We start from the raw sequence: 61,105 nt of genomic DNA on the forward strand, positions 1-61,105 counted from the left end.
TCTGGTAAAGGTAAATGGTAACTGTAACGTTAATACCGTTGCACACGAAGCGCAAATGAAATGAAATGGGAGGCAGGCAGACAGACAGACAGAGATATCCATAGAGCTTGGCACTCCCTCCATCTCTCCCTCCGCCCCCCTCTCAGGCATCAGCCATCAACGTCGGAGCGGTGTGTCTTCTATGCAATTAGTGCTTTTGTTGATTATGTGGAAAATATGTGTATTACTGGGGATTTTCGCTCCAGAGTTTTTCAAGGCAAAAAAGCATCCACCCAACGAGAAGATACATCTGCATCTCTCCTTTTGTATGGGAAGATTCAATCGGATCCAACTGTATCCCAAAAATTTGGTATCTTCTAGTCGAAACTCTTTTTTTTTGCTGCTTTTTCTGGGGTTTTCGTTGTTAAGGCAAAAACTTTGGTCGTTAACATTGGGATTTTCGCTTAATTAAACTGAAATACAGAAAAGCACAGCTCAAAATGTTTAAATATTAATGCGGATGAAGCCAGAGATGAAAAGAGATACTTTGTGAGGGGAAGAGGTATCCGAGTATCGTTGGACAGATGCAGGGTAGAGAAATAATCTCAAATAATATATTTCCCCTATGAAAATTTCAAAATATTCCACATATCCCCCTCCCTTCTTTTTGCCACAAATTCCGCACATTTCCCTCCAATTACCCCCCACTTATCATAGCCCAGAACCCTCATCAAAATGATCTATAAGGCCAATCATTCGCATGGCCCAAACACAACAAATATTTTAGGAAATTGTTCAAAGAAAAAACATATTTAGAAATATTGAAAAAATACAAAAGAAAAGCGGAAAAACAGTGAAAATCGGAAAAAGAAAATGGGTTGAAGGGGAAAACCAGTTAAGGGCGCAGAAAAGAAAATGTTGTGTGGGGAGGGAAAACCAGTTAAGGGCGCAGAAAAAAATGGGAAAACATTAAACAGATTTAAGCAAATTTGTTTTGGTGCGTGTGCCATCAATAACATTGGCAGCATATTTGACTTTCCACCGCTTCCGGGCCCCAACCCCCAACCCCCACCGCCTCCACTCTTTAGAGGGTGGCTTGCCAAAAGGGTTGGCAGCACCCCCGGCCCGACCGAAACCTCACTTTCGCTGGCTATCTGACTTTGGCTAATGTTTGCCGTTCTCCGACTTCAGTTTCATGCAAATGTGCTCCATTTTCCTGTGTACGCCCCCCCTCTCTCCTCTCCCCCGCACCGCGGCGCCCTGTCAGAGGCGAGGCTCTCAAATTGCCCGAAAAAGTATGCAACACTTGACAGTCTCTGGCAGGGACGTGGCCTGGGCTAATTTTCTGTTTCCTTTGGCCTCGACTTGGGTTGCATGTAATTTGCAGATCGATAAGCCACGGAATACCCTGCCAGAGGGCATGCAACACTTGGGACTACTTTCTGTGGGAGCCCTTAGACCATTTTATCCCATTTAATCACACATTCTACACCTTCTAAGGCTGCCATTGCCCTTCAAAGAGTATCCTGCGTCTTCGACTCCTTAGCTGGGGCCTTTCTTTGCCTTCTTTGAGCTTTGTTTTTGCCACATTTTTGCATGAAAATCACGAAGTTGATGTCAAAAAAACATTTTCATACTTTATCGAATTTCTCTTTCGGCCCGAACCACTCAAAAGTATTACCACAATGGGCGGGGGCGTGTGGGTGGGGGCGTGGTGCCTGGTTGCGGTGCAAACAATTTTCAAAGTTGTCAATAAAGAAAAAAGAAAAAAGACGGATTCCAGGCAAAGGCAGAAAACATTCTGCGGCTCACGCAAATGTCACATGCAGGGCCATTGGAGCGACAAACGACAAAGGATTGACATACGAAAGGTATTCCCGAACTCAATTTCTGTGGGCAAATCAATCCAAAGGCTGCTTCGGAGAAGGAAAAGCCACCAATTTAATATTAAATATGAAAGAAAACCCCCCTCGAAAGTAGCCTCCGCTTCATAATTCATTGGCTGGTAAATAAATGAGGCTTGGAGCCTTGGAGCCTTGGAGCCCTGGAGCCTTGCTGCATTTTAAGTAGATTTGTTTTTAAGTCGCTGGCAATTTAAAATGTAAATAGCCGGCAATTAGCTGCGAAACATGGCCGGGCATATGCACACAAGTACATAAATATATACGCACACAGACCACACCCACGGGCCACCCACGGGCCACCCACAGGCCACCCACTCGCCCGGCAGTGCAGTTAGTTTTTACCTTCTGTCACCTGGCATCAATGCCCCAGATGCCCCAGGCTGTGGCGCCACACCGGCCCTGCCCAACGAAGCAGCGAACCAACAATGCAGGCAGCCAAGTGGGAGAGCTCAACAATCGTTGTGGGGGGGCCCACCGCCAGTCCCCGTCCCATTGTGCCTTTGGCCAGGACCTCCCATTGTTGGCCACTTTTTTTCGCTCTCACTGTGCTCTGCGGACGAGTGGTGTGTGTGTGCAGAGGCCCGATGCATGTGCCATTGTTGAAAGTGATGCCTGCGCCACGGACCGACTCCGACTTGTTGCCACATCATCATCACCATCACCATCGTCCTTATCCGCATCATCCTCGCCTGCCTCGTCCAGCACTTGCCTTGTAATGAGTTTGCCATTTTACTCTCATTTTATTTTATTTATTTGTCCGCGCTTTGTTTCAGCGAGCAGGCAACGAATTCTTGACTGCATTTTAAATTCAAATTAAATAATGATTTAAGTGCCCCAAGAGGCTCCAGGGGCAGGTGCCGCTTTGTCGAGGCTTTAAGCAGAGCCCCGTGGTAGGCACTGGCTCTGAAGGGGGGTCTATGGGAGGGAAATCAGCACATAAAATATTTAAAATAAAATAAAATACAGAGCCCCAGACCATGTAGGCGATACCAAAGGTATTTATCGGTGGAGAAAGAGTGCCTATCGGTTGGTAATCACTTCTCGAAGAGAGCTTCGAGGCAAGGAATCATTTTTACTAGTAGAGAGACGGACTCCCGCTTGTCTCTTACAATATTCTGTGCCCCAAGAGGATTTGCAAAGGGTCCAGGCGCTTGCACTGAGCCTCAGGTTCCTCTTTGTCGGCGGAAGGCATAGGCGAGGCTTTAAGCAATATTCAATACTCTCTTTCAGTAGGGAAGGCTTCATCGAAAACCCATACCAGGCACAATCGGACACCCTTCCAAAGGCTTCAAAGGCGGTCTGGCCAAGAATCCGCTGTACAGGAAATGGTTTTGGTGGAAGCTGCAGCCGCCGGCCACTGGCCCTGCCCCCTACAGGGCGCCTCGAAAGCCATGGGTGCCAGACTTTGGCCTTTCCTCGACTGCAGGAGCCTTCCGAACGAAGAGGATCCTTAAAACTTGTCAACACTTTAATAATTTATAATTTAAGGGCTTTACATTGCATAGACACACGAGATTTGCGATTCAAGCGATGAAAGCAGCCGCTTTGGACACGATTTTGCCCCGACACACGGGGCATGTGGCGGCAATGCGGGGCGAGCAGTCCTCGCAGAGACACACGTGGCCGCAGGGCAGTAGAATGATCTCCTTGGGGTTTGTGGCGCAGACAACGCACAGCTGATCGTCCGACAGTGGGGCGGCGGGACGACTGCGGGCACGGCGTTCGCGACGCTCTCTCTCCAGGCGGCTGTGTATGCGCGCCTCCTCCTTCTGCTGCCTCTTCTTGCGATACAACTTCTTGGCCAAGAGGCCGATCAGGAAGCCTGAGACGGCGCCGCAAAGAGCAATCTTGAGGATCATGGGCCACTTGGCAGCCTCGAACCGCTGGATGAGGCCGGATTTTGTGGCGGTGGTCAGAAAGAGGCCCGCCTCAGGGGATGGCTGCATGCGCAACGACCCTCCAACCAGCTGCAGCCTTCCGATGGCCGTCAGGGAGCTGCCGTCGCGCAGGACCTCCTCCGTGGTCTGGAGGCCCCTTTGCCGTATGCCAGTGAAGAATCCCAGGATCAGGTCATGGAAGGAGGGTGTAGAGAGCTTGTAGTGGTCGTAGACAACGTCCACGTCGAGCACAGCTGCGCCCAGGGCGTCCACAATCTCCACGCCGTGCTGCTGGCTGCGCAGCTCGAAGGGCATCTCGTTGGCGGATCTGAACAGGAGCTTGCGATGCTCCATCCAGAAGCCGGTAAAGCCCCGGGCCACCCGGTGCTCCTGGAGCTTCAAAATCTGCAGCACACCGCTGACACCCGGAGCCAGCGCACTGCGCAGGGGCACGCCCCTGGGCGTGACAGTGCCCCGGATCTCCGCATAGACCGGCAGACCCTCGGCCTGTCGGCGTTCCACAATGCCTTTGAGATCTCCATCGATGCTGTAGTGCGGCGCAGTCTTCAAGAGTCCTACCACCCTCCTGTTGTGCACATATTCGCGCACGCAGAGGCCGAAAATTAATAAATCCACGCCGAGGGCCACAGATTCGTTTAGGATATCCATTTTGGGATTTAATTTTTACTCTATTTCGGTTTAATACTACTGGCTACCTGGGATCTACAGCTCTCTCTCAGCACTGAACGAACAGATTGACATTATTTTGGAGGGTAAATGAATCAATTTTTGACAGGATTGCCTTTTTCTTTGTTGGAATATTTCTTAAAAATGGGGGAAAAAAATGATATATATGATAATAAAGACATTCTTAAGACTATCGGGCACTACCGGTGTTTAACATACGGTCCCTCGCACCTCCTGGAACCTCCTGGAACCTCCTCGTACCCCCAAAGCTCATCCAAAACCCTTTATTTCGATGGCCCACATTAATTGTGTATTTTATTTGCCAATTGATTGAAACACCATGGCCTTAGCTCTCATTCCATCGAAACCAGTTTCTCCCTTATGATTCCCAAGTGCCATTTCCACAGGCACAGAGACAGGCACTCCTTATTCCTACAATTCCCAAGTAGAGTTTCCCTCTGAACAGAGGTCTTTTTTCCCATTCAAATCCAAGTTTAGAACCAATAAAAATTCTCATAGGAGCTCCCAATTGGAGTATCCCGTTTCAGTGTTTTTTACGTGTCTACGACTGGAGTCTTCGAAACATCACGTTTTATTATTTTAGCACTAGCTTAAAGGACAGTCTTAGAATTTTTCAATCGATTTTGTATTTTACATGAAGTTTGCAGAACAGATCCCATAGCGGTCTCGGAAGTAGCAATTTTGGTTCGGTTTTTATGTTTTTGACATAATTGAACCCATTCTTTATGAAATCACTCGGAGCACACCTAGTTTTACCAATTTTCTCATTTATTTTCATCTTTGATGGACCTACTTTCTGCGATTTTTCGACCTTTGAAAAGGACTTAATATAACCCAAATTTCTTTCTAATAATAAAGATACTCGAAATGATTTTTGAGAATTATTTCAATGTCCAGAAGAAACAACCTCAAAAAAAAAAAAAATTTGTATGTGATTTTTATTTGTTTAGAACGGAAATTTGAGTTATTTTAATTAAATTTGTTTCCTTAATTTCCTTTAAGAAATATTGCTAATATATATTTTTTAATTTATGCTAAATTGAATAAAGATTTTTATGAAAATTAAAATCCACCGTTTTCTTTGGCTTGTGCCGAAAATATTAGTGTCTTAATTCGGGGACTATATTCTTCCCCATATTTCCCCCTAATCAAATCCAGCACCTTCACGGCCTTCCAATACATTCCATTTGGTAAGCCCTCCTTCATTTCCGGCTGGGAACAACCCACAATGACCCAATTTGGGTCTGTAAGCCGTAAATGCGTTTATTCATTCGCAAACTACGCAATTGTTGGGGTGCTCGAGGGCAAGAACCTTGCTGGCATGCAGCCCAAAGGCGATAGAAATGCGAGTACTCCACGGCCAGGGGGGAGACAGGGGCGGGGGAGACGATAGAGCGAGAGGGAGAGACAGTTGGGATGGACAGTTGGTGGCAAAAGGCAGAAATCAAATTACAATTTCAATATGCGATGCGTACTAAATGTCTGCTGGTGTCAGTTTTGGCTTTCAATGTGCAACTGCCACTGCCACTGCCACAGCCACATGCAACATGCAACTTTCAGCTTGATGTTTACAGTTTATAGATGTGTGTTTCCCCCCTCTGCGACTGTCCGTCCGGCCGTCCGTCTGTCTCTACGAGTATATCGAGTGTGCGGAGTCCATGGATAGTGCGCTGGAGAGTGTTCGTCTGTTTCTGGCTGCTACATTTTGATTTGGTGCCACACAAAATGGATTTCTTGCCTGTCCATTCAAAACATTTCTATGCGGAGCCACAGTTATCCAGAGATGGGCACGTGAGGCACCAAACTGGGGGACTTCTAAAAGATATGGGGGGTCTCTCCACAGGACTCGAAGGGCCTGGAAAGTGGTCACATTTCCAGAGTCCAAGGAATTCCAGGTGATCAGGGGAAACGGGTCTCTAAAGGCCTGGAAAGTGCCAGATTTTCACCATCCAAGGAATCCCAGGTGTCCTAGGGTTGTATCTCAACACTCTCTATAAGAATCAGCTAACAATTAGGTCTCAATGAAGCTCCTATTCCCCAAAACCATCCCCCAAGCCAGCATACCTCTCCCTCTCTGGTTGAAACTCTTCATTTTTGTTCCCAAATGCCTCTCCCAATCCACATACCATCTCTATCCTGCTCTTTCCCCTCCAGAATCTCCTCCACCTATCGCGTATCGTGTATCTATCGCCATCCCACTGCCATCCCTAATCTCCAATACAGTTTACGTTTGCATTTTGTGTGTCAGAGAGTGCTCGGCCCTCTCGCTCTCTCTGTCACGTAATAGAATTTATCACATTTTAACTGTGTGACAGGAGCCACAGTCCGGCAGCTCCTGCCACAGCCCCTGCCCCTGCCCCTGCTCCTGCTCCTGCTCCACTGGGAGCTGCCACTGCGTGTGGCAGTCGTAGTCATGCATCGCAAATGCCATTCAATTCGGTATGATGCAAGGCAAAGTGTCACAGATATTGATTTGCCGCATAAATAATGCAGGGCCAACAAGTGTGCGGGCTTGTTTATTCATTACATGATTTATTCAGGCATCCGATGCTCCAATTAAAAGCATTTTTACATACTCCCCCCCGACTCCCCCCGGGACCCTGCCCCTCCTCAGCGATTAAGGATAAGCCAGAAAACTTTGCCACCGCTAAACGACTCCAGACGCCGATTATTAAATTAAAACGTGCGCGAAAAACTTGTAAAACCCCCGCAAAAGATGACAAAACTTTTCAGTCTCTCCCTCTGAGGTTATACCCTTTCGAAGAGCAGAGCATTAAGCCCCAAAAGATCGACCTACATGGACCCCAAGCCCTAGACCTCTCAGGGTATCCCAAGCTTCGTTTTCTTCTCGTTTTCTTGTAATTTAATTCCCTTTTTTCTGCAACGCATAATTTATTATCTGCTGCACCAAAAATTTGTCACATGGGATAAATAATAAGAGCAAAAGTTTGTCCGCGCAGAAAAAACGCTGAACAGCGGATGGCAGCCATAGGATTTGTGGCATTGCTGGGGCAGATTACTCATACTGAAATGGCTCAAAAAAGCATACCAAAAAGACTCACAATTTCTTATAAAAGAGCGACCAGACGAGCGTGAAATTAGAGCCTGGCTCTGGCTCTGGATCTGGCTGATGAGGCGTGGGAGTGGGCGAGGCAATGAGGGGTATAATGATTTTGGGACTAAAGGAGGGGCTTTTGTACAGCGATATGTAGAATTCTTTTTCATTTGTCTTCTAAGGGGATTTATGGGCATTCGAAGGTAAATAAGAGACCAAATTTTGGAATACTTTGACAAAAGGGCAACAAAAAAGGTATGCCCCTCTCATTGGACACTTGGAAACTGCTAGGATCAGTCGAAAATCACTCATATGGGCCGTACCTCGTGCCTTTTTCCCTTGCCCGAACCCGCAAACGTCTCACCAGTCGGTGGTAGTGGAGTCTTTCTTCCTTAGAGAGGATCTAAATGGCTTTGAGTCTAAACATTCCCCTAGGGCTAAATCGTACTCGTTGCGGGGGTTCGCGTCCTCGCTATGGTTCAAAGCCCTCGCTACTTCTCAGGCGAGTAAAGCGAATGGCTTTCGTGGGCCTTGAACAAAGCTTCTTTTGCCGTCTTTCTCCCAAAAAGTAACGACGCAGTTACATTCCCACGGAATGGTATGGAAGCTGGTTGCTTTGTTTAGAGGTTCATTATGAGGTCCGTTCCTCATCTATCGATCTAGAAACCTATCGGCCCTGTCCTGCAAGACTTTCTCTGTCTTTTGGCGGCCTCCAAGAAGTTCTGGGGCTAATCTTAGGGGCATTGCCTCTCCTTATTACTCGTTTTGTGCCATCATTAAACATTTCCTGAATACCAAGCACTGGCGGGCCAAGTTAATGCGATTTTCTTTCCCCCCCACCCACCACCCGCCACAACTTTTAACCTTCCTTCGCTCCCTTGGGTGGTTCGCCTCTTTCTGTCATTGAATCGATGCCGATGCCAACTCAATCCGATATACCTTATCGAGCATCGATACCCCCCGCCGCCGGAATGATTGCTGAACTGTTCTTCCAATGCAATGCCCCAACCTCCCCCCCCACCCCACGCTTTGATTGACTTGCAACATTTTCCAAATCCCCCAAGAGCCCCCCACGACAACAACAACAACGAGAAGTGGAGTACCTCAAGGAGCTTTGCACTTGGCACAAAACTCACTTAAACTTTGCAATCATGATAGGACGTAATGTTAGATTTCCATTTATATAGAGAGCCCGCCCCGGCACCCCCCCCGCCACAGCCCCCAAAACGAGTGTGAAAGGTGCAACTTTCAGGGCGGGGGAGGGGCCTGGCGGGGTGTTGCCATGGGGCTGCCATGGGGCTCCGATTCCACTCAAATAGTAACTAAACGCAGTCGAGCACAAAGCGCTTTTTGCGGGCAATGGCAAATAACCTTAAGGTTAAGATTACAAGGTAATTTGATTCAATTCCAGCGATAGGCGTGCCAAGGCAGCGGCCCGAGATGCCAGCGGAGATGAAGATTGGAAATGGGAGTGCCAGCGGGAGGGGGAGTGCCAGCGGGTGGGGGAGTGGGATTTCCCGGTGCCGGTGTCGGGCCAATTTCCCCCCCGAATAGATGACAGTGTCAAGATAAGGACTGTTGCAGCTCTGGGCCTCGGGCCCAGGACTTTTCCCATCTCCAAGCAGGAGGAAAATGTCTCCTTTTTTTTGGGTTTTCTTGGCTGTTGTTTTGTTTATCAGTTTGTGTATAAATTTGCCTTTCGCTTGACATATTTAGTGGCCTCTGAGAGACCTGCAGGATCTTCAGTTGTACTCCATTAAAAGGCCGAAATCAAGGGATTAAGATGCCTAGAGGATTGCGGGGGAAAGTGGCCTCTAAGCACAGATAAAATAGCGATTAAAGAGGCAGATACTTAGGGATTACAGCCTTCCCATAGAGGAAACCAATCCCACGTTTTGGAATGCTCTCAAAATACTTTTATGAAACAATTAAACATCTCTACCGTCTCCCCCTCCCCTCAATCCCCCACACCATACAACATCTTCATCAATTCGGGGACATATTCGTCCCACTTCGACTGGAGGATATTCCCGGCCACTGGGGAGCCCATCTCGTATTTCTGCGTGAACTTTGACACATCGAAATTGCTGTGCCCCTCGGCGTTGCCCAGCTCCAGGGGCTTCTCGTCAAAGTCCAGTCGGTCCGACTGCTGGTAGACGAGGATCAGGTACCGCTGCAGACCGCTGTCCCGGGGCGGCAGGGGCCCAAAGTAGTCCGATATGGGCTGGCCCTTCGTCACGTCCAGCCCGGGCACATTCACCACCAGCCAGTGGAGCCACGAGCGGTACATGGGGTTCTGGCGGTTGGGGGCATCGGGGCAGATCATCATGACCGTGTAGAAGGCCTCGGGATCCGCATTCCAGTCGAGTTTCGGCTGGAACTTCAGCTCTTTGGGGGTATACGTCTTGCCCTCCTCAATGTCGATGGCGTTGTCGTATTTCACCTGCCATTTTCAAGAGCCCATCAAGGCACTGCCCAGGACAATCTGTGGCTTGGACTCACCCTCAGCAGATCCTTGGGTGCCTCGTCGAGGATCTCCGGCATCACCTCCATCTCCCGCATGATCCGCCGCACATTCAGCTCGTTCTCCTCCTGGCTCTGGCTGTGGCTCCACAGAGCCACGAACAACAGACCCCAGCAAAGCAATTTCATGGCTCGAAACTCCACAGAGTGGGTTGTGGGCCTCCCTTTCTTTATATACCCGATTCGGCAGTAGATCAAATATAATTATGGAAATTGCCTCAATTTTCTATAATTCATTGGAGGGCAAATATTTACTGAATGGACGAGGGTCTGCTCTCAACTCTAATTGGAAGCAAGTGCAATTGATATTCATTCGTTTTGATAAATAGCGGGGCGAAATTATGGATGAATACTCGGACAGAGTCACGCAGTGACGGGAGATACATTTTAGAGCCCATTTGAGGAGGGAGCTGGCAAAAGGTGGGTTGCTTTTTTTTCGTGGGGATTTATCAAGCAAAGTTCTCGAGTGCCGGTCGTAATGTTTTAAGAGCCTTTTCAGTGCGGTTTTTAAAAGAAAAATTATTTTATCGGATATATTAATTATTTTTCTTGAATATTGGCTCGTTTTTATAAGCGTGACTTTATTGCTTTATTTTTTGCAATTTTTTAAACGTAAAAAGGGCTAAAACTTGGCACATCTCAAAAAAAACTATTGAAACTTTTGCTCAGTGACATCTACGATTATTAGTTATCGATCCCTAAACAATACTCCGCCTGTTGCCCTGCTGCTTATCGATCTTCTATGGGCCTCCGTCTCTTTCGTGTGTTCCTCGAAAATTCATAGAATTTTGTATACAAAGAAATAACTTGAGCAAAACCCAGCATGTTTGCAGGTTTTAAGTTTTCGAAGCTAAAGAACAGAAGCTTTAAGGACGGTCTCTGAATTTTTTGGCCTAGAATTGATCAGGTTTTGGGTTGTGTCTTCTCCCATACCCAAAAGTTTTCCATTCTTCAATTAGAGCCAGTTTTGGGTCTGTTTTTGTTGAAAGATTCCTCTTTCTTCCCACAAACTGAAGATTGTGGGGGACACTTGAAACATTTTGAACAAGCCACAAGCCGTTGCACATCGGGAGCTCTCATTGTGGTGCACAAAGTAGAACAAATCCAGTGGACCCAACATTTCAGCACATTTTTAAAGGTTTTCCGTCGAAAATATTCATCTATTAGAACCCTTTTATTTATGTGTAAATCATATACAAATCAGATCTCTAGACACAACGAGCCGAAACGATGATCCTATGGCTAGAAGAACGAAGAGCAACGAGAAGGCCACGACGGTTTTTCCAAAGAAAAACTGAACGACGTCAGAGAAAAAAGATATAACATATTTATCCCAAATTTATTAAACAATAACTATTAAACCTTAAATAAATAAAGAAGTCCTTATTAAAATTTGATTTATTTCCACATTCAATGAATAAAATCCACAAACTAAATTTTATAAAATCCTTGGACCCATTTTTCACCGATTTCCAAACAATATTCAATCCCAAATTTAAAGCCTTTTATTTCTGTTCCCCAATTAAAAACTGAAAACCTTCGCAGACCAACGAGTGAATGAATTAATATAAGAGCAAACAATTAATTTAGACGTAACCCTTGATGGATTCTGGCCGTGCAGCAAGGCAACGAAAATGTTTCATTACTACAGCCGAGGATTATGTAAGAGAGAAGCTGTCCAGAAAATGCATTTACATGCCAATTATGAAAATATTCCGACTGCTTTGCATAATTTCTAGGGAAAAAAACGAGGGAAAGGAGAGCTCGATTCAGTGAAGAAAAGCTGGCAACATGTGCGTCTAATGTGCGCACATTAGCAACACAAATGCAGCGCCAGGACCCAGGCAGGAGGCGGTGGAGGCGGTGGAGGCGGTGGAGGAGGCGGCTTGGCTTCCAAGTCAAAACTGAAGCCAGGACTAACTCCGGAGCCCGGAGGCCAGAGCCAGAGCCAGAGCCAGAGCCACTCAAGCAAACGAACGCACTTAATTTATGCAATTTGGTTAACAACGTTAAAATAGTAGACGAGCAGACGAGAGGACTGTGGAGCACAGGACGAGGCCAAGAGGAGCCCCAAGGATGATGCCAGACATAAATCAAAATGGAAACAATAACCCCGCCAGCGGAGTAGAGTGGAGTGGAGCCAGCAAGCCGGATAGATGATACACACACACACATGAAGGGGGGGTTAGTCCTGTACCGAAAGGAGTAATAAGGATAATGAAGCGACAGCGTTTTGTGGCATGCAACCATGGAGGCACTTGCCAGGCAAACGATGATGAGCACGATAATGATGCCAGAGCACACACACACACACACACGTGTGTTTTCCCTGACATTTTCCCGGCTTTTCCCTGGCATTGACATCGCTGATGTTTCCATCAACGCCGCCGCAATATTTGCTCAAATATTGGCTCATTATTTGACTTTATTATAGATTAATTAGCTTATTAATTATCACGGCGTAATCCTTGAGCAGATTGGACGGCATGTCGATGACAGCTGGCCCCAAGGTCTCCCCCTGGAAAGGCTATTAATATTTCACCAAGAAGTCGCTGATTATTCGGGCTTTTGATTGGTTTTTCGGCGGGAGAAATGATTTCTGTTCAGAAAACCTTTAGAAAAAGAGGCTTTCCATATTTTTAAAAGGGTTTTTCAGGGCTCTAAAGACTCCAAAAGTGCGACTTTCAGGTGTTTCAAGGGGAAAAAAGACACCTTATGGCTGAGAGATTCATGAAAGAAAAGATTTATGTTCAGAAAATCTAAGAAAAAGAGAGTTTTCGTCCTTTTAAACGTGTTCTTCCTGACCTAAAGTCTCCAAAAATGCGATTTTCAGGTGTTTCGAGGGAAGCAATGACACATTATGGCTGAGAGATTCATGAAAAAGCAGATTTCTGCTTAGAAAACTTAAGAAAAAGAGTGTTTTCTTCTTTTTAAAAGGTGTTTTAAAGCCAAAAGTGCGATTTTCAGGTGTTTCAAGGGGAAAAAAGACACCTTATGGCTGAAAGATTCATTAAAGAAAAGAGTTCTGCTTAGAAAACCTAAGAAAATGAGTGTTTCCATATTTTTAAAAGGGTTTTTCCTGGCGTAAAGTCTCCAAAAGAGCGTCTGTCAGGTCTTTCAAGGGAAGAAAAGACATCTTATACCTGGAATACTATATAGAGGTGTATATTTGTTCGATTAGCCATCAATTTACCGCCTTCAAGCACACCTTAGACACTCTCCAAGCCAAAAAAAAAGGCGCCCACAACCCATAGAAATCCAAAAACTAAAGTTCTTCCCCTAGAAAACCCCCCACAAAATCTATAAATATGCCACCCATTCGCAGGCAGCCAATCAAGCAAAAGGCATTCGAATCTGGGGCCCCCTCCGAGGGTCAGTAAACTCTGAATCAGTTGCCTCATTTTAGGAGTATCCTTGGGGCTCTGCCACCCGCACCCCACCCCCACCCCTTTGACAACTACTTAGTTTGTTGGCTGCTGCGTTATCTAGTTACTTTTACAAGTTTTTCCGCCCCTGGATTACGGGCGGACTCCTCGTGGGCGGCCTCGCCTGCCAGTTATCCTATTCATGGAAACTTTCTCGTCGTTGCCGCTCTCTGAAGGGGCTGCCAGTTGTTGCAAGTTGTGGCTGTTTCAGTTTCAGTTGCTTCTGCACTAATTTGCGTGACCTTTCGGGGGGTTGGGGGTGTGGCAGGGAGGAGGGATGTTCAGGTAACCAGACAACGGCAGAGAGTAAGCTTTTTGAATGGCATTTCATTTGCGACGCCTTTCAACGTTAATGCCATGGAAAATGCATAAATTGTGGGGCAACCAAAAGAGAGAAAACAATGCTCCACCAGAGAGGACTCGACTCGTTTAATTCTACCAGCTTATCGGGGGGGAGGGGGAGGGAGGCACTACAACTGGTTTCCCTTTAAAGCCCCCCCTCCAAATGGGGTCCCAATCAGGTCTAAAAAGCAGGGCCTCTGCCCCAGCCCTCGATTATGTCTTTATTAACGAACGGCAGCCCTTAAATCTAATAAAAATATTAATGACGACTTATAAAAGAGCGAGTAAAATATTTGTGGAGCCGTCAGGCAACAAAGCGATTAACCCAGAAGTGAGTAAAACGCCAGAGGGGCCTCCAGACAGGGGCCAAGAAGAAGAGGAGGCCAGAATACGGGCCAGAATACTGACTGTTAACGATAACAAATCGCCAAACAGTTAACCAGCGGCATTAATACTCATTCGCAGCGGCATTTATTGGCTAATTAAAGAGGGAGGAGGCTTGGAGCAGGGGCAGGGGCTTGGGGCAGGAGCAGGGGCCTGGAACAGGGGCCTGGAGCACTACGATTGACCCAAATCCCGCCTCGGCCCGAGGGCAATTAATAATTTTTGACAATTTACACAACATCGTGGACCAGTTTTGGGGCAAAGATAACAGCAGAGTGGGGAGTGGAGAGGGGGTGCCAAAGGTTTCCCCTTTAATAATTGGCTTTCTTCCTTTCACTTTCCCTTTTATTATTGGTGCCTTTAAATGTCTATTTTCCTTTGAATGGAAAATGCAAAGCGAGCGACCGCCTTCTGGCGCTGACAACCTCAAGTGCGGTTGCCCTTTTTCAGCGGGGTTTTCCCCCACTTTCCCCCCTCCATTCCCCCTTTGTTTATTCGCTCAACTTGCGTTAAAATAAATCAATTATTTTAATTCACGTTGACAACGCGCGTCATTTGCAGGCCAACAATTTTTCCACTGCCACTTGACAAGGGACCTGCCACCCCCACACCCTGCCCCTGCCCCTGCCCCTGCCACAGCGAAAGAATGTCAGGCATAAAACGTCAATAACAGATATGAAAACGAATACGAATGATTGATCCTTTTTTTGCCCACTTTAAAGGGAGTTTTCTTTGTTTTTCCGCCGTGGAAAATGATTCTTATAATCAAAAGCCATTTTGTGGCTAGTTTTGGCCCTGCGCCATCCGCTGATTCAGTTGTTATTTCCTTTGTAAACTATAAACCATTAAAACTCTTTTTTTGGGGGGGGGGAGGGGGGCGGAGGGGGGCACTCAATGGCACTCCAATTCGAAAATCCACACGCCAGACATTCCGATAGAAGCCGGGCAGAGAGGCAGGGTGAGGGGAGAGGGGGGAGAGGATCCATTTCGCTTTTGGAGGATTCTTGGCGTGGCATGTTAAGAGCTGTTGCAACAATGCCAAAAAGTTCCATTATTGCTGTGTGTATTACATGCGTGTGAACCAGGCCCCTCCCCCCCCCCCCCCCCCACACACACACATACCCCCACAGATAACCATTCATATTCAGAGTATTCACAATCTGAATCACAAATGGAATTGTTCATTTTCCAAAAGTTTCCTCTGCCGTTGGGTGGCAGCACTTTTTGTGTGTTTTTTTTTTGTTTTTTTTGTTTATTTATTTAAGTGTTTCTTTTTCTTGTGTGCGAAAATTGAGTTATAAACAAGTTTTTTGAAAATTGTTTAAATGGAAAGAACAGATTGAATTTCCAGTGAAGGGGGGGCTGTGGGGCTGTGGGGGGGAGGGGCCACTTGAGCTTATGTCAAGTGGAAAATCGTTTTGTTGTAAATCCCTCGCTCTCTCTCTCTCTTTGTGTGTGTGTGTGTGTGCGCGCACTATGAATATGTTTTTGATCACAAAATGATTTATTTATATATGCAAATGGCCCCCAAATCGGTGGCCTGCTCCCCTTTAAAGCCCCTTAATTTAGTTGGGAAAACTCCAAATTCCGAGTGTGGCTTTAACTTATCCAAGTTTCCAGTTGGTTTGCCTTGGTTTTCGATTTCTTTTATTGGCTTCATCATTTCGATTGAGCAAATGCGAATTTAGATAGCTTTCAAGGAGTCAAAAGGAAGTCAGTGACAGGGCGGCAAAAGGTCTTTAAAGAAGTGATTAAGAAGGATGTTCGACAGGGCTAAACAAACACAAAAGCTAGAGGCTTTCAATGGCATCAAACACTAAAATTTCAACACAAAATAGCTATATTTATTCGAATTTTAAGACACTTCTCGGATCTAAATTACAGCCCCTCTTTATAGGTCTTGCTCTAGTCCCCTATGGCTCTATATTTTAGGCAACATTTATCTAGGCATATTGGGGGGCGGGGGGCCCTTTGCCACAGTTTTTATCTGGGGCTTTTGGCCACAAATTGCATTCAAATGCAAACCGCAGGAGTCACATTAGGATGCAAAAGGAGTCGTAACCCGATGCGGCCATACTTTGTCTTCTTGGAAGCAGAACCATCCCCCACCACCCTCCCCCCAAGAGCCAAAAATGGGGCACCAGCAGCCCAGAAAGGGGCGATGGGGAGGGGGAGATGGAGAGATGGAGAAAGCCGAGCAAAATTTCTGTTTTATTGCGGTTTATGAAACGGTTCATAAATAAGCATATGTGTGTGTGTGTGTGTGTGTGCTCTACTTAAACATGTGTGTGAGTACAGTGCGTTTTGTGCAAAAATAAGTTTTTTCCCCCAAAATGCCTTTTTAAAATTCGTAAAATATATTTGTGCTGTCCTACACTCATGACCCGCACTGTTCTTGGTTATGTAAACCCAATTTACGTCAGCATAAATGCATTTTTGCGGATAGAGCCAAAGAAGAGCAGGAAAACGCTCGAGCTCGAGCATTGCCTTTGGTTTTTCCTCCTTAACCCCCCCAACCCCCCCCCCCCCCCCCACAGCATATGGGTTTCGCTTTTGGTCTAGATTGTGTTCTAATTCCCATTAAATTATTTGAATATTTAAAGGAAGGAAAACCAAGCCCCCGCCAGGCTTCGAACAAAACTTTTCGCTAATAAATAATCAGGGAAAAAAATTTAATAAAACTCCGCACTTTCGACTGAGAAGCAAACTTGGCCATTATCAGGCATTAGCGAAAGTTTTCGATTCGAATTTTACAACAAATTTAACATTAATTTGACAATTTACAGAGCGGCAGAGCCAAAAGGCCCGAGGCCCGCGGCCCCCCCACCCAGCGTTGGGGGCGGCCATGGAGTCCGCGACCAAATGAATATTCAATTTTTAAATCGCTGGGAGCTGGGGCGTACATTTTTGTTAAATTCAACAGGGTAAATGTTTGCCGAATTCAAGGATTTTCAGAGGAGAAGAAGAGCTTTTAAGTGAGGAATTTTATTTTCTACATTTATTATTAGATTTTGATGTTTCCTAAAGGAAAGGCAGTACAGAAAGACTGTAGATCGAAGAATAGAAATCCCTTTGGGTTCGAAAAGACTTCTAGACCTAAAATATTACGCCCTCAAATATTTAGGAACGAGAGAGTGCAGAGTTTCGGGTTGTCTTCCTTCATATGGATCCTTTTTTCATATAGTCGTCTTTTTTTGAATCTATTATTTATTATTATCGATTATTATTGAACAGAGAAATAATATCCTTGGCTTAAGCTTTGAATATCATTGAATTTTAATTACTAAAAACCAAACAATCAGCCCGCCGAGGATAGTTCTTGATCTTGACTAATAATTGGGATCCTATCAACTATTCTCTTGGATAGACCTCCTAAAAATCCCCACAGCCATGGGATTTGTGGCATTGCCGGGGCAGATTACTCATACGCTGGTTGGCAGCTGAAATGGCTCAAAAAAGCATACCAAAAAGACGCACAGTTTCTTATAAAAGAGCCACCAGACGAGCGTGAAATCAGAGCATGGCTCGGGATTTGGCTGATGAGGCGTGGCAGTGGAGGGAGTCCATCTACGGAACTGTTGAGAGGGGTTTTGTAAAACCATTTTACAATAATTTTCATTGTTTAAATTTTGTAGAATTACGTTGAAAATATTCATGAATGAACGCACTTTTTGTTTCCAATTCCCTTCCCTTTGGGCTTTTATAGGCATTCGCAGGCATAAAAAAAAAAAGTTCGAGTCGGTTTAGTCCTGTCCTCCTGGTGATTCCGGCCGCCCGAAGCGGGACTCGAACCCGCAACCGTCCCAGCCCTCGATAGAAGTCAAGTAATCCTCCCAACCATCGACACCAAGCCAGTTGCCAATTAACGGCAGATCCAAATGGCTAGAAGAATGGGAATTACTCGTAATTCCAACGTGGCCGGGGGTTTGAATCTAAGGGGCTTGAAGCGTCCTCGCTGTGGTCCAATCAAAGACAAAGAAGAGTAACGGCCATACTTTTCAATTCTGATATTCAGGGAGGTTTTTGAAAGCAACGAACTACGCGCCGTCTCGCTCGCACTTATGCGGGAGAGCTTAGAAATCTAAAAATAGAACGGGCTTGCGTGTGTGTGTACGCACAGAGCCAGCAAGTGCGTTTGTGTGTGTGTTCTAGAGGCCAGGCCAAGCCGGGCCGATTTCAGGGCCGAAAACATATTTTTGAAACTTCTGCTTCTTCGAAAATCCTTTAGCTTTTGACTAATTGGATCAATTTATTCTCTGTATTTAATTTCATAGAAATATGTTTTTTATTGGGTTTAGTTTCTATATAATATAGTGGCATGAATTAGACCCCAATTTCATAATAAATTTGAGACAGATCTCAAGAAAGTCTGAAGCAAAGAAACCCATAAAAACCCTGCACTCTCGTGTTTCCAAACATTTGAGAGCGATATATTTTAGGACTGGAAATATATTCCATCCTGAAGGGATTCGCCTTCTTATAGTGGCTTCGATCTAGGGAATCGATCTTCGATCTTGGCTTAATCGTCGTCTGCCTCATGTAGAGAACGAGCGGAGGAGAGAGCGGCTGGCCTTTGAGCTCTCTCTAGAGGCCTTTCAAAGATTTACTTTCGAGATTTACGTTGACAAAATGTCGTACCAAACATATGTACGGGCGTTAGTCATCTCACTATTACATTGTCTTTGCTAGAAGGATACTGGATGTGACTTTGAAGAGTGAAAAATCTTGGAAAAACCACATTTAAGGCTTAGCTCTTCGGGGATCTATGATATTGCCTAACTCTGTTCTTCTGGTGCTATTCCACAGCCTAGCACAAGAGAATCAAGTCTAGCCGCCTTTATTGGGATGATCTCTAGTCACAAAACCCTCTGGGTAACATCCCCTCCCCATCTCCCATATAGTGCCCGCTGTGCAACCAAGAAATACCAGAAATTCGACTTGTTCAGCCCCGCCATAAAGACCCCCCTGGCCTGGCAATCAAATCGAACCCCTGGCCATCAATAACCCTCTTTTGAAATACTCTTGAAAACAAAATAACCCACACACCTCCACTGTATGGGCACTTTCATTGATTGAACACCGCGTTGGCCCTCTATTAGGGGTCGCCATTCGGCATTCGGCATCCACGTTCCCTTAGTTCTATATCAAATTTCACATCTATATTTTACCAAAGCCCTCGCATCCGCGATTTCCAAAGTGAAAACTCTATGGTGGAGGGGGGAGGGCTGCCGGAGAGGCCATAAATTTTGGACTGCTGGACCTACGCTCATTTGCACAGCGGATTAAGGGGTCTCGTCGGGGTGTTGGCACCCTCTCACCCACGGACTCTCGCACTGCATTGGGTCTCTCTGCGGCTCCCGGACTCCCTCTCTGGCCTCTCTGTCGCTCCAATACTCCATCTCTGGCCTCTCTATCCCCTTCCTACACTCCTTCTCTGGCCTCTCTGTCGCTCTCCCACCATTTATTATGCCTTTGCGTAGGGATTTTCCTCGGTTTCGATTCGGTATTTCTTTCTTTTCATCAAAAATACTCCTAGGAAATGGGGGTATACTGTCTAGAGGGAAGAATCTACTCCTATCTGTCCCTATCCTATCTGTCTCTCAAAGATAGCCAGTCCTCAAAGCATTTTCTGCCGCGAATCAAGCCTTTTTTACTATCAAATCAACGGAAAAAAGGCTCTCCTGTGGTCCCATTCCTCTTCCACTGCAAGATCCTCCTCTCAAATACCAGTAGAGGGCATCCCATAGTCGTATATCCCCCACAATTCCTATTTATTTGGTTCTGTTGTTGCTGGAAAGCTTGCAAAAGTGATTAATGCAAAAGTCGGGGCCCAAAACAGAAAAGAACCAGAACGCGAATTGGTATCCAAAACGGGGCTCCCGCTCGTCGTCGACGCATAGAAAACGCCGCACAGCAGAGGAGAGCAGAGGGGAGCAGAGGAAAGCAGAGCCCAGCTCTGGCTGGCATTTTTATTGAATTGCGAGCTACGGAATGCGACTGTCTGTCCCCTGTCCCCTGGCCCCTGTCCCTATCCCTTTTTTTGCCCCCGTCTCGGCCAGTCCATTTACCTGACAAAAAACAACTGTGTGGGGGAGCAGGACGTGGGGGAGGTGGAGGAGGTGGAGCTTTGACTACAGTTGCGCGGATTAAAGCATGAAATACTCCTGAAATCCGCTTTTGGCAGCAAAGAGTGCTCGACGGGACAGGTGGCATGCCCCATTCCACATTTCCCTCTTCCAATGTTAAAGCTGAGGCACAAACAGAGAGAGAGAAATCAATGGTGAGGATTTGAATACCCTTTCGAGAGGGCTATACTTAATAGATCTGAATATTTTGGCTCTCCTTTGGAGAAACCCCTCATTTCTCACTTCTCCTGTGGCTAAACCACCTCTGAGGCGGTTCTCCTTCCACTTTACTTTAAAACATTCAAAGTTTTCCCTCAATTTCTTTCTTTTTCCTCCACAAAGAGTGTCCACTGTCTCGTTCCGCCCTCCCCCCCAAGACCCCCGCAGAACAAACAGATTTTCAATAAATACGAAACGAGCTGCAGACAATAAAATGCCCGCCCAAATCAGGAATCAAAGATTCCACTCTGGCCAAAGTCTGATGCCTATCAAGCCATCAAACGGGCAAACGAGGTGGGGTGAGGGGGGTCAGGGGGAGGGCCAAGTGTCAGTGACATCCAGCCGAGGAGGGCCTGCCCGGGGGGGTGGCTGGCTGTGGAGAACCCACCCCCGGGGCGGCCTGTTCTGCTGCGTTCTATTCAGGTTGTTGTTTGCCCTGCATTATTGATGGTAATTCTAAAACGTGCCCTACAATATTTTACACATTTGCCGGATTTAAAAAAGAAGAAAAGAATCCAAAATTGAGGGTGCCACATCCGCATCCAATGCCACATCCAATGCCACATCCAATGCCCCCTTTGTTTCTCGTTCGATTGACGCTTATCTTAATGGACCAAACATATGGACCCCCCCGCACCCCTCGCACCCCCCCGCCGCGTAGAACCGTGCCGTGCCTTGCTCTGAACGTGTTGATAATTTAAATAAGCTACTTTTCCCGACTTCCCCTCCCAATCCACACCTAACATTGCGCATACGCAGCGGTGTCCCCTCTCTATCTGGCTGGCTGTCAGCCTGCCTGTCGACACTGCGATAAGCGACGGTAAATGATTTTTCGATTTCATATTAATTTTCACTCGTCAAATCCCATAGAGATTTGCGCATGAAACGTGCGTCGGAGGCTTCATTAAAAAAATCTTTCGGAATATTTGCATGTGTAGATATTTTTTTCGAGGGGGGGGGGGGGGGGGGGGGGAATACAACATTTTCTGCTGGAATTAACAGGAATTCCTGAGATATACAAAGAGGGAGATTCCTGAGGGCTGGTGGGATCTGCCATTGGGTTAAATGGTGCTGCTTTTGGGGAGGTGGAGAGGTGAAAGATATGCTTAATTTTAGGAATATTTAATACGAAATTTAGGAAAATACCAGCCCAACATCTTAGAGGGAAAGTTGGCTATATTCTTAAGGGTCTTCGTCGAGAAAAAATAACCCATTGAAAGCTCCTCTAGCTTCGAGAATCCTCTCTATTAGAGCCCTGCCTGAACAGACAACTGTATCGATTCGTTTGTTCCTCTAAAAGCAGTTTCTTTGCTTAGTTATTCCATCGAAAACATTAAACCAAAAACGACGGACAGAACGAAGCAGAGCCGAAAATTTCGGTTTTTCTTACTCGCTCACTCTCCATTTGATTTTCTGTTAAAGCCATACACAAATGGGCTAGTTTTTTGCCTGCAAATCTTTATAGATATGTTTGTCCATACGTATTCCTGCCTTACACTGGAAAAAATAAGGTATAGATATATGCAGGAAGAGAATTGGTATCGCCAAAGCAAAGACACGACACCCAAGTCTAAGACCCTCTAGAAAAGGTCTTCATTCCTATTGGATTTCTCTTAGTTATATATATTTGGATCGCTCCCTAATCGGGTCTTTGGGTAATTTGGGTCTCCCGCCATCTTCAGTCGCAGGACCGTCGCGGGTTCGATAGAAATAGTAATAGTAGTAGAAATAGTAGTGGAAATACTAGTAGAAATAGTAGTGGCAATTGTAGTAGAAATAGTAGTGGAAATATTAGTAGAAATACTAGTAGAAATAGTAGTGGAAATAGTAGTTGGTAGAAGTAGAATCGTAGACGTTTTAATGTGTGTATAAAAATATTTAACAAAATTTTTGCAGAAAATTTAAATTTATTTTTCGATTATTTTTGTTGTGTGTGAAGTGGATTATCCGATGGGCATTTGAAGGAAGGAATATAAGAAGGTATAGGTAATACCTATTAGGTATATAGAAGATATATCTTCTCAGGGTTTATCCCTCAAAATATTGGACCTCTCTTCCAAGGCCTTTTTGCCATCCCAGAGCATTCTTTTGTCCCCCTCTACGGCCTTTCATTATCGAATCAAAATGCCAAGCTCTCATTCGTGGAATGGCCAAGATGCCAAGGGGAAACCAAGGGGAAAAGGCCACCGCCCCACCGGCCATATGTGCCGCCCCTCAGAGCACACAAAAATCAAATCAATTTTAATTTTGGGGGAAAACAAGAAAGGAAGAAAAGCGGGGCTGGAAAATGCCAAGACAAGCAAAAGGCAAGGAAAAGTGGCAAACAAAACAGGAGCCACAGCCAGCCCTTGGTCGAGACCCCCAGAGCCCACCCCCTCCCCCCCTTTTGGCATATGCGCATAAATCCCGTACAAGACCCCGGCATTGGTCTTTAGAGCAATCTAATAAAATGTCTAAACGCTTCAATGACAATTCGAGCATGTAAAGTATATACAAAAGGGGAAGCCCAGGGGGTGGGGGGTGGGGGGTGGGCATGCGGCGCTTAAGCCGTGTCGTACACGGTCCACCCTTCTCAAAAGTAGGCAATAATCGTAAGTGAATCCTGGAGCAAAAGTGACCCTCTCTCTCCCCCGCAGGACCTCCACTGCCTGCTTCAAGTCGTGGCGCTTCGTAATTGAATTAAATGAGATTTCAATATGCGGGCACATGGTTGAATGGAAGCCAATGGCTTGGGGGCAGAGCCGCAGTGATTTTCGCTGGACTTGTGGGAAATATTCCTCCAGAAGAAGGCACTTTGGAGCTCTGTTGGTTATTTTTTAAGGCCCCCTTAAAGAACTCCCTCAGCAAATGCAAACTTCAATCAACACCAGCAAATATCAACGAGAAAGCCACAGAAATAGAGTCCACAAAGACAGGAGAGGAGTCCCCCGCCCCCGCCCTGGACAGTGGAGCCAGTCAAGCGACCAACCGAAAGAAAGCCCCAAAACTTGACCAAAACTGACCCAACAGTGTCCCGCATTGTGTAATTCCTCGACATGAGAGAGAAAACGAAACTTTTTCCGACTTCTTATCGTTTCTTCTAGTTGTGGCCAAAGGGTGAGGCGGTGAGGGTGGGGGGGCTGCCTGACTTTGGCCATTGTTTTATTTACCTGGCCGCCAACTTTTCGCTCTCACTGTAAGTCTATGTCTCTGTCTGTGTGTGTGTTTGCTTATTTATATCGCATGATTGAATCTTGGCCAACAGCAACTTTTTTCTATTAACTTTAAGCGCAGGAAATGCAGGCCTCGAAGCGGAGGATACCCTGGCAGGCGGCCCCCAAATCTTTGGGGTTTTCTACACCCCAAAGCCTTGACCTTGGACCCTAGACCTTGGGATCACTTCTTGACAGCTGATTGGCAGGGCCCTCCCTATTGTATCTTTATACTCCATAAAATACTGTGAAATATTCTAAATAAAATTCCTAAAAATTCCTCAAAGTTTTTCCCATATTCCAAGGCTTCCCTCAACCCCGTGATACCCCTCTTTTAGGGCTCTCTGCGTCTCTCTGTCTATCTGCGAGTATCTGTATCTGCGACCGTCTGGGGGCTACCTGTCTCTCTCTGTCTGTCTGTCTCTGTCTCCACCTGTTTCTCCCTCTCCCCCTCCCTGCTTTCCCCCCCTTCAAGTGCCTGGTGTCTCCTCTTTTGGTTTGCTAAATGAACTTGATTTTTATCGTTTTCTTCTTGCGCTCTTTGAATGTCCTTTGAGTGTCCTGTGTGTGTGTGTCTCTCTGTGTGTGTGTGTGTGTATTGATTTGCCGGTGTCTTCCACTTGAATGGTCTTGACTTGTTCAAGTGGTTTCCCATTGGCGTTACCATTATTTATACCCTTAAAGGCGGGTAATTACCGTAAATTAGTTTCGTAGGACTTTTGGGAGCTCCCAAACTTCCCCTGGAATGATTCCCATTTCAGATAAAAGACGACCCCAGATTTGAGTCACGAAAATACACAAATATCGTGTATCTTTAGAGGTTTAAGATACTTAAAATAGAGCAAAGATACAGCCAACTGTTAGGCACAGAAGAAAGCCTAAGTCTTCTTCATGGTCTTCGATATCCTTCCACTATCCCTGCGGCAGAGCATTCCCATCTTCCTCCAAGTCTCCAATGTTTTCCCTCTTCAATGGGATTTCCCCTCACCCCCCCGTTGGACAGCTAATGAAAAGTAATCAAAAGTCAAGGCTTTTTGCGGGATTTTACTCAAGTTTTTGCAATGAATTTTCCAGGCAGCTCAATTATTTATTGAAGACTTGAAGAGTTTCAGTGGAGAGGGCAAGAGACCCCAAAACATCTCCATGGAAGGTCCAGGATATATCCCAAGAAATCCCTCCTTCTTTCTGCCCGAAAAACGAGTCCCATTTGTGCCTCCTTCTGTCAGAATTTCGTTTCTGGGAATCAAAGCAATTATCTCGAGTTAATTGCATGGCTTGGAGCGGAGTTTCAAGTGCATTATGTAATTTACTCATTAAATGCATTGCACACACACACACGTCCTGTGTCCTGTGCGTCCTGCATGTCCTGCGTGTTTAATGTAAAATATTGGCATTGTATGACAAGCTCATTAATTATGCAGCATATCGCAGTTTATCAACACAATCGTCTACTTTGAAGAGCGCCTAACCGCCCTAAAGGACTACGACCACACCGCACACCCCCTCTCCACTCTCCCCTCTCTCTCTGGTCCCTGGGCATCCTCTCTTGTATTTAATTTATAACCCGAAAACCCAAAGTTATACATTTTAACAGGATATGAATAAAGTTGAAGACAATAAAAGCAAATAAAACAGACAGACAACTCAACAGATACACAGATACAAAGATAGACAACCTCAAGGATAGAGCGGGAGCAGGGACAGAGAGCGGGAGAGGGGGAGGGGGGGTAAAGAGATGGCAAGTCGGAAGATTCATTATCTAGCACAACATTTCCAAGTGTGTGCCTGGCCTCCATGTGGGCGGGCCCTCAGAGGCGTAGAGTCCTGCGGCAGGGGGGGCTGCCAAGGGGAGGAGTTTAAAGGCGGCAATTAGCAGGGGATTTGTGAGGAGTTCAATGCTCTAAAAGGATGATATATCTTTCAGCAGTAGGTTCTTTGATTGTAGATAAAAAGTAGGGACTAGAGCCCTGCTTGAGGCCACGGAATCCATCAAAACGCATCTATACTCAGGGTTCTTTAAGGCTTTCCATCATCAGGAATTCTGCCTTCAATCAGACCCCAAAACCTGCAATTATGGCATTGCTTGCTCATTCTCTCTGCTGGCATTTCAATCAGCGAGTGAGCGAGACAGGAAAACCGAAATTTTTGGCTCTGAAGCTGTAAAAATGGCGATAGCGGCTTCGTTGAGGCCTTTTTGGGCGAGGGATTCGATGGAATGAGGAATCTGAGAAGCCAAGGGACGGAACGAAGGGAATGCCGAATCCCTAAGAATCGACTCGCTCATCTATAATCTATGGAAGGATGTGGTCATAGTTATGATCTATCGAAAAGACTAGGGCGAGAGGAAGAAATTGGAATAAACAGAAAGCCAGCCGAGGCTCAGCGAAATTGAAGGCACTTTTACGAGTCCAAGACAAAATCTTTGGATGGAGATCATTCCACCCATAGACCCCCCTCCCTTGAAAGCCCCCTGCCATATGCTTCCCTCAAAAGACTAGGGATCCCTCTACCATCTCCAAACCTCGCCTACGCCCCTGTTGACCAACATCTATTCATTTCAGTTTTGTTTCTATGCGTATTTAATGAGCAGACGTGCGTGCAAATTTCAGCTTAGAGCAGCTGTGGCTGAAGCTTTGGCTGTGGCTGTGGCAGGAGTCTTCGCTTATGTCCTTACAGCAAGGCTTCCACCGAGGCAAGTGTTGGCGTTACGTAGATGTGTGAGATTCTGTGCGGGGGTGGGGGCGGGGGGCAGGGGGCAGTGCAAATACGTGAACAGCCAAAATGAAACCAAAAACTTTTCATGCTCGATCGCAAAGCAACAAAAATCCAACAAAAGCAACAGAAAACGTGCATTCTTGGCCACTTACGAGGGCCGGGCCAACGCCAGCGTCGGGTTCGGGCTTGGGATTCTGTCTACGTGCAAAAGTTTTCCATTTCCGCTTTGGCAAACATTAAAGCTGCCAGAACGAATTTACAACGAGAACGGCCAAGATACAGATACAAAGATACAGGCACGCACGCCTGAACCCTGAACCCTGAACCCTGAACCCCGAACCGAAGACTGAGGCTAGATGAAGCCCTAATCAATGGCTGGAGAGGAAATGAGCAGCGCAGATAAATCAAATAAGAAACAGAAATTCCAGGCGAAAGTTTAATTGCAAAAAAATTATTCCCGAATTTGCGGCAGAAACATTTGGTTGGAGGGGAGCAATGGAATGGTTTTAGCCACAACAATGTGTTTATTCGGTAAAGTAATTATAATGTTTAGGGCACAAATAGGACGTGTGGCTTGAGGGTCTCCCTGGGTTGCAGGCAGCCACCAGCTGCGACTTTTCGACACATTTTCTCTTGGAGATTGATCTAGAGATTCATGTGAGAGGTGACCCAGCGAGGAATAAAGAAAACAGGTCACCTTTGGCATTGTTATAGTTTCTTATTGGAGTGTAGGCACCTGCTCCAAACAGCTAGACAGAAGGCACTCCTTCAGGCGCCCAGATCAGCTCTTCCAAACGGGAGGTGGCCAGAATGCCCCTTCTCCAAGATAAGGAGGATATTTGTATCATTAAAGAGCTATACAAGCGACCAATAGACGATATGTGGCCATTAGTGCAATGATGTGGCATTCCGCCGCCAAGATGGCAGACCATAGATAGGAAGCGCTCTTTTGAGCTCTGAAAACTAGGCAGAAAAAGGTGCAGCGCAGTCGTACGTTCACTCCAAGGACAAGGACTCCCCCCCAATAGGCTGGATGCCCCATATGATGCAGTAGCTGCAGAGACGATGAAGGCTACAACACTTGGGCTCGGCCTGTCTCTAATTTTTTAAGAGCGTCTGGATGGGATTACTGGAGGGAAGGGAAGACCCCAAGCGTTATCTAGCGACCAGCCGTGGAGCTGCTTTCTAACTTATGTAGAGTATTATTCCAGAGCTCCTCGAAGGTCTCCTTCCATTAGCGCATACTCAGTGATTTTTGGGATAATCTACACCTCTATTTATCTCCATTTATTTACTAATAATCACCAATGGAATCAATCCCCCTAATCCCCCTTACTGGCTAGACTTACTTTTTTCTATCTTGAATAATGAAGGAAAGGGAAGAGATCTTTAAGCAACCGTCTAAGGGCTTCCTTCTTCTGGCAATGCCCTGGCAAAGGGCCCTACAGATGGACTCCTTAAAGCCATAGCAAAAGTCCCTTGGAGATCAACCACAAGGAGGACATGGATCCATAGCCTCCTGGCCATATATATCTATCTTTATGTACTATAAACCATCCACTTTACCATCTATAAGCCATCTTAAAGTACCCATACGTTGGTTTTGGCTTACAAAATACCAAATTCCATAGAATTCCAGAGAATGGTTAAACTAAATCCCTTTGAAAAAAGCCTTGAACCTGTTGCCCTCCCGCTAATTTGTTCTCCATTTGCTCCCTTTTGGCCTCGGGGCTAATCCGACCGCCCCCCTCCCCAATTAGCGCCTTTCATTTTTCGATGGCGGCCCCCCAATTAAAGTCTTGGAGCCGCCAATGCCGCAATTTCCGCCGCGGCGTGAGGCTTCGATGGCAAACAGTTCTCGCCGCTGGGCCCCAGCTCTGGGCCAATAGTCAACATGGGCAAAATAAAACAAAAACGACGGCCAGACGACACACTTGACGCGGGGCGGGATGGGGCCTCGTCTGGAGAGGAGAGGGGGGGCTATGAGGGGGGAGGGCGCTTGAAAATTTCAACAATAGCAGAATGAAGCAAAATGAAGCAAACGAAGCAGCGAAGCCACTTTAAGCCCCGCAAATCCATAAGGCAAACAAAATGGATTTCAAATAGAGGAGAAGCGCGGACCAGGATGTGGATGAGATGTCCTCGCCAGGGCCTCCTCCCGCCCCCTCCCCCCACCCCCAGGGGCAAATCGTCTGAGACGGAGCAGGATTCTGTTCTGTTGCCATTGTTACGACCACAGTGGGCGCAGAGTCCTGGAAAATGAGAGGAAAATGGGACTAGAAATGGGAGTTGAGGGAGGGGCATGCCTTGGGCAGAGATGGGGCAAAGATTAGACCTGATTCTGAAGGGAATTTGGGAGGAAAGTATTCCCCACTTTGGCCCCTTTTTCGCTGCTTTGCCCCACTGTGGCCTGTCGATAATGCCGCACAATATTTTCACAGCGGTTACACCAAGAAGGCAAATTATTTGGGGTGGCGCGGGCACTGGGGGGTGCAGGGGGAGTGCCCCCTTCGGGTGTCAACATCGGCGAAAGCGCAAACCAAAAGTTTGTTTTCCACTGATTTCCCGCCGCCGTCGACGCCGCTCTTTCTTCTGTCCCCCCCCCCCAAGGGAGGGAGGGGGGGGTACAAAATTGAAAATTTCCCCACTAATCGCAATCGATACGATACGCCTTGCCAAATGTCACTCAAAAGGGAGGGGTCTTCGTTTTGTGCAAACAAATAAATTGAAGAATACTCGAAAATTAAATAAATATTTGGCATTTTTCATGGCTGCAAATAAATTACAATAATGAATGAGTTTTTGCAGCAAAAGAGCTGCCTGTCTGTCTGTCGCAGAGGGAGGGAGAGGGAGAGAGGGAGAGCGAGAGAGAGACAGATAAATTACAGTCGAGAGTCGAGTTGACAAATGAAGTTGCCTGCGCTTTGGGGCGGAAATAAATGTTTGGCTAATAAGATTTCTCATTTTTTGCAAGTTTTTAACAAGTTCAGAGAGTTGAAAGGGCGGGGTTGCCTCCCTCCCTCCCCCCAGAAGCTTAGACAGAACTGGAATCCAGAGGAGGGGGATATGAGGAGGGCTTTAGGGCCATACGGAAGGATCGGGGCGGAAGAAAGCCCTCTAAGAGTGAAGCATTTACTAGTCTACTTTATACAGTCTTCACTTTCAGACAAAGCTCCTACAGAGCCCCTCTTCGTGGGGGCTAAAGAGGGTCATAGGCTAGATCTAATGGCGGCAGGGCTTGAGGGATGGAATTGGAATGAAAAGACACATGAATTCGACTGAATTTGTGCTCTCTCCGGTGTGCCAGTTGGAGCTCTAAGACATCTTCTATATTATTCATTGTCGCGATATTGAATTCATATGAACGTCCCCATTCATAGAGCTACATCCCCACTCCAAGAACAGGCCACCGAATCGATTCTTAGGGATTCGGCATTCCCTTCATTCCATCAATGAGAATCAGCGTCTCAGATTTCTCATTCCATCGAATCCCTCGCCCAAAAAGGCCTCAACGAAGCCGCTATCATCATTTTTACAGCTTCAAAGCCGAAAATTTCGTTTTTTCTTTCTCGCTCACTCGCTGATTGAAATGCCAGTAGAGAGAATGAGCAAGCAATGCCATAATTCGCAGGTTTTGGGGTCTGATTGAAAGCTGGATTCCCGATGATCGAAAGCCTTAAAGAGGCCTGAGTATGGCTGTGATTTTACGAGTGCCGTGTGCTCCACATTATTTATAGGCCTGTACCAGTTTTAAAGACTCAAATCTCTTAAATACCTCGACATCCCTGGCCGAGCCAGAAGTCGCACACTCGAATCGCGCCGCATCGAGGGCAAATTAAAATTGACGCCCAATAACGAGGCCAGGCCGCACCCACCATCAACGTCACGCGCGTCCCTCCGCATTCGGGGCTGCTGCCACTGCCGCTGTCTGGTATCACAAGGACCCTCTCTCGAGGGCAGAGGCGTAGGCCGCAAAAGGGTTAAAAGGGGTCCACAGATCTCAGATCTCTCCCAGTGAGACGCGTACTCTGTATTTGGGATATATTTAGATCCGAAAAGCCCTGGCAAACCCTTTTGGAACCCACGACACTGCCTCCTCTGGGGCCTCCTTTGGCGGGCTCTCCTTGGAACCGAACAGGAACAACACTCTCGCATCGTGAGCATAATTCACAGCTGAGTGAATTTTAAGTGGTTATTGCAAAAGTTGGCAAAAGGCGGCATCAAGAAGCGAAAGTGTTGGACGGACTCCTCCTCCTCTCTGGCTTCCTGGCATATTGAGCGCGATTTTTATTGAGTTACATAAAGGAGTGGATATCGATGAGGAGGAGTGGCCGGAGGGGCAGGAGGGAGGGCAGTGACGTTCGTCTAGCTGGAGAAATTAGGTTAGGCATTATAAATAATTCGATTAGCTTTAATTGGCATGAACTTGCTGCAAATGCCAGCCAGCCAAAGGTCGAAGCGGCAGAGATGGCAGCGTGACACGAGGAGGGGAGAGGAGAGGCCTTCCCTTTGGACATCTGTGCAGCTTCTGAAGAGCTGTTCGGCCAAGGAGACCTCATCGGTAGCTCTTTTCGGCGCCCACCTCTAGCTCCTTGCCTCCGAGTTGATGGAAAGGCGTTTTATGATTGACAGACACGCGCACCCCGCCCCATCCCCGCCCCCCGCAAGGCGCTGGGGAAAGTGTTTGAAACTCTGTTGCCAGACGGAAATGATTATTATATAATTGAAATTGATAGGCAAGTGGCGCCAGAGCGTGGCTCCAAGGATTGGGGCCCGCTACAGAGCGCTCCTTCAATTATTCATAAAAGCGAAAGAATCCAATTTAAGTCCAATTAAAGATGCAGAACCATCTGTGTGTTTGGTCTAATGATAAGCCGACAACCGGCCCCAATGAGTGCGCTCTCGTTTGGCCCCGACCCCCCCAAGAAGTTCAACAATGGAACGTGCTCAAGTCGATTCGTCCTGCCGTGTCCTTCGAGAGGGAAACCCAATTGGCGTTGAGGCAAGGAGTGAGAAAGGTGGAGAATGGATAGAACAATGCCTGCGGAGGTACACAATGGATGCAATTGACACTGAAAACTGGTGAAACGGGAAAAAGTAATGGATACCCACAATGCTAGATGTACTCGTAATGAAATAATACTAGACTCCTGGCACACACAAAATACCAGAAAAAAATACAAGATATAACAAGGGAATACCAGGGGAATAATGAAATATTTCTAGGAAAATTTTGTCTTGCGGATTAAAAGGATTTCGAACTCTGTTTGAAGGCACTTGATGAGTGCTCTGCGTGCGTGCGAGCCCGTCGCGATTGCGTGAATCTCATTAGCCAGAGACACGATATGAAAGAAATCAGCAAAGACACTTGGAAGTGAGGGAAGGGAGACACTCACAGGGAAATATGGCAGAAAAGGCCCTCAAATACATCTGGGATTCACCTCCGCTTTCGTTTCTTTGTCTTGCAGTCGATTAGCAGCAAAATATTGCATTTTCCGCTCATTCGAAAGCGCTGATTGTTGCTTTTGGCAAGGAATTGCTTGCTTATCGGCACGGATTCAGATTGTAGCCTCTTCCTGAAGTCTATTCACACATTTAGTTCATACTTCCATTGTTCGGAGCAGCAGCAGGAGTGCAAAATACTGCGGCAAATGGTTTCCCGGGTCAGCTAATATATAAATATAGATCTACACTCAGTTGTCAATGTCATCCACATGTAATCAATGAAAATATAAAGTAAATGATTCAAATTAAAGAGTCTTTTCCACCAAATAAAATATATAGAAATATATAGAATTATATAGAGGACACCAAGTCCCTGAATGCAGAAAAAAAACTAAGTAGAAACCAAATTGTACCCATTAAAAATCAAATACAGTTGAACTTCCATAAGACGAACCAAATTTAGCCAAAGAAAACGTTCGACTAAGAAGGACTTTGCCTTCTGAAGACTTTCACTCCCAGAGTTGGCCGTAAAATGTTTCCTAAAGGCAATTTTAGCTCGAAATACTCAGACTTATGGAAGTTCCACTGTCTATGGCATCTATGGTATCTGTGTTTATTACATACGTATCTGCAAATCAATTTGTAGCCCCAATTTGTCCAATGCAATTAGCATTAAATGGAAAATAAAACCCAAAAAACAGAGAGAAAAACAGTCGAAATACGAAATACAAAATACACACAATTAAAATAAATTTTGGGGCAACATTTTAGAGGCCCGACAACAAATTGGCAAATCAAGAATCAAATGAACTGATCAATGAATTGAATTCCATGAGCCAAAGTGAGGGATAGAAGGCGAGCAATTTCCCATTTTCCATTTTCCATTTTGCCAATTACAGAGTACAGAAAATGCAGCCCCTCCCTCCCCGCTTTTTTGGAAAATTTGAATATGAAATGTAGAGAAACATTTTCGGCACAGAAATTGCAGTGATGTAGTGATGAAATTAAATGCCCCATGGCGTTGCAGGGGCAACTGTTGGGGCCCCCCCCCAACCGCCCCAAAAACGCACTAACAATAAGCAAACATTTTCCGAATGACAACTAAATAAACTCCGCAAAAAAGGAAACAGAAACAGAACCGAAAAACCAATACAAATACACTCAATCCCCATGTCCATGATACCACCGCCCCGTGCCCCGTGCCCCACTCCCCTCCACCCCTCGTAGCCCCCTCTCCACACAAAAATCAAACTGACAACAAATCCCAATGACAAAATCAAGCAATAGCAATCGATATGCTTCAGCACAGTAAATGGTCATGTTTCGGTCTGGCAGGATGCAGCATCCTGGCCCGGAAGGTGGGGGGGGGCTTGCGGGGGGGTCTTTGAGTAGTCTCCGTCTAACCATCTCTCTGTCGAAATGTCAATGCAATTGTCATTGTCTTTCCATTGCCTGGCTCTCTCTCACTCTCTCTCTCTCTCTGTTTGCTGTTTGCATCATCAATTTGGTCTGTCCGTTGGCAGGGGCCTGGAACATCTGCCATTGCCTTGCCTTGCGCTAATTGATGGGTTAGACAACTGAAAGGCAATAACCGATTCGTACTACTTAACCGGCTGAGGAGAGAGGGCCAGAGAGGCTGCCCCAATGGGGCTTTAAAAAGCCAAGAAATGGCATCTTTTTAAAGCAAGAAAGTAGAGGCCTGGGCTATCTGTTGAAGCCTGTTCGAAGCCCTTGCCGACCCTGACATAAGCCGCTTACAAAATCCTGGCGAAAACCGAAACAAAAAATCAAGAAAGGCATCCCAAAAATCGCACTCGAAACTCATTACAACAAAAGGTGCTGGGGCTGGCCGCCCACTTGAGTCCACTCGAGGGGCTCTCCCCATAATCAACTCGTTGCAACCGAGAGTCTCTGCCATGCCCCCTTGCCCTTGCCCTTGCGCACACCTTCAGGGGGCACCTTTTTCATTTGCACCACCACCACCGTCGAACGCAGTATGAAAGCAGGCGAAAAAGTTGGGGAGGCACAAGAACAATGGTCGACACGACACTGCTCCCCCTCCCCCTGCCCCCCTTGATACCCAATAAACGCATTCTGCTCCTGTCAGACCCACAATGCCAGGGCACTTAAGCCATTGCTTTCTGATGCCACCAGCCCTGGCCGTCCCCCCTTTCGATGGTGGAGGGGGTGGAGGGGGGGGAGGCAGATGATTGTCCCAGTTTCCGGTGTCGTCCATGTGGGAGGGGATTTTTCTCATTTTCCTTTGAGAGTTCAGCGTGTCATGGGGGCGAAACCCATTTGCCTGTCTTCTAAAATGTGCCCCCTCTACCACCCCACCCCTCCTGCGAGTATCCATGTATCTGTCCCCCCCTCCCCTCGCTCTATCAGCCGCTCAATCCCTCTGTTTGAGTCCTGGTCAGGTGGACAGCTTCCAATAATTCTGCTAATGCACAGAGCGAGAAATTCTTTCCATTTTCCAACTCCTTCTTGGCTTCAAGTACTGGGTATTTCTTTCAGTGTACATCCCTGCACCTGTCTGCAGCCACAGAAGCCCCAGTCTCCGTCTCCGTCCCAGTCTCCGTCGCATTCTCCGCTCCGGGCTCCGTTGACGTTGTCAGCAGGTATCTCTCCCCCTCCCCCTCCCCCCTTGCCCACCCCCCCCCCCCCACATTGTCACAGGCTCTTTTCTGGTTCCCTAGGAGTGTGTGTGTGTCTTTGTCCTGACAATGATGGCGTTGGCATTGACGTCATTGGCATTGGCGTTGTTTGGACGCTGGCAACGGCCGTTTGGCACTCATTTCCTAGGCAGCCGACGGCCGCCCGGCCCCGGCCCCGGCCCGCCCGGCTGTTCCATTATTTATGCTTTTTAGGAGGACGATAACCCGTTCCCCCCCAACCCCCCTCCCCCTTCTGGGGGCGACGCCATATTGGCAAACATCTTCAATTTGCAGTTGTCGTACACTTTAATTGTTATCGTTATGCATCCCTGGGCCTCCCCTCCCCCACTCCCCACTGCCACCCCCTTTTGTGGCGCTGCATTCCGATAATTGTCGTTCGGGTTAGCTTTTAATTTGAATGGTCCTGCCATTTGAGGGTCCTTTTGTCCAGCAATTACTTACGATTATTGGCAGCAGCAACAGGATTCAATAAGCCAAATGTGCGTGAAGGGAATGTCCTTTGGTTTCCCTACTGTGGGTGCGAAAGGAAAGCTGGCTCGTGGAAGGATTGAGGCGGGAAAAAGAAGGACTTTAGGAAGTAGAACATGTGGTATTTCCATTCTTTAGGAGATCAAATGACCTTCGGCATCGAAAACAGTCAAAATAAGGGCTTTTTCAGGCCTAAAACAAAAGGATAAAGCAATCAATGGCGAATATAATGCCCACTTATGCGGTTTTCTTCGGTTTTGTTGAGGAATTGAAAAGGAAACGATCTGTGTTTAATGATCATCAACACGAACCCTGTGTTGGTTCCTTCCCGGCCTTCCCATAGACCCTTTCGAGCCGGTTTCATCATTGATCTGGAGAATAGAAGTCGCCTCAACGACCGCATTTGGCCAGGAAAAATTACTCTTTCAACAGCAATATGCAAGGCTGCCCACGAGTGCAGTCTTCAAGGCAGAATTCCATGAATTTGCCTACGAAATGGTAAAAATTTTAGAACATTTTTGGTTTAAAAAATTGTACAAAATAATGCAATAACTTAAGGCTTATAAAAACGAGCCAATCTTCAAGAGAATTGATTATTTTGTCGTATAAAATTATTTTTCTGCTAAAAATCGCGATGGAAAAGCTCTTGAAACAGCCGAAGGATGGAAACTTATGGCTGTGCCAACACTTAAGTACGGCACTGTATATCTAAAGCCTCGTACGAGATGGTAACACTTTTTTTTGTCCCTAAATTGGAAAATGAATTATCAGAATTAACTGAATCGGGAAACAATAGAATATACACAGCGAAACACAAAAAAAACTGTACGAAAACTCTATCTTATAGCTGCCATATGAGCCATCGGGTAGATCTTTAGAAGAATAGCATATTGGCCCATAGTTTTGGGGGTTTATGCATGCCTTATGCTTTAGATATTATAGGTCTCAACCAGTCTCTATTCAGCTTTCAAATGGGTTGTTTTATGGAGCGAATTGTGGGCTCGAAAGACGATGAATCTGACCAGAATGACCAGGACGAGGAGATAAGTCAATACCACCTGCAGCAGGGCTCGAGGCAAGGCAGGTTATTGGTGTATTGGGATGGATATATACGTCCTGTTTATAGATAGAATTCTAAGACCAAAGGTATCACAGAAGGTGATGTGGAAACCCTTTAAGTAACCCTTGAAAAGGAAGCCACAGAAGGCTGCCCCAGAAAGTAGAAACAACAAAAGGTCTCTCCTCAAGGCGACTTACGGATTTAGAGTCCTCCCAAAAATGTATATTCCAGTTCGAAATCCACATAGACATAAATCTGAAAGACAAGTGGCTCCAAGGGCCTGCCACAAAAAGTGTCGCCTGTCTAGGAAGAACCTTTTCAATAAAAGTCATGTGTTTTGAACTCTGTTTTGAGAATGCACACTATTCAATACGTTGTAGGCACTCGAACAGAACACACAACAAAACAATAACAAAAAAACATATAACTACAAAAAATAACTACAAAAAATAAATAAATAAAGTGAAACAAATAAAAACAAAAAACAAAAAAACCAAGAATGGCGTCGATAGTTCCGAATCTCACACCGGCGGCAGGGGTTGGAGCCGCCGTTCCGATATGGATGAAGATTGACTGGAGCCCCGATATAGAGCACGGGATCTACAGGGACTGGGGCTGGTACTACTCGCACCGGCGGAGGGACAACATGTCGGCCTACTACTACAACAGGGCCCTGGCGATGGTGCCCGAGGACTACGTGACGCTCTACCATCTGAGCCAGACCAAGCGGAAGAACGCCCAGACCGAGGGGGCTCTCAAGGATTGTGCCGAAGCCAAACGTATGATCTCTCTTTCTTTCTCTCTCGGAGAGATGGTATCTTATATTCCACATTGATTTACAGGCATTTTAAAGGGTCTCAAGATCAAATACGCGCCCATTAATATGGAGATCTGTGATGCTCTCTACGAACTGAATAAACTGGAGATTGCCAAGGCGGAACTGCACAACAATACGCGTATGTTTATAGGCAACAAGGCCAAGGCCTTTCACAGACGTCTCGCTGTGGTACGATCCAGGTGGAGTGCTCCAAAATCATCTCATTGCTACTTCCTTGTTGGTTTCAGGTCAACGAAAATATCAAAGACTGTTGCGGGGAAGAGCTCACGCAGTTCTTGTCCTCGAACGAAAAGCTGGTCATCCAAGTGAGGGAAATGGAAATCAAGGCCCTCAATGAACTGCAGAACAAGCCGCTGTGGAAAATCCTGAAGGAACAAGGCAAATGCGATGTCTTGAGCATCCTGGAAATCGAAGTAGGAGCCACATTTGTACCCCTCTTTTAGACCCATTAATTTCGTTTACATCCCAAAAGGAAGAACTCATACCCCCATTGGAAATCGCCCGGCGAAATCGGGCCTTTAATGTGTTCAATCAGATGTACATCGACAAGTCCTGGATGGATGTGGTGTTCCTCAAACAATTGCTAAAGTAATTATCAGTTAAACGTTTGCTGATTATCTGCTGATGGGTTGTATGTCTCCTCAGGAACCCCACTTTGCTGCTGGATCAGTGCCACAACTCCAAGTATTTTCTGGGTGCTCTCAACAAAAAGAAATACGAGGAGTTAAAGAACTTTTTGGTAGGTAGAGCAACGATTGAGGGCTAGGCAGCTCTATAATAGCCTTAATCCGTGGTTTATAGAGAGTGGTGCAGCAGTAGGGTGCCCACTGTACCACACTGTAACATATACACATTCATATACACACATATACATATGCTTCGCCACTGTGGGCAGAGCCGAGACTCTGCCGCCGCTGTTGCTGGCAGACCCGAAGCTCTTTCTTTCCTTCTTTCTCCTTCTCGCTTGTCGCCACAACCTTCACGCACTTCGCATAATCGATCTTCAATCCGAACTCGTCTTGAGCCGATCACCTCACTCGTCGTTCAACCTCGTTATCGCTCTCCCATCCGCACACCTTTCGTTGTTGCTTTTCCATGCAAAACAAAATTTTAAGGTTAACAGCTGTAACAGGGCAACCACGCGCTGTTAGCATGTTAACAGATTCACAGTCTGTTAGCGTAGCTGAGAGCCGCTCTCTGTTTACAGTCGGTTAGCAATCGGCCTCTGCCGCGCTCTCGCTCGCTCGTTTTTGTGCGCTTTTACGATCCGCACGAAGCTGAAAGGCAGAGGCAAAGCACCGCTACAATCTGAGGTGTTTCTTGTGCCTTTTTCACATCTATATATCCACGAAAAAGCACATGAAGCTGAATTCTGACCTTTATATCTAAATGTGGTTCCTCCCCCCTACCACAAAAGCCTAAACCATCATCGACCCATCATTAAATATACCCTAAATCCCATTCTGTATATTCCAGAAAATGCTCCATGCCCGTTCCCCCATGTACTACCTGCGGTACAACAAATTCACGAACAAGAAACTGATGGACAAATTCCGGGAGGACTACCTCTACCGCGTGCAGTACCAAACCCGTCGCACGATGGTCTCTGTGTTGAGGACCATTCGAAAGCTTCGTGCCGCAGGAAACGTAACCGTAAGTTTGCTTTATTAAGGAATCCCCTTATTGTTGCTGTGTTTTGTTTAGAAACTCTCAAAATACGTGGAGGAGGTGATGGGCGAGTTCGTTGTGTTGAAAACGTTTCGGGTGATGCCCTGGAAATTCGAGTTCATGAACGAAGTGTACAACACCCTGGCCCTGACCCTGGGCGATCAGTGCAGAGTCCCCTACAAGGGGTTCTCCCACGAGGAAAAGGATGCTCTGCTGAAGCTCCTGCGCCTGCCCACCGACAAGTCGTGGGATGTGGAAACTTTCGTGTTCGGCGACCGGTCCACCCATCAGGCTCCCGTTGACGCGGATCCGGCCATGTCCAAGTCCAGGTAAGACCCCCTCCCCCACCGCCACCCCCTCCCCTATTGAAGGGACTCCCAATTCACAGACAGCTGATAGCCCGACTGGAGAAACGAATGAAGTTTGCCAAATACTCGATCGAGAAGTGCTATCTGTTCCATCAGATTGGCGATACTCATCTGAAGTCGAATCGTTTCGATGAATGCTGGTTTGCAGCCACCAGGGGCATCAAAGGCAAGGCCAATTCGAGCACTTTCGAGGGTAGCATCGTTATATCCATTGTTTTTCAGAGTCCAAAAACTGCAACAGCTTGATCTGGCGCTTCCTCTGCACTCTCCTCATTGTCAAGGCCAATGCGTCCCTCTACAAGGTGGAACGCACCAAGGACGCTCTCATGACGGCCTCCCAACTGATGGACCAACTGGGCTCTCCCGAGCTCTCCCGCTTTGTGGCCCTCTGCATAGCCTGCAACGAGGAAGAGCTGACTTCGAAGAAGCAACGCGGCAGCCTGGGGAGCCGGAATCCAAGCAGTGCCTCCAGCCTGGTCACAATGGACACGGTGCGGAGTGAACACAGCGAAAACAACGTCTAAGGCGATGCCAACGCGAATCTGTGGAATGATATTCATGTCCTGGCGCCGCTCTATACGCTTTCAATCAATCGAATACATTTCCTAGATACATATATTCCTTCCACATTTCTTGGAACAGAAATATATTCCGCACTTGGGCTTTGCTTCGGGGCTCATTAAATCTATTATTTACAAAGGCTTTAGCTAGTCTAGAAAGCCAGAAACATGGCACATCTTTAGAACGATGTAAAGACGGCAAAGTTTATGGGGAATTGTGCCTAAAACTTATTGTACGAGATGATCTATCACGTGGTTTTGTGGTTCTAGGGGTATCACTAGGGGTATTGGTTACAAAGTGCTCTACAGAATTTCGTTGTGGCCCATGCCGAACGTCCTGGACGCAAAGTTTAGGGCATAGAGTGTAGGATATAGGAACCCGAGCGTAGAGAGATTTTGGTAGCCATGGGCCATCACCTGGCTCTTTGCTTTCCGTATGAAGAGTGCCGTACAATCGACCTCAAAGCAGGGCTGCAATGTCCAAGGAGGAGGCTACTGAATGGTTACCCCACCCGCTCAATTCTTCGGATTTAGACCCACTGAGTGACTATTTCTTCCATCCTGAAGCTGAAGTATTGATTCGACCGAAAGAGATTTGATTCCAATGATGATATTATCTCAAATCTCTTGCCGCGACAAATCCTATTTTTTGGAGAGGGATACCGAAATTGGAGTAAGTCTGGAAAAGATGGTATACAGCTACAAAAGAGAATATGCTGACAAAAACAATGATTGTTTATCCAAAAACCTGACCTTTTGGGCAGTACTTCGTTCCGCCGATATTGGAGTATTTTTCTTGTGTGTGGAGCCCGTAGTATTAAGACCAACAAAGTCCTCTTGGATTTGTTTTCAAATCTTTTCACTGCGTAATCTCAATTGAGATTTTGTTGGATTCTTACCACTCTACCGATCTGTGTTAATTTATGTATTAATTTAATAAATGAATCCCTATATAGCCCAAGAGTTCTAGTAGATCCCATTACTTTGTAGTCAAAGTTGTTTAATATAATTCCCAAGTAGTTGTTTCCCCGTAAACGCAGTTCCTTCCCCTTTCTTTACAGTGAAGTTCAGCACCTTTTCCTAGATCCAAGTTCAGAACCAATCATAATCCAAGACGGCGCCCTTCCCAATTGGAATTTCAGGTCCGCCGTCCACTACTTTTCCGTTTACCCCTATAATTCCCAAGTCATGTTTTTCAGTGTTTTAAGATTTCTTCCTTAAATTCCTAAGATCTTATTGCCTTTACTTGTAAATAGTTTCTTCCAATAAATCCATGAAGCGTGTGAGTCGCGGGGGTCGACGTACGAGGGCTGTGAGTCCCCCTTCTCTAGACCGAATACTCTTCCATTCAACCCACCATCAAATCTCCTTCTGCTCCCCTGCTATTTATTAAAAGATTCCCATAGAAAATGAGTGGCCCCACAATTGTTTCACAGATTGGTTCATGCTTCATTGTCAGTTGAATGCAAATTGAGAATGGAAAACCCGAATAAAGTTTCGCCAAGCCATAATTAAACAATTCCATTATGCAATGGGGATATCCTGGGGGGCCAGGCTAAGTTTTCCCTCCCTCCACCCTCCTCCCTCCTTCCGTTATCAAATGGTGCTTGAAAATGCTCGATGGAGAGACACTGGAGAAGAGACCACTCGCAGAAGACAGTGCCAAAGAGGGGGGGATAGTCGGATGGGAAACTTTTAAGGGAAATTCAATAGGGCATGCAATTCAAGAAATTATTGTGCAATTTCAATAACTTTTCAATTGGGTTTTCAATTTGTTGCACGCTTTTTCGTCTCCATTTTCTTTCTACTTTTTGTCGTGCCCAAAACTTTATTTCATCTTTTCCTTCTTTTGCATTTTCTAACCTCTTTTATTCTTTGCAGAAATTGACGATTTCCTCTGAATGGAAAGACGGTCCGAGAAGCTGTTTGTGTTTGGCTTTTCTTGGCCATCTTTTAGCCGCTGATAATCACAAAATATGATGCCATTAAGCCGCCACTGAGAGGCTGGCAGGCAGGGCCCAAAGGCAAAAAAGGTCCACAGTTTTTCCACTCCAGGAGGAAAACCTGAGAAAACATGATATACGTACCGTGTACACATACATATAGTATGTACTGTGTGTCTGTGATATTTGCATTCTGCCAAGTGCTGCAGATACGTGCGCGTATCCACCAGATACGAGATACTCTCAAGTTTGCGCTGTGGGTGGCCGCTGCCATCTTAAAAGGTAACTTTTCGCATTGAAACAATATTTGCACTTTACATCAGTAGTCCTTCCAGGAGAGGGTTGGGGGCGCGGGAGCGCGGGGGGGTGTACTCTAAGGGTGGCGGCTGTGGGTGGCGGCTAGCCACTCATATTGTCCCGAGACACGTGCCGTGGCTAAACCAAAACCATTAATCAAACAATTAGAGCTGGCTGGAAGTCGAAGCCCAGGCCCAGTCGCAGTCCAAGGACCCCACCCTTTCATTTGCATAAATTATGGCTTCATAATAACCGCTATTTATAATTTTCGACGCGGCTGCGTTCGGGCGGGCCCCAGGGGGTGTGTTTGTCAAATACGCCCACCGTCAACACCCTCGACAAGACACACACAATCCAAGTGTTCGAAAAGGATTTAAACCGAATGAGAAACGAGTGAGAAATATGACCGTTGATTAAAGAATCTGTAGCTCTGTAGTTGCCCCAATCTCATACCAATCAAAAGCAATCTTTATGCCAGCCTTCATCATCCTTTCTGGGCCCCAATCCGAGCCCCAATCCCCCTGTCATCTCCCATCAATCTCTTGCTAAGCCGCCACGAAAATGTGTTCATATTTTGTATGCAAATTATTAGGCGGCGGCACACTCGATTACCTTGCTGCACATTTACATGGCGAAATGGAATTAATTCATAAATAACAAGCCACCGAAGGACAGGCAGACAGACGGACGGACAGACAGACGGACGGACGGACAGCCGGACAAACAAATGTATGAGAATTATGCAAACGATATAAACGCCAAAATCAACTTGAGGCTTTTCCTCAAGCAAGGATTTCCCCACATTCACATGGGCGTAGGGTGGGCGGGGAGTGGGGCGGAGAGTGGCCCCAAAAAACAGTCTTTCAAGCGGGAAAGCGCACAAAAACCCGCAAATGAAATGAAACGAAATGTTTGCATAAACGATTTAATCGAATTCCAATGCAAATTCAGTTAAATTTCATTTCCCGTACGGCTCGACGAGACACGGCCCGGAGACGGCGGTGGTGGGAGGGTTTGGAAGATTCCGGCATTCCGGTTCCGGAAATTAGCATAACACTCGCGGTAATACAATAAAAAGAAAAGGATACAGCCACAGATACAGATACAGATACAGATGCCTTAGATATCCAGCGCCAAGGAGCGCAGCCCAAGTGTAAAGTTCATTTCGGAAAATTGCTGATATACGAAATTGAAATAGGAAGCCGTCTCCTTCCTCCCAAAGGAAACTCATTGCTGGCTGAACGGCAAAGGGAGGAAGGAGATACTTTTATGATTTTTCCACTGAAAGGGTATGAGCGGAGGGTTTGAGCCAAGATGTTGATGTTTTTCTCAGGGAAATTATATTTCTGACATTTTTTTATGATTAGATAAAGGGGGAAAAAAACCCCTATATGTGCATTTAGATTTGATTGGAGGAGTAGATCCTCTGCCAAGATGCCTCTGGTTGGGGGTCTTGGCTAGTATCATACGGACTTGGGAAAATATTTAAAATCCTAACATACAAAAGAATATTTCTAAAAGGAGTTAATCGTTTCGGGTCTTGGGTTCGGAACGACAGTTCCAAATATTATTCTTCATCTTCATCTGAATCTTCTTTTTCTTTAGACTATTTCCGTGCTGCCGCCATCTATGATGTCTATCTTTCATTCCCAGGAATTGGAATTCGTTGGTAATAAATGTGTGAAGTTCACTTACGGCGGCTACGGTCTCGTTTCGATTCTCGGGCGATTCAATCTTCCACGAAAAGAAAACTCAAAATTAGACAAAAACAATTTTCCATAATTAAAATAATATTCCTACTCTGATGAATCGATTCTTTGTCTTTAATTTCGACTGCCTATAGACTTGACTCCCATAAATTCTCTATATATCATGATCATAGTGAATAGTAGATGGAATAGTGGATATAGCCATGTGGATGATCTGTTTCCAAGCAAGAAACGCTCGATCTGGCAGGTCTCAATTTACATATATGTATGTATGTAGATTCACTCACTCCCACTTCGAAAGCGCTCGAAGATCTCTAATGCAAGAGCGTACGTGTGCACACATACAGTCTTATCTCAGTCCTCGGCTGCCTCATGACGAACACGAAAGAGCGGCTAGCTTTTGAGTGCTCTCGCTCCTTCTCTATCTCTCTTTCAACAAAAATCTAAGAGCCTGGCAGAAGAGCAAGAAGCAAGGAGGTGTATGGGCGCTGTTGGATGTACACCTATTTGGATACAAAATGAATATACGAGTTTATCCAATACCAATGGCTAAATCTTTGGTGCAGTAAAGCGCTCTCTCAATGGTACGATTATCCAACGAAGATCTGTAAAAAATATACTTCGAAATAAATATCCATCCCCACTCGAAGCTCCCTTAATTGGTGGCTCAAAAAAGGGTGCTACCCCTCTTACCATTTATATTTATAAATATTTATTTATTGCAATCCCTCATAGGGTATTCAGTGCTTCGCCTTTCCCAAATCCCTCACAAACCTTGAACCCACTTCCACCAGAAACTGAGAATCATTTATATTTATGCGAATTCTTTGGTTGTTTTTTTGTTTTTGTTCGTTGTAATTTCCACCCGAAGCCCCGCTGCCTGCCTAATAGAGCGACTCAATTAATGAGGCAAAGTTTTTCCGGTCTCCGTTTTGTGCTTTTCCCGCAGAGGTTTTCCATTCCACTCCATTCCGTACCATTCCAACATGCATTGGTCGAGCTTCTGCTGTAAGGACAAGAACTTTAATGAAATCTTGACACGGGACTCTAGGTAGGACCCCGCTGGAGGACTAGGCAGGACCCCGCCCTTCATGGCAATTGTCGCGCAATGAATTTTATTTTGCTCTTTACAAGTTGTAAAAAATTAAGCCAAAGCAAAGGAGAGAGCGAGAGAGAAATCGTATTTTTGGGTTCTGGTCTTCTTTGGGTTTTTCTTTTGGCCAAACAAGTTGTTGGCCAAAAGCCAAGAAATTTATATGGCATTCCCATAAAGGGAAAACTTCCCCTTGAGGAAAATCCGTTAGCCGAAAAAGGGGGGAGAAAAACTTTATTTTCCCGATTGCATATTCAAAAGCCCCCACTCCCCCTCCCCATTCCCCCTCTCACTGTCTCTGTCTCGTCTGTCCGCTTTCGTGTCCGTGCCTGTTGGTCCCTGGTCCCTGGTCCCCGGTCCCCGGTCTCTGGTCGCGTGGTCTCTCGTCGCGCATTTCCGTTACATGCCAAACACTTTTGGCCTTTGTCCCGGAGACCGCAAAAGTCACCGCCTGGCGCATACAAATTAATCATTTGGTAAAAAAAAAAATAAAACAACAACAAAGAAAGAAACCCAGGAACCAGGAAACGAATACGAATACGAAAGGTTTGAGTGTTGAACGATTTCGCGTTGCAGCCCCCTAATGGCTGGCTTGGGGGCTGTTTTTGGATCTCATCTGGGCTTATGATTCGCATCACGTACGCGACGTTTTTATGATATACCAATTTTGACATAATCCACGTGGATTACGAGCCAATACTCGAGCACATATTGGCAGGAAGGTCCAAGTCTCTCTCTCTCTCTCTCTCTCATTGGAAGAGAAAGACATGACAACTCCCGTGACTTGATTTGATTTCCGTTCGAAGGAGTGATGGAATGTTTTTTGGGCACTTTTAAAAACCTTCTAGAAACACTGCGGGGCCCCCTGCCTAACGCCTTTTCTTGTGCGCCGAACGCCCGCTTTATCGACTCGATCGCGCGCGCCGATATGAGTCGAAACAAGAGAGAGAGAGAGAGAGGTTTTGCAGATTTTTTCACTTCACTTTTGTTTCCACTCGATTCATTAGACTTCCTTTTGACCACCCTCTACTTGATGCAGGTAACTGTTAAGTAATTTCATTTCAAATCACAATTGCATTCCACTCATTCCACGGCAAATCTCAAATGTCAAAGGTTAATGTACCGCTTGACTGTCTGACCAACGAGAAGGTTTTCAAGTGCAAAATGTCCACAAACGGCAGAGGGAAAGGAGGAGAAACAGCGAAAGGAATGGGGAATGGCATGGAGAACAGCCAAAGGCATAGGGAATGGAGGGGAAAACAGCCAAAGGAATGGTAAATGGAAGGGAAAACAGCCAAAGGAATGGTAAATGGAAGGTGTAAACCAATGCCAACATCATCATCATCATCATAGACTTCCTCCTCATCCTCGTTATACATATGTCCCATACATGGCGATGGCGATGGCGGCGGCGACGGCGACAGCGGCATACGTGTATGACAAAGTTTAAGTGCTTGCTAAATCCATAGATTTCATGCTGGCAACACGAGGGCGAAACATGGCCCCACATTGTGCGAGACAAGCAACAGCAACAACAATAACAGCAACAACAATCGTTAACAACAAAACAGCAGCGAGGTGTTGGGTAATGTGCAACAGCAACAGCAGCAGCAACAGTAACAGTAACAGCAGTGGCAGCAGCAGCAACAATTGTTGCAACAATAGTATCGCATTTCAATGTTTTTTACTGTTGGCATAAAAACAAAAGGCAAAAGCCGCAGTCAAACAGCGAACTAACACCAAAACAACCAACAAACCAACAACAAAGACAAGCACAAGTGCAACGGTAAAACAAGCTTTCGTAGCCTTAGACGGCATTACGACTAGAAAATACTCCGTAAATGTGGGAGGCTACAGCACTGAGTGACTTCTTCTTACGTCTGATAAAACTATACAAAGTGAGTGAAAGTTTTCACTCTTATTTTTAGGAGGCTTTTGGCAGGCAGATCCACGTACTTTTAAGCCGCATTTCGTCACCTGAACAAAAGCACTCGAATGCAGCACAGATTTTTTCACAGCAAGGAAGCTAAGGAGGGGCAAAACAAGAGAACAAGCTCCTAATTATGTTGTGAGATTTCCATAGCATTCCCTTTTTTTTGCAAGATTTATAACCTTTTTCACCCTTTCCCACCATATTTTTCCAATAAGAGCAAAGCTGTAAATTTTTACAAGCAGAATAAAAGAGAGAGTTTCTTACCTTTTTGGCAGCGCTCTCTCTCTTTCTGTCCTTTTCGATCTTCTTCGTGTCTGCGCCTGGGCATCCTCCAGTGTCAGAAAGAGACAGCCATAGATTTGCTTTGGCACGTACGCCATGGCGAGGCCACCAGGGGATCGAACGAAAATTGTTGGAGGAACATCTCGGACATAACGGAACGCAACAAATAGCATATTTATGTATGTATGCATAACACTTGTTGCACTACACTTTTATATATTTTCACATATTACTGATCAGGAACGCACATTTTCTTGGATTAAAAAAAAAAACACTTTAATGCCAGGATTTTTGATATTTTTCACTGCACTGCACTAAATCAAATAGCGCGACTATATTTTCCGAATTTTCCATTTTCAATTTACCGCTTTTTTCTGCAAAAGTACGCGGAGCTAAGAAAAACGCGCGGAATCTGGGCGAAAAAAAGTTGAACTGAAAGCGAGATGCGTCGGCGGCTTAGTGCTCTCTCATTCCATGCTCTCCTTCTGCTGCTGTTTCTATTTGCTCGCTCACGACGAGGTGTGTGGGAGTAAGAGAGTCGCGTGAAACGTAAAATGAGATTTTTCTATTAAGAAGAGCTCAATGGACAACAAAAACGGAAAGGCTCAGCATTATTGTTGCCAATTATCTTATGAAAATGTCAAGACAAATAAACATATATTCTAAACAAAGCAAAAGTTCCATTTAAACTGTTAGAAATACATAAATGCATAACAATAAAAAAAAATGGAGAAAAAAATTATTCTGTTGCCTTTGGTTATCTTCATTTAGCCTCCTTCTTTTTTAAACACTTGAGTTTTTCTATGGAAAAAAAGAAAAAAGCGCCGCGCTCTTAGTTCCTTTGTGAGATTTCGGCAGCCATCTAATTTTTTCGCATGATTTGTCACCTTTTCCTCCATTTTCCACCACCTTTTTACAATAAGAGAGCACCCTCGCATGAGAGAGAGAGTCACATATCTTATTGGGACCGCTCTCTCATTCCTTTTTGATCTTCTTCCTGACTGCGCCTAGTTCTCCTTTAGTGTTAGAAAGGGAGAGCAATAGATGTGCATTTGGCACGTAGGCCATTTTGAACGAAGGGCAAGGCCTCGGGATCGAGAAAAAATTTTGCAGGGACATCTCGGACATAACGAAACGCAGCGCGCTCCTCTGTCAATTTCGATGCCTTTTTTCACATTTTAAAATATATGTATTTATTACACAATAAAGAAAATATACATATGTATGTACATATGTATGTATCAGACACTTGTTGCACTGCACTTGCACATATTAACCATCAGGCACGCACATTTTCTTAGATTGACAAAAAAAACACTTCAGAGCCAGGATTTTTAATATTTTTCACTGCACTGCACTAAAACAAATAGCGCGACTATATTTTCCGAATTTTCCATTTTCAATTTACCGCTTTTTTCGGCAAAAGAACGCGGAGCTAGTTAAAACGCGCGGAACCTGGGCGAAAAAAAATGGAACTGAAAGCGAGATGCGTAGGCGGCTTAGTGCTCTCTCATTCCGTGCTCTCCTTTTGCTGCTCTTTCTAATTGCTCGCTCGCGATGGAATTTTACAAGGTGGTCCGCAAAGCGCTCTCTTTTCGGTTGTTTTTGTGCTTAATACAACAGCGCTCTCAGCAGTGCAGTAAAAAGGGAGCCGAAAAAGAGTTAGTGGACCACCTTTTGTGGTGACATCATGCGCTTATTGGCATGTAATTCGTTTCTGCTTCTCCCTCGCTTACTGAAAAAGAAGAGATCACCTTTGGACACCTGTTTGTCAGAGTGTGCGTTATTAATAGAGTTACATATATGTACGTAAAGTGAGATTTATGTGCAGGCTTTGATTTTAAAGTGGAGAAAAGCAAATAAGAATGAATATATGACAGGCATTACACTCAGGAGTATTTCGACTCTCGCCTTCATAGAAAATGTGTTGATTGGAAGGGAAAGCAACAAACTGGACTCTGAAACGGCCCCGCAAAAGCTTTTCTGGAGTACCCATTAACCCCGAGAGTACCCTGTAGAACAAGCACAATCCCGTTTTGCAGTCTGCAAAAGTTTTTATACCTCTCCCACTCTGCGTCGCCGACTGATGGCTGCACGTAATTTTGCTTTTGTCGCGACGCAAATATGTTGCCCATAACAGGGAAGAACCACCCCCTGGTTGTACCTACTCTCCTTCTGTTACAGCATGGTTCTCTCTCTCTTTCTCTCCCTCTCTGTCTTACCTTAACATTATGCAGGGCGCCACATCATCGCACTTGTCACTTTAACCTTGCACCGCCTGTCAGTGGCACCACTCTCCCCTCTGCCTCCCCCACCCCACTGTCTTTCATGGGTTCTGTAAATTTGCGCAAAGCGGCATGGAAAATGAAAAGAAAAGCCATAAAACCAAAGACGACGCGGCAAGCAAGCAAACAACGCAGCGAAAAAAAGGCGACAGCGAACGGTAAAAGACAAAGCGCGGAACAAAAAAAGAGAAAGGGAATTTTTGACGCGAGCTCAGCGAAGGTTGAATACGCTATAAGTCAGGGGAAAATATACAGTGAATAAATTTTTTACTAAGTTTTATAATTTTGATTAAAGATTTAAAAAGTATTTTATCGAAATATTGAAAAATTATAAGATTAAAAAATCTGTATGTACCAAAAATAAATTGTTTCATTTTTTAGGCCTGAAAAAAAAAATTAAAACCACTGAAATATGTTTTTTATTTTGTTTTAACATGGTTTGAATAAAAAAGAATTGTTTTTTCTAGTTTCAAGTCTGCCGTTTCCGCTCTTTTCCATTCCAAAGTATGGTTTTAATGTGAAAAAACGAATAAATAACGAAGAAATCTATAAAGATCCAATGAGAGAGGATAATTATATTCTTTTTAATTAGCTAAGAGATCATGTTAACGAATCCTATTAGGTGAAACCTAAAAAAAACGGGATTTTGTTTTCATATCCGATGTCCGATCTATCCTTCGGATGTACTGTACCCTCCATCGGGTAGGGTATACCAAAACCGAACCCGAAACGAGCGTAAATATGCCTGTCATCATTTTGACATCAGCTTCCTGGCTAAGAGTATGGGTAGTTTTCTTCCAGCCAGGCCATTACCATAACTATAATGCATATTTCAGCATCGAAGTCAAACACAAGGCTCTCCCTCTCGCCCTCCTCATGCCATCATCCCGTGTCATCATCATCATCAGGCATCAGGAGGAGGAGGCAGCAGGCAGCAGTCAGCAGGAGTGACGGGAACGATTCTAGCTGTCTACTTTGGGGCCTCATGCCGATGACGATGCCGATGCCGATGCCGATGCCTCTTGCCACATCGTCGTGCTGCTGCCGTTGTGGAAAATCCCCGTATCACTTTCGCTTCTGCCTCCTGTTGACAATCTCGGTTTCAGTGTGTGTCCACACACACCCCATATTTAGTGTCTGGGAACATGCCCGAGCATATTTATGCCCGCTTTTCTCCGACCCCACCCCCACCCCCCCTCCGCCAGGACGGAATGGCAGGGTTTTAGCATAAAAGTTTATTGAACTAACGCTAAATAGATGGCATTGCATTGGCAACATAACAGCGAAGCCCCCCCATTGCCCCCCCTCGGAGAAAGCATGGGCCTTGTTTCTGCAGGTTATGGGATTTCAGGTCGCTTAATAGAGGACTTTGCGTGGCCAGGCATTGCAGGAGCAGTCCTAGGCCTACTTTGATTATTTCTTGGATTTAAATCATCCCCAAATTTGGTATTAAATTTCCCTCCCGCTATTTGATACATTTATTCCGCCATGATTGAATTAGTCTACTTAATCGCAATTTTTCTTGTACTCTCAATTTTTTATTAACACAAAAAACCACAAAAATAATACACTTTTTATTCTGATACTCTCAGTTTATTTATTTTTTTTTGGTTTAAATAAATTTAATTAAACGTCAGCTTAAGCGACATATCAGTGCGCATTAATAAATTAGCAAGGAAAAAAGCTTTAAATAAACAAAAAATAACAACAATCGGGGAAAAAAACAAACAACTTTAGTGGAGGCCATAAACAACAAACTAATTAAATATGCAGGCGAAAAAATGCGGCATCATATCACCATAAAAAATAGCGGACAATGGATGCTCTATGAAAAATAGTTGACACCTTTTTTAGGGCTCTGACGAAGAGCAAAAGAAAAAGAAATTGTATAAAGTTAAGGGCTTAAATTGAACGAAAAGGTGTGCCACAGATTTTTCTGCTGTTGTTTGAACACCTGGCTTTCGAATGCTATTAAAGCCAGTCCTTTAAAGCCCGTCTCTCTCTCTCTCTCTAATGTCGTTTCAAACCTCAGAGCCAACTCTTTCGGAACAGTTTCACCGCAATGCCACCGTTGGCCAGCCCAGAAACTAAATATTTGGCCTGTAAGCGTATTCCCTAGTCCGCAACCTAATTAGCATACAATTTTCGCTACCATCGCCCCAACACTTTGGCCAAATTAAATTGTCAATTATTGGCAAACAAACCCCGGCAGAAGCAGTAGCACAGTGCGGGCCATAAAGTAATGCCGGCCGGCATTTGTGGCGGTTGTTTGCTTGTTGGTGGCATGGAAAAATATGCATGGTGCAACCGCAGCTTTAACCATAGCCCGACGCATTTGTCATTCTTTGCTGGCGGGGCGCAAGGCAAACAAATGCCCCAGAGAGAGGCAGAGAGAGAGCGAGTGCAGTCCTGGCCAGAGTCCATGCTTTTGCACCATCGTTTGCCAATATTCAAATAGCAAAAAGTCAGACATATTCTCATTAACATAAAACATAAATATTTACTTATGCCACAGACACACACGGACCCAATGCAACGGACATTTCTATTTGAGTTTCGGTCGAAAGGGATTTCCCAGACATTTCCTTTCCTTTTGCATTTTTACCCCATTACCGAGGGGTGGGGGCGGGGTTTTGTGTGGCAAAGGGTAAAATGTGTGCTAAAATGCCATTTCCATAAATGCAAATCAGTTTGTTTATTCCCCCCCCCCCTTTTCATGGCATACGTACGTATATCTTCTCCAAATACTCGTAGTTATAACTTTTGAGGCGTTGCAATCCACAAAAAAAGGAAGAAGAAATTTATTCTGCTTGGGTTTTTTTATGGGGCTTGTGGGGCTTTACATTGCCCCGCGAGGGCGTGACCATAGTGCAACATGCAACGAAATTGATATTCCTTTGGCAAGCTACTGGGTTGCACGTTGCACTCTCTGGTCCTTGCGGCATAATTGAAGATGCAGCCGAGGGTCTCAGTTTTATGAGCGAGTTTTAAGTGAATATTTTTGCGGTGCACGAAATTATCCACTATCAGACAGGAGATGGAAATTTTGCTGAATTTATCCTTCTTGGTATATTTTAGTATTTTTGGGTATTTTTTCAAATTCACATTTGCATTGCAAAATTTTTTCTTTTTGGCATATTTTAGTATTTCTATGATGTAGGATTCTTTTTTTTTAATATTTCTTCAGTATTTTTCTAGTATTTCTCCATTGCTAAATTGAATTTGTTGAGCTTTTCCTTTTCAAATATATGTATTAGTTTTTTTAATATTTGTGGATATTTTTTTAATAATTTTTAAAAGATTTCCTTAGTATTTTTCTGGTATTTTTCCCTACTTCATGAGTTTTATTCATTCTACACATTCACATTGCACATTGAATTTTTCTCTTTGGTATATTTTAGTATACCTAGTATTTTTCGGTATTTTTGAAATATTTCTTTAATATTTTTCCATACTATTTTAGTAGTATTCATGATCAAAATTGCTGAATTGTTCCTTTCTGGTATGTATTAGTATTTCTAGTATTTTTCGGTATTTACAGTATTTGCAGTATTTTTCTAGTATTTTTTTCAATTTTCAAAGAGTAGAATTCATTCTACCTAAATGAGTTCAATGATTGCTTGGATCCATCAATTTTCAGTACAAATTTCGTTACATTAAAAATCGTTTCCCATTTTCTATTCAATCTGATCACAAAGTTCAGTCCCAAAGCTCTATAATTTCCGATTATAACCTCTAAAAATTACCAAGTGCGGACATAATCGTTTGCTTATCGGGAAAATTGTACGAGTATCTAGGGGAACGCCCCGTGCATTAACATTTCATTCGATAGCTCTTGACTGCACACAGAGGCATGCCCCAAGAGCATGGCATGGGGCATATGCCGTATGATTATAAGGCATGTCTTCATTTCCATTACCATAGAATTGAGAGTGAAGGACACCTACCACCATCATTAAATCAAAAACCAAACAAAATATTATAGAACGAAACTGAAAAGCGACCCGGGCACACACATACTCGTGCATTTGAAAAGGAAAGCCCAGACTAGACCCAGACTCAACCGCAACATGAAGAAGGAGATGTTGCAACAACGCCCAAGTCATTAGAATTCCGTTTTGTGCACAGAACTTGGCCAGAAAGGAGCAAAACCGAGAAGGAAACCCCTGGTATGGGATGGAGAGAAACCGGAGAATGAGACCAAAAAGCAAAACGAATTTCATTAAATTAGACGTAACGGAAACAAAGTCGTTAAAACTTGGCAATCCCCAACCTCAGGTGCCCCACCTCCCCCACCCCCGGTAACCCCTCTAGTGGTTTTGCTCACTAACTGAAACTGAAATGCAATGCTAACGATCCACCAAAACGGGGGTGGGAGTCGCATGCGTACGGCAGTGTCCACTTGGGGAACTTGTGCCTTGGACACAGACACGGGCCCAGAGACCCATACAATGGCATTTTAATAAAACTCGGGCGAAAATCCCTTTACTGGATGGCACACACACCCTCCCGCCCTCGAACGGAACCCGAACACACTTAAACAATTTTCGTGAGCGCATTTAAAACGATTGAGATTGGAATAAAGGGAAAGGTCTATGAACTGTTGGTACCCATTAATGGGCTATAAGGTGCACAACCTTTGAAAAAGATGAAGGCTTACTCTCTAAGAAGGTGCCATCACATGATTAGGCATATCTAAGACATAGATATAAGCCTATTTCATGGACACGGCTTGTACTCCTGATGACTGACTAACGAGTGCCTCTTACAGGCTTCAGCTAACGCTCCCTGACGTTTGTTTTCGCACTCTCGGTCTGATCTCTCGGTTCACTCTCTGTGCAAGGGCCTTCCTGATTCCTGTCGTCCGTCTGGGATGACAATAGCTTCTAGTTCTTCTCGAATCAGCTTCAGATTGTCATTACAGCTGCTGTCACGTTTGTTCCTTGGATGTCCAGGACGTTCTATCGCTTTAGGAACCTCTAGAACCGACTTGAGAACCCACCATAATCAAAAAAATCGCCTTTACTAGCTGGAATTCCATGTAAACCCTCAATAAGTGCTTCGTTTCGCCCTTATAATTCCCAAGTGAGGTTTTCTCAGCCTTAAGTTTCAATTACTTCCTGAGTTGTTCCTAGAACTCCCTGTAGCTACGCCAGACCAGCCCTTATTTGCGACAGGATATCCCCCTTGCTACCCTGTAACTAATGCATCTAACTACCTTTTCCATATGTATTTGGAGACAGAGACAGTTTTGTTGGCTACCCTGCCAGCCCCCCCGCCCACATCCATACGTCTCTCTCAAGAGCATTGTCTGCTAATAGAGACTTGAGTGAAGTGTGTGGAAGTGGGGTTCGTACGACTGTGTGTCTGTGTCTGTGTCTGGGGTATCCCCGCCCCCAGGACTGGTCTCTCTGCAGTCACTGGAACTGGTCCGCTCATTTCATGCAATGGCAAATTGCCATTTTTAGTTGGCCATTCGATGTAACCGAAACTGGCGACCGTTTCGACCATTGCCATCCTACAAATTAGTATAATAAAACGTTTCATAAAGTGGAGACCAGGCCAGACCCCCCCCACAAAAGGGGAACGAATGGATACAGGCGCTTGGGTTTCCCTCCTTTTGGCATCGGTTACAGTTTTAGGTTTTCTCCTTATTCTTTTTTTTATGCTCGTTTAATAGTTTTGTTTGCATTTTTGTGCTCGTCTGCTTTACGGCCACTAAGTATCCATTACATAACAAGGAGTGAGGGGGAGGGGGAGGTCAAGAGGGGTGGCGACCCTTCGCGCTGGGTATTTATTACGAACAGCTCCTCCACTCCACTCCACTCCACTCTGAAAATGTCATTCGAAATTGTATTATCCTCCTCCGGAAGGCAGCGGCGAATGTCCTTAACTTCTTTGAAATTGTCGCCATATTTTGCAATTAGAATAGAAGAAGAATGCCGCCCCAGAATGGTGGGAGGCTGACAGGCACGACGCTGTCGGCAATGGCAATGTCTGACACATTCAAGAAATTACAACGCCAAAAGCCCCTCGGCCAAAGGACGACTCACAAAAGGCGTCCAAAATGGATTTTATGGCCTGTTGAAATGTCTCGCGCTTTGTCTCCTTCACAAGGAGACGGCTGCCAGTCCTCCCGGAGCCATTTCGGCATGTGTCCAGGTTGTCATGTCTCCGCTGTCTAGGCGAATAAGCTCCTTAGGCCGGGACATCATGGGGTGTTGATTGAATCAAACACAAAAGTTGTGGCATAAACCTTTTGCTAAGGCACAGAAAGTTTTAACAGTGTTCCAAGGGAATATATTCGATAGATTGATTAATATTAAAGGAAATTGTAACCAAATTGTGCTTGAACTTGAGGATATTGGAATAGGTATCAATAATACAAGACTTCAAACTTTAAAATCGATCGTAAGAAACCCAAAACGTTCCACAAGTAGACAAATTTTGAAAGATGTACAAGCAAAGACCAAAGAACCAAATATACAATCAACAAGATGTTGTATGAGGCACCAAAGAGCTGTTCTATGGCTGGGTTTTCCGTAGACAGAGGGTTCCCGTGGGACCTCAATTATCTCTTACTCTTACTCGCTATTCCTTTGCCTACTCGACTATTCGTCAATGCTGAATCGATCTCCAGAATCCAACAATAAAATCCTGCTCCTTCTTTGGCGATGCGCACAGGTAGGGCCCAACAAACCAAAGAACAATATACATCGCTTGGGCATGACGCACCAAATTGATGCTCGAGACGAGGCAAAGGATAGCCCAAAAGAGTATTGAAGTACCAGTATCTCAAGGCTTTGCCGATGCCAGATCGGTGCCAAGAAACCAAAAAACAATATACATGGCTTGGGCATGATACAGCAAAATGATGCCCGAGACGAGGCGAAGGATAGCCCCAAAGCCGCAAGACTCCAGGGCCAGTCTCTTGAAGCATAGATCGAAATATAATTGGTTCCTCTTGGTATTTTATGGGCCGATTATTTTGCTTACATATACGATAGCCCTCTGATATCAATGAGTGACACTGCCATCGGACTTCAATCCATAATTAAACTCCTGTGAAGTGCATTCGCTTTTGCATTTACATTAAATGTGATATTGCCAACTCCAAGGTCCTTTGGCAGCCACTCAAAACAGGTAAAAGGTAGTTCTACGCCGGGACTGACTCCAATTTGTCCAGACTGTCACCCTTGAGCTCATTTATTTTAATGCACTTTACTAATTACTCACCCAGGAAGAAGATGTAACGAAAGAGGGGAACAACTAGAAGTAGAAAAAGTGCAAGAAGCACTAGACAGCGGGGCAGGAGGGCAGGGCCGGGGCTCACTGGGGAGAAATTAAACTTTTTGACTAGCTGGACATGGACTCGTATGCGTGTGTGTGTGTGTGTAAGTTTAAGCCATTTAAAGTCGAAAGACCACGGCCAACATTTCATATACTGGCCGAAAGTTTCCTTCTTTGGGGGGCATTTAATTAGTGTGTGTGTGAGTGTGTGTGTGGGCTACAGAGAAATGTGTAATCAACCCTTGAGGGGTCCCGGCTCCTTCGCCTGGCTGACCATTTTCAATTAAGTTCTGAATGCGAGTCCAACAGGGGGGAAAATGCCAGAGAAAAAGTCGAAAAATCAAAAATAACATAATGGACAAATTAAAATGTTTGCTCTACACAAATTCCCCACTAGATTTTCCATTTTTTTTCTCCCCCCCTCCCCCCATGTCTGTTCTGTTTTACAGCATTTTTGTGCGTTTTGTTGCTTTTGTTCATTGGTGGAGTTCTAAATGAAATTGGTTTTTCAATTTACAAGAATTTCTGTGAATGGCTCTGAAACAAAAGGAGGTACGTGGGGCAAACAATAGAAAAGGTCGCTTCTGAGGGCGAAATGCAAAAACGAAGGCAACGCCAACACATTCTGAACATGTTCGGACCTGTCCATTTTGTGAGAGCTTTGACTTTTGCAGGCGAAAAAAAAATACAGGCGAGAAGAAGGTTTTAGAGGGAGTGAACAGAACGGAAGGCAGGCCTACGATCCTCGAAGGAAGCGAGAGGGGTAGGAATTTAGTAATAAGGGCTCGCATCTCTCTTTCGAGGGTCCATCCGTCTGTCAGTGGGCAAGCAGAACGTTAGCCATCTTTTTAACGGCTATAGGAACACGGTTTCCAATAGGAGCTACTCGTACTCGTTGCTTAGGTTCGCGTTCTCGCTGTGGGTCAATGCACTCGCTATTTCTTAGGCGAGTGGAGGGGGGAAAATGCAAAGATTTGAAGAAAGCATATTTTACGTAGGTGATGTATAAATATATCTTTCTTTCTACCAACAGTAACGAGTGAATACTTCTCTCGTTGAAGGGGACTATTAGCTCGCTCCTTTTACGGGTGCATTCTATTCTAGTTGTGATCGCAGATATATTCATCCAGAATTCACTGAAAGCTGTCCCCTTTTCCCATACTTTCACCCCGATACACTCTTTTCTCCATCGCATATTTGTTTTCCTTGGAGCCACCCATGAAATGGTTTCGGTGGCCACAAAATGTACCCCGGCTAATCTCATCAAATTACTTCTGCACAATTTTCTTATCAACAAGAATCGAGACGGGTCCCCCAATTCCTATCAGTTTTTCTGGCATGCAACCAGGGATACGGAGAAGGACATGGAACAGGACTCGATACGTCCCAAACACATGGACATGGAGCATTTTTATGGTCACTCACAAGCGCATAAAACTTTGTCTCCGACGAGTACTCGTCCAAGGCAGGGATGTGCGTCCTTTTACGAGTTTTCTTTTACTTGCGATGCTGCCAGAAAGCTGCTGATTAAACTTTATGGCAAATTTGCTGAATCAGTGCTTTGGGGGTCCCTTCGGGTTCCCCCCTTCCCCCCTCATGTCACACACTCCACTGCCTAAATACAATCGAATCAAAAATTCCAGTCCTCACATCGCCGCCTCAATGTTTTTACGATGCACAAAATTTGCAGGGAACTAATTTCGGAGGAATATTACTAATAAGGAAGTAGGAAGAACAAAGGGGGTTCCAACTTTAAGACAACGAAAAATATGATGTAAAATGAGATATTACTAGAAAAAAAGCCACTAAAAAAAGACTAGTGGAACCCTTTCTATGGAGGGTTTTTGGGAAATGTTTCAGCTGTCCAAAATGCTTTAGAGATTGGATACAAAACGTTTGCCTATAGGTTGCCCAGAAGTGTCTCTATTCCGAGTATTTGCCACAAATATTTACCAATTTTGGTAGCCCAAAACCAAGGGATTATGATACCCCCCCAAGTACAATAACAAATTCAATATAAAATTATTTACAAAATGCATTTAAATTTTATTTGTCACATGTGTTGCACGCACAAAGAGAGACAGAGACGGAGAGAGAGAGGGAGAGAGCGAACATTTTGCAGCGCGTTATCCTGGTGGCATTGTCCGGTTTCGGGTCCTTGTTCAGGGCAGCAGCTGGCCAAACAAATTGAGAATTGATTCTTTATAGACCATTAGTTTTGATTATACAATAGTTGTTGTTGTTGGGCGGAGGGGGAGGGGAGGGGGCGACTGAATGGATGAGTGGGTGGGCGTCTAACGAAAGGTCTTACACAGGCTAGACGACGACGTCCAGGACGACATTCAATTGAACGCTTCAACGCCTATCGTACAATTTTGTGCCAAAAATTATGAGCCAGCCATTGCTATTATAGTCTCCACGATATATGGGACAATCGCCCGCCCAGCCATCGTTCTGTCCCCCCCCCCCCCCCCCCCCCCCCCCCCCCCCCCCAAAACGCCTCTGTGTGTGCGTTGGGCTCCAATGTTCATGATAAATTTGGGCTTATTTATCGGCCAGTAGCCAGTGGCCAGTGGGCAGTGGGCAGTGGGCAGTGGCAATTGGCACGAGTAGCAGCGGCCAACACGCACTGGGAGCAGCGGCGAGTGTTTCGGACACTAAGGCTATTTGTAGTTTAGGCTTGGGCGCCTCCTTTGTAACCATCGAAGGGAGAGCCCTGGCAGGGGGGCGGGGGCGGGGGACTGGAATCTATTGGGGGTGTCGAAGCTAATGGTGTGGGGCGGCCCTGCTCACTGATACATTAGCCGTTCATTCGCTGCAGCTGGTGTTGGTCGAGCGGCAACAAAGCTTAAAGTTCATTCAAGGATAATAAGCTGTTAGTGCAGTTAAAGCTACCATCGAGGAATAAGAGAACGAAAATGTGCATAATACGGGCTCGAACTATGGAAATAGAGCAGGTTTCGGCATCTCAAAGAATGATGGCCTTAAAGGGTATGTACTTCATGGAAAAGGAAGGAAAATATTACACTTTTCCCAACGAAATTTCTTATAAAATACACGAAATTCTTTAGAAAAGGTATCGTGTGATATCTTTCATATTATTCCTTGAGTAACGTTGGGAAACACCCAATTCTAGTAGAAAAATCCACCGATACACCGAATCCTACACTAATTCTTCGATAATGGTATGAATATGCAACCAAATATCGTATAAAATGAAAGTATCTTCCATTAAAGGCCCTTAAAATCTATTAAAGGACCCAATCATACCCTACTTCTTCGATGGTGGTATAGATATCGAACCAAATATCGTATAAAATGAAAGTATCTTCCATGAAATGCCCTTAAAATCTATTAAAGGACCGAATCATACCCTACTTCTTCGATGGTGGTATAGATATCGAACCAAATATTGTATAAAATGAAAGTATCTTCCATGAAATGCCCTCAAAACTGGTCCCTATCTGCATACTCCCCCAATTCCCTCAGTTCCTATAGTTTGTTTAAGCTTTAACCCCCAAGGACCTTTGGTTTTCCCTCCAAAATACTTACCATAATCGCTTGCCAGAACTTACCAATGGAATATCATTAGTCTATTATCCCACTTAACCCATTCATACCATGAAAAAACAATTTTCCATTAAACTTATTGTTGATTTTAATGGCAACAGTTAATGGCTTCCTTGCCGGCTGGCCAGCTGTATTTAAAACGCATTCATTTAAACATAATTATTCCAAATATATTTTGCAAAAAAAAAAGTGTTTACGCTTCATTTGATGCAATTGATTTTCATTTCATTTCCCGGCAACATTTTCATCGAAGGAAAGTGAGAAAACACGAACAGACATCCATAAATTGTCCATAACAATTTGTAAAATTGTTTTACAATCAATAAAACAAAAAAAAATAACTCAAAAATACATCGAAAATAGTGAAAATAAATGAAAACGTGATAGGAAATGGATTGAAATCATTGTATTTATCATGAATTTTCAATTGCAAACGAGGGGACGCGTGGATGCGGACAATGTCTCATTTGGGGCTCCGGATCCCCCCCAAACATTAATGATTTTGTAGGACAAATTGGGTTTACGGGAGCGCAGCAAAGTGCATAATTAATTAGCTGGTCAGCGCGTGGAAAATGCTAGAGCATGGGCTTTGTCCGGGAATCAGTTGAAAGTTTTGTGGCCAGGCCGCAGAATAGTGTGGTCTACCTGGTGCCCCTCCCCTCCGCCCCTCTCTGCTCTGCGGAATTCAAATCACAAAATCCATGGAATTGTCCAGGACCATGTAGGCAGAGCTATGACGTCGCCAAATGGTGCTGGCTGCTGAAAATAGAAACGGGAAAATATTGTGCGCCAAATTAGAGCCGGTCGAGTTGGGGCAGAAAATGTGCGGTGCAGTTCATAGCTATGGGGGTGGGTAGGGAGAGTTGTGCGTTTTAGATCTACATACAAATATTACTCTCGTGGCAGAGGCTTCTCTGCTTTCATCATAGACGTCGACGCTGCCAACTTCGCTGCTTGTCGCCTTCTAGACCCTTCTGGTAGCGACGCCTACGTCTCTGCTGGCGATGCAGAGTTAGTTGCAGTCGTCGCTTCTGCTTCAGTCTTTGTTTTTGTGTTTGCTTGTCGTGCTTACGTCGTCGTCGGTACTGCGGCCGAACTGCAGAAATGAAACCGAACAGATTTAGGCGGCGACGACAGCTTCGTAGATCTGAGAGCGAGACTCGAATGTCTT

General features: G+C 45.2%; 3 protein-coding genes across 3 annotated transcripts; 1 reads left to right on the forward strand and 2 right to left on the reverse strand.

Annotated features, from left to right (window-relative positions):
* Positions 1-3,333: 3,333 nt before the first annotated feature.
* Positions 3,334-4,494, reverse strand: LOC6595621 (mitochondrial E3 ubiquitin protein ligase 1). The gene has a single exon (XM_002020659.2). The coding sequence runs from the start codon at positions 4,427-4,429 to the stop codon at positions 3,407-3,409; it is 1,023 nt and encodes a 340-aa protein (XP_002020695.1). The 5' UTR covers positions 4,430-4,494; the 3' UTR covers positions 3,334-3,406.
* A 4,986-nt stretch (positions 4,495-9,480) lies between these two features.
* On the reverse strand, positions 9,481-10,175 carry LOC113565636 (putative odorant-binding protein A5). Its single transcript, XM_026988183.1, has 2 exons — positions 10,026-10,175; positions 9,481-9,966 (listed from the first exon to the last, which is right to left on the reverse strand). The coding sequence occupies exons 1-2, from the start codon at positions 10,173-10,175 to the stop codon at positions 9,481-9,483; spliced, it is 636 nt and encodes a 211-aa protein (XP_026843984.1).
* Positions 10,176-36,565: 26,390 nt separating this feature from the next.
* LOC6595620 lies at positions 36,566-39,660 on the forward strand. The gene is made up of 9 exons (XM_026988709.1): positions 36,566-36,877; positions 36,941-37,104; positions 37,164-37,349; positions 37,409-37,524; positions 37,582-37,675; positions 38,413-38,589; positions 38,641-38,933; positions 38,993-39,138; positions 39,195-39,660. The coding sequence occupies exons 1-9, from the start codon at positions 36,598-36,600 to the stop codon at positions 39,494-39,496; spliced, it is 1,758 nt and encodes a 585-aa protein (XP_026844510.1). The 5' UTR covers positions 36,566-36,597; the 3' UTR covers positions 39,497-39,660.
* Positions 39,661-61,105: the final 21,445 nt, after the last annotated feature.

The sequence above is a fragment of the Drosophila persimilis genome, unplaced genomic scaffold (assembly GCF_003286085.1).
Source record: "Drosophila persimilis strain 14011-0111.01,24,50 unplaced genomic scaffold, DperRS2 tig00000191-arrow-pilon, whole genome shotgun sequence".
Classification (NCBI taxonomy): Eukaryota; Metazoa; Arthropoda; class Insecta; order Diptera; family Drosophilidae; genus Drosophila; species Drosophila persimilis.

Bases quoted from the DNA above. Each gene is read 5' to 3' on its own strand.
- LOC6595620 (XM_026988709.1), top strand. From the start codon at position 36,598: ATGGCGTCGATAGTTCCGAATCTCACACCGGCGGCAGGGGTTGGAGCC. The intron at 37,350-37,408 runs GTAGGAGCCACA...ACATCCCAAAAG, and splicing joins TGAGCATCCTGGAAATCGAA to GAAGAACTCATACCCCCATT. The intron at 37,676-38,412 runs GTAGGTAGAGCA...TGTATATTCCAG, and splicing joins AGGAGTTAAAGAACTTTTTG to AAAATGCTCCATGCCCGTTC.
- LOC6595621 (XM_002020659.2), bottom strand. From the start codon at position 4,429: ATGGATATCCTAAACGAATCTGTGGCCCTCGGCGTGGATTTATTAATT.
- LOC113565636 (XM_026988183.1), bottom strand. From the start codon at position 10,175: ATGAAATTGCTTTGCTGGGGTCTGTTGTTCGTGGCTCTGTGGAGCCAC. The intron at 9,967-10,025 runs GTGAGTCCAAGC...TGAAAATGGCAG, and splicing joins CACCCAAGGATCTGCTGAGG to GTGAAATACGACAACGCCAT.